At 39.1% G+C, this 65,357-nt stretch overlaps 3 protein-coding genes across 3 annotated transcripts; all 3 read left to right on the forward strand.

Annotated features, from left to right (window-relative positions):
• Positions 1–7,344: 7,344 nt before the first annotated feature.
• On the forward strand, positions 7,345–46,827 carry LOC133862459 (pyrophosphate-energized membrane proton pump 3). The gene is made up of 15 exons (XM_062298291.1): positions 7,345–7,557; positions 8,092–8,278; positions 11,666–11,869; positions 23,152–23,303; positions 23,421–23,568; positions 23,643–23,775; positions 25,236–25,408; positions 42,726–42,846; positions 42,938–43,125; positions 43,344–43,781; positions 43,889–44,053; positions 44,148–44,303; positions 44,391–44,502; positions 45,956–46,175; positions 46,576–46,827. Exons 2-15 carry the CDS (start codon positions 8,186–8,188, stop codon positions 46,673–46,675), a joined length of 2,403 nt encoding a protein of 800 aa, XP_062154275.1. The 5' UTR covers positions 7,345–7,557; positions 8,092–8,185; the 3' UTR covers positions 46,676–46,827.
• Positions 46,828–49,371: 2,544 nt separating this feature from the next.
• On the forward strand, positions 49,372–50,095 carry LOC133864093 (uncharacterized). The gene has a single exon (XM_062300304.1). It carries the CDS (start codon positions 49,552–49,554, stop codon positions 49,966–49,968), a length of 417 nt encoding a protein of 138 aa, XP_062156288.1. The 5' UTR covers positions 49,372–49,551; the 3' UTR covers positions 49,969–50,095.
• Positions 50,096–51,497: 1,402 nt separating this feature from the next.
• Positions 51,498–52,447, forward strand: LOC133864094 (non-specific lipid-transfer protein 8). The gene is made up of 2 exons (XM_062300305.1): positions 51,498–51,899; positions 52,339–52,447. Exons 1-2 carry the CDS (start codon positions 51,556–51,558, stop codon positions 52,346–52,348), a joined length of 354 nt encoding a protein of 117 aa, XP_062156289.1. The 5' UTR covers positions 51,498–51,555; the 3' UTR covers positions 52,349–52,447.
• Positions 52,448–65,357: the final 12,910 nt, after the last annotated feature.

The following is a 65,357-nucleotide window of genomic DNA, read 5'->3' on the forward strand; positions in this document are numbered from 1 at the left end:
CACGGTTACTGTTCACTGAACAGTGATTGATACAGTACTTTTCCCGACTGATGGCTACCTGCGCAGAGTGAACAGTGATAAATCATTGTTCACTCTGCGCAGGACAATGAATGATCACTGTTTATATATATATATAAATATTCGAAACATAAATTTTATAATAACATTTTTAAAAATACTGTTCAGTGAACAGTGATAGGTTACTGTTCACTGAACAGTAAGTGGCACAGATTTTTTTATTATGATTCCGGTTAATTTGTTTATTAAATCACTGTTCAGTGAACAGTTCACACGGTTACTGTTCACTGGACAGTGATTGATACAGTACTTTTCTCGACTGATGGCTTCCTGCGCAGAGTGAACAGTGATAATCACTGTTCACTTTGCACAGAACAATGAATGATCACTTTATATATATATATATTCGAAACATAAATTTTATAATAACATATTTTTAACAATTCACTGTGATTACTGTACAGGTTTTAATTTTTTTAATAAATCACTATTCACTAAACAATGATAGGCACATTTTTTTTTTTTTTGTTATTGATGGTTTTCTGCGCATATCACAAATCACTGTTCACTCTGCACAGCATTCAACATGCCAATTACGTTTATATTTTTTTTATTTAATATCAGTTTGATTTTTTTGAACAGTGATTAATCACTTGTTTAATTTTTTTTAATGGATTACTGATTGTTGTTTTATAGATAGAATACTATTCAATGTTGATTTTGATTGCGTGAACTGTTTAGTGAACATAAATTGTTGTTGATTAAATTGTCTGATGTTGACAGATTACAGTGATTAGTCAATGTTGATTTTTTGATGGTTACTTGTTGATTTTATTAAGATAGAATACTGTTCGGTGAACACAGTTTAAATTTTGATTTAATCCATCATGTATTAATTTTTTTCTAAACAGTGAACACGGATTAAATTTTGTTTTCATCGATCAAGATTATTATTTTTTAGTAGATTAGTGTTCTGATCTGACATTAAAATTATAATTTTGTAGATGGATAATAAAAATATGAACTCCAATTCCAACTCTGAATCAAAACAAAGTAATTCAGATGCTAGAGCTCTTTGGCAGTCCAATTTACTACAATCTTTTGTGAAGTCTGTGTGTATGAGGTGTTTAAGGGTAATCGACCGAATACCCACTTTACAAAAATAGGATGGAAGAACATTGAAGCGGCATTTAAAAATAAGACCGGTAAGTCACGGGAATATCGTAAGTTCAAGAATAAGTGGGATACATTGAAGAAAGATTGGATTCTTTGGAACAAATTGAATGGAAGTGAAACTGGATTGGGATGGGACGCAGCCAAAGGAACAATAGCTGCAACAAATGAGTGGTGGGATAGGAAGTTAAAGGTGTGTTTTTCATAACCAATTTATATATTTTTTTTAAAGGGAATATAACATATTTTTAGCTATTAATATAGCCATTTTAATTATGTAGAAGGTTCCCGATGCTTCAAAATTTCGGGAAAAAGGTTTAGAGAATCTTCATTTATTAGACATTATGTTCAAAGATACTGCGGCTACTGGAGAAAATTCATGGACCCCTTCTTCGGGTGTTTTTCCTCCTAATTTTGATACTCTCGTAGATGTGTCATGTGACTCATCTGGTGAGCTGAATCCTCAAAATGGTCATGATGATTTTGAGATACTTAGTCCTACACAATCACCTAATTCTACACAGCTGCCTAATCCTACACAGCCACCCCAAGAAAAGAGAAAGAAGCGAGTAGCTACCTTCATGCAAAGTAAAGGGAAGAAAGTAGGAACAGTGTCAAAGCTAATACACGAGCTCAGTCGTATCAGTGATGTTGTAGAGCTAAGGAGGCAACCTAGTTCTGTAACGCCCCAAATTTGAGCCTGCAAATTCGTAAGCAGAAATCTCTGGTTTCTACGTGACATTACTACATCAGAGATAAACTCTAGCAGCGGAATATTTTTTTTTTCTTCTAAAGCCTTAGGAATTGATAGCATAACACATTAGAGCTGACTGAAATACCTCGATACATTTATTAAAAGTTACTTAAGTTTATCTTTACATGCCATATACACACTAGGTGCATCAAAATTAGTGCCACAAACGGCACATAAGCATATAACATAAAACATGCCAAACATGACATCGTTATAAATATTTACATGCCATAAAACAAATCACACATAAGCACAACTAGTAATTTCTAAACTAGCACATAATAGTTCTTTGATGGTTTCAAAAACCATCAAAACTGGCATATGGGTCTATGCCTTCGTTCTCCAGATCTGCATCAGTAACTATGCAAATATGACGTTATCATATTTACATAGACAAACAAGTGAGTCATCCATTTTCATATCTAAGTTACCATCATATTAATAACAGTTCATAAATAATACAAATGCAAAGGTTGTATGAATGTGCATCATAGTAACTATTTAGTTTGGTGTTTTATGATCATCTTTCTTCAGACCTCTCGTTCTTAGGTATCCAAACCCGTTCATGTCCTTTGCCTCACACTTAAAGTCTTACATGTTTGCACTGGAATCCTACCGGTCCCAGCATTAGTTATATATTAGGACTTTGGACTCACCCTGGGTCACTATGAACCCCCTGGATCCACTGACTAGCCTTCCTTCCACTTGCTACTACATCAGCTTGTTGATGGCTATCTCATCAGCCGTTATATTAATTGGACACAACATGCAATGCATGAACAACCGCATGCAAAAAACACACACCACACAGTCCTAATGAAACATAGAATCATTCATCAGTAAGTACATCCACACTTACTCTCATTGGTGTAGTTTCTTAGCTCATTTTCTGTAACAATTATACAAAGAAGATGATATATACATTAGTCCTTTTTCCAATATTAAAAATGTGTATATTTTTACATCACTTTACTCATCGTTTTTAGTTATCAATTAAAAGGTAATTACTTCAACATGAATCCCACAACGATTCATGAGAAAATATTACAACGTTTCATGTTTAAGCACCGAAACATAGCATAATGCTCTTTGTAACATAACACTTAAACATGAATCCTAACAGGATAATATTTTTATGTAAAGGGATAGGGAAATTAGTGGCATAGCCACTTTGTAGGAATACAATAAATGATAAAATAAATATGCAAAGGGATAGAGAAATTAGCAGCATAGCCACTTTGTAGGAATACAATAAATGATAAAATAAATATGCAAAGGGATAGAGAAATTAGCGGCATAGCCACTTTGTAGGAATACAATAAATGATAAAATAAATATACGAAGGAATAGGGAAATTAGCGGCATAGCCACTTTGTAGGAATACAATAAATGATAAAATAAATATACGAAGGAATAGGGAAATTAGCGGCATAGCCACTTTGTAGGAATACAATAAATTATAAAATAAATATGCAAAGGGATAGGGAAATTAGCGGCATAGCCACTTTGTAGGAATACGATAAATTATAAAATAAATACGGGGGATTAAACCAACTCCGTAGTAATGCAATAAATGATAAAATAAATACGGGGGATCAAACCAACTCCGTAGTAATGCAATAAATGATAAAATAAATATGGGGGATCAAACCAACTCCGTAGTAATGATAAAATAAATACGGGGGATTAAACCAACTCCATAGTAATAAATACACAAGTAATGAAATCAAATAGTAAGGAAGGGGTGTCAAGATTTACTTACCAATCTGATTTGGAGAGAAAAATAACTTCAAGAACACCAAAGTAGTCGTGTGGTAGAAGGAGAGAAAAAGGGAGAGAAAACCAAAGCAAAAGCTTTCTTGAAAGTTGTCTATGATTTGTGTGTAAAGACTAAGACCCTTGCATGCTTATTTATAGGAGGAAAGTAGGGGTATTTAAGGTGCAAAATGTAATAAAAGAATTAGCTTATTGGATAATGTCTTGCAAATTTGGATTTTAGAATTTTCGTCCAACTAGAGGGCACCCTACTCCGATAATTATTTTGATGGTCAAACCTACTCCGATTGACGTGATATTTTGAGGGTAGATATAGGACTTTAAGACAAACACTTTCTCTTTTTGGTTCGACTCATTTCGAGTTTGTTTTGACTTAGTTCCGGTCAAGTCAAAGTTTCTGTCTATAAAGCCAAAATATCTTTAAACCACTTTCTGTTAACACTTGCTTTATTATTATTTTTTTCTTGTCATGATTACTCTTGAGATATTCTATCCTTTCATTATTACTCTTGTTTTTTATACATAAATATTTCTAGAAGCATGGAGATATTTTTCTTTGACAGTTTTTCGTTTAATATCGATAGTTGAGTTATTTAGGCACCGGTTTTGGATAAAAAAATCAACTGTTACTAAATTGAATTCTGACTTCACAGGATTTAAGTATAAACTATATATATACTATATTGAGTAATTATAAGCCATACAAGCATTTTTATCAAGCCTAAATTTAAAGGTCAAAGTTTAACCAAATCCAAAAAGTCAACATGTGGACTTTTCACAAAATTTTATCATGTAATAGATATTTCTATTGTGAGCACCACTGTCTTTGAATCAACTAAATCTAAGTCTGTTTGACCTGTTTTCGGTTCAATCAAAATTTAAAGCTTAAATGTTACTTTTAGGTTTTGATCTTTTAAGTTTTCAAAACAACTTTTGGTTTGCTTATAAAAACATGTGGATATTGTCTCCTCAACAATATCAATGATTTCTTAAGAGCTTGAAATTACTGGGCGTTACAAGTTCGGGGAATTTAGGTAGCAGTATTCGTGATGTCATGGAGCGTGTGTGCACCTTGGAAGGTATTGAGGAGGGTTCAGATCTCTATCGTATTGCAGCTCGAATTTTACAGAATAGAGAGAAGAGAGATATGTTTGTTGTGATGGAAAGACCACATTTGCAGATTATGTTTCTAAAAGATGAAGCAGAATTGTTAGGGGGACGCCACTTCTCTATTTGATTAGCAAGTGGGATAAACTATGTGCTTTTTTATGCTTAAAAAAAATATTTGGACTATTTGATTTTATTTTCTCCACTTGCTGCAACTTATGATATTTTATATTTGAACAATGTGATTTTTTAGGTTGTGATTGTTGAACATTTCTCCAAAACATTGAGTTTGTAATGTTCTATCTTATTAATTGTTATTGTTTTGTAGGTTTCATATACATGGACTGTGATGACTATATGGATTATGGTAATGATGATCATTGCCATGATAATGATGAGAATGCTGATGGTCATGATGATGAATTTTATCATCTTGTTTCTGCTGGATGTCGTGCAGTAGTGACGTATGCCATTAAACATATTGCTAAACAACCTTGTAGAGACTCTAAAGAAACTGGGTATAAGTGGTTAATATATACATTAACTAGTAACAAGACAAAATGTCATGATATGTTTAGAATGAAACCACGTGTTTTCTTTCAATTATGTAATGTTCTACAACATACATATAGACATCAGCACACGAGGCAAATCAGACTAGAAGAGTCAGTAGGTATATGTTTGATGACACTTGCACAAGGATCGTGTAATAGATTGGTTCAAGAAAGATTTCAACATTCAGGTGAGACTATACACAGACATTTGCATAAAGTTATAAAAGCACTTAACCTAATGGCAATGGATCTCATCAAGCCTTCTGACCCTACATTCAGTGAAGTTCCAAAAAAAATACGGCATCGTCAATTGTATTGGCCACATTTTAAGGTACTTATTTTATTTGTTCATTAGTATTACTCAATTTATGCTTACCATTTATTAAAGTAATTTAGTAAGTATATAAATTTAACGAAATTTGTATTTTAGGATTACATTGGTGCCATTGATGGAACACATGTCCCAGCTGTTGTTAGAGAGGATAAGAAAATTCCATACATCAGAAGAAAGGGAACAGTAACTCAAAATGTTATGGCGGCATGTGATTTTGATTTACTTTTCACATTTACTATGGCAGGATGGGAAGGTGCAGCACATGATACACGTATTTTTTTAGATGCTATTCGTAGTCCATCTGCCAACTTTCCAAAACCACCACCAGGTATAGTATTTTTTTTTTTCTTATTTATTATGAATGCATATCTTATAGATGATTATTATTATTATCATGTGTAGGAAAAATATTATTTGGTTGATGCTGGATACCCCTTAATGAAAGGATACTTGACATCGTACAAGGGAGAGAAATATCACCTTCCGGATTTTCGACAAGCTGGTCGAGGAAATGGGATAGAAGAGAGGTTTAACTATGTTCACTCATCACTTAGAAGTGCGATTGAATGAAGTTTTGGTGTGTGGAAGAATAGGTGGCAAATTTTAAGGCAAATGCCATCTTATGATATTAAAGATCAAATGCTCATTGTAGTTGCCTCTGCAGTACTTCATAATTTTATTAGAATACATGATAGGAATGATAAGGGATTTAAGTGGGATAAAAGTATCTCCGATGACCTAGAGAGCAATGATGATGAAACAGGGAATACCAGTCAGGAAAACATTGGGAATATACATGATGAGGAGATGAAAGTGATTCATGACAACATAACTCGATCTATTTGTGGGCTGTAAACAATACTTTATTATTTATGATTTAGGTTAATTTTTAATGTACTTTAGGTTTTTCTTGTTCTTATCAACTACTAGTTTAAATTGTTGGTGAATTATGTAAAAGTTAATTTTGTTAGACATTATTTGTTTAATTTGATGGTTTGTTATTCTATTTTCTATTTTATGTCTGTTTGGAATCTTTATGTCAAAAAAATGCATATATATATATATATATATATATATTCATTTTTCGTTTAGATTGGTGAAAGGATCTCCTGAATATATTTTGTAACGTATTTCTATGCATTTTTTTGTTATATATATAGTAAAATGATATTTTGTGATAGTTTGTATAATTAATAAGTTATACTTTGGTTTGCAAGATGCGTTGAAATAGAGGCTTAAACAATGTTAGTTATTTTACTGTTATAAATAAATGTCATTGTTGGTAATTTGCTTATGAAATCGCACTTTTATATTAATGTTATCCAAACATTCAAATGACAAAAAAATCACTTTTTAATCAATATTACCAAACGCTAAGTGCGATTTTAAAAATTTTTTTTTTTATAAACTACGTTTTAAAATCGCACTTTTTTTAAATCGTACTTATAATCTGAAACGGACCCTTAGTCGGAGAGGATAATTGGTGTCGAACAATTTGTCCAATTGAACATTACATGGCTTAATGCAATTGGACAATTGACGTGCCACCCCATGACACGGAGGACAGTTCACCGTATACACAGCAAAAAGGAAAGAATTATGCAAAAGGAAAATTCGTTCACCATTGACTTGCGCGCATTCACCCAAATAATACATCGCATATTACTACTGGTATGGCCACTTTCAGATCTAACATATAATTTACTTATCTTCCGTTGTAAGAAAAAAAAAAATACAATCTTTCTCTGCGAAATCACTCTGAGATAGAGAGAGGCTCAGAAGAGCAGAGAGATCGCGTTGGTTGCGGTTACAGAGGCATTGCTCTGAGCGCTTATTGACTGGTAAGTACCCGGGTACGGTGCCGTTTTGGTTCTTAGATCTCTGTCTCTGCAATTCTCTTTTCTTTCCTCGAATTAGAATTCTGGAATTAGCGGATCTCTGAATTTGATTCTCGTTTGTAATCTGACCTCTCTGGGCTGGCTTCAGTTCCTGCTACCTCATGTATAATCGAGCTTTATTATTATTATTATTAATCATTGTTATAGTTATTTCGGATCTCAGGGTTTGGTGCCTTTCAGGAAATGCTCATTTGAATAGAAAGAGGATGATGTCTGAAAATGGTTGTGGATTAGTTTCTCTGGTTTTTTTCATTTTCTGTCTGTTTGGATGCTGAAATAAGAAAAGTTGTGTTTTTTTTCCCATCTCTTTTCTGTTGTCTACATTTTCTCGTAGCATTCAAGTTCTGTTACTGTTTGCCTATCTTTTGTTTGTATATATGTTGGTTCTGAGTTTACTAATTCCGTAATTAGTGAATGCGAGTGTGAGTTTTATAATGAAACTGAGATTTGATCTACTTTGAATTCTGGAACTTGTAGTAGCCGCAGCAGCACATTCAAAATTCAGCGACCAAGTTCAGGGGGCGACCTGCCCCAGGTTCGGAGGGTGAATTCAACCACTCTTACGGTGGTCATGGATGAAGAGTTGGAGAATGGTAATCTCGGGCCTTATGCCGACAGGCCGAGGACTTTTCCCAACATGCGTAGTAAGGCTTATAACCCATTGGTGAGGACCTTATTTGTATAAACCAGTTTCAATGCGAATTAGTATATGCTCAGTTGTAACCACGGTTATGCATATTTATTTATTTTGTGGGTAAATATGTATGGGATTGAAATCATTTCCTTATATGCTCATTTTTGTATAATAATGGTTTAATATATGCTAAGGAGAAATGCTATATGTCACACTTTTATCCCATTTTGTTGATGTGGCATTGCTAATCAGCCTTTAGATCAACCATTGTTTCAAAAAGAAAAGAAAAAGATTCAACGGGTGATTGACAACGCCACATCAACAAAGTGGGATAAAAGTGTAGTGAATAACATTACTACTCTATGCTCAGATGTACAATGATTATTATTATTATTAGTATTTTTATTATTTTTTCCGGAGTAAAATTGTCAAATTGATGTATGCTTTCTTCTTCCTATAACTAGTTTAGGATTTTGTCTTTGCATTTTTTTGACTGTTGCAGCAAGCAAGTTTACTACAATCTAGAAGTGACGTGTCCCTTGAACATATTTTTTGATGAATAATAATAATTTTATCAAAAAACGCAAATACCTCGTACACGAAGAGTATGCAAGAGAACCAAAGCTCTAACTGCTACTACAATCTAGAAAACAAATGAGATCTACCACATTTCCTAACGCAAAGTTAGGAACATGAACAATAGCCCAATCCAAGAGAGATCTCAGAAAGGAGGATTTAAGAAGAAGCACATTGGTCTCGCTATCCTCAAAGAGCCGACAATTCATTTCTCTCCAAATGCTCTACATTAAAAGTGCTGGAATAACTTTCCAGATAGCTTCTCTAAGATGTCCTTGCCCAAGTAATTTTCAATAATGGAGAAGCTGAAGAATGTTCTAGGCATGACCCAAGAGACCCCAAAACTGTTAAGAACCAAGTGCCGGATGTCAGTGGCATGCTCACAATGAAGGAGAAGATGATTAATAGTTTCCTTGTCCTTCTTACAGAGGCAACACCGGTTAATCAGTTAGAACCCCCGCCTTGCCTTATGAGATTGTACATCGTGAGGATTATACCCAAAGCCGTTGCCTATAAGAAGAAAGCAATGCGAGGATGGCCTTTCCCATCTTCCAAATGCTTTTTCAAGGGAATGAACTATGCTCACCTGAATGTAACATAATATAGTAGCTCTTCACTTCAAAACCATGACGACTCGAAGGAGTCCACACCATGCTATCCATTACTCCCGGAAGGGGATTCATGGACTATAAAAGAGTAAGAAAAAAACACAAAGATTCAATTTTCCAATCATGAGCATCTTGAATGAAGCTAAGATTCCAAAGGGTGTGGGGACTGGAGTGATCCATATAATCTAACACGAAAGCCTCCTTGTTACATGATAAGGAAAAGAATTCAAGGAAAGAACACTTTAGAGCATTATCACTGCACCAAATATCATGCCAGAAGCAAATGCGTAGACCATCCCCAACCTTATAGGAAACAAAATTGGAAAAAGCTCCCCAATTTTTCCTAATATACCTTCAGAGACTCACCCCATAGGTACCTCGTGCTTCCTCTGAGCACCACCCCCTCTCTGGATCCCGTACTTCGACACAATCATCGAACCAAATATCGTGTCCCTTAAACATATGAAAAGCATATGTTTTTTTTTTTTTACTAATCCTATTATAAAAGCATGTGAGAGGCACACATTATTTAAAAAACATGTGCTTTGTACATGCTAAGGGACACATGTCACTTTTAGAGACTGAAAATTCCCCCAACCCAGTTTTTCGAAATTTTTTGTCCACTTATGATTTGTGACTTGTATGATAGAAATGTATGTCATTGCTTGACTGACTGTGAATGTTATCTTAGTCATCGTGATTGATGAGAACTATGTTGGATTGCAATGGTCTATGTTAAATATCCTTATGCCCTCCACTTAGAAATGCAGTGATGGGGATGATCATGGGTTCAAATACCATGGGTTATGTGCGTAATTTAGGATTGAAGAAAAACGATATTGTGTTACCTGGTCTAATAGATTGTGTGAAAATAGTGGTAGAGTTAAAAGATGTTATATCTAAAACCCTTTATGGGTGGATGGTTGCTACAAGTGGTTATCACTTTTCTAATTTTCTGAAATTTTTGGATTTGTGTTCTTTTCCCTCCCCCTACGTGAGTGTCTCTTGTATACTCCCTGTGTACTTAGTTGTGCCCCTTTGTGCTTTCTAATAAGATTGATTATTTATAAAAAAAAATAGAAAACTAGCAGATTGTTGAAGAAAAAGTAGCACATATAATTGTAGATTAGGAACAAGACAGAATCAAATTTGATGAGGATTCACATTAGAGGAAGGAAAGAAGATGAAATTGACAAGATTTTATTTTTCCTTTTTGAATGAGGATAGTTTATCAGAAACTAAGAAAGGGAGAGAGAATTCCATTTATGTTTTCGAGCACTTCACCCCCTGTCATTGGCAGCCACCTGCAGCAAGTCACTAACATAGAGAATATGGCACAAGTCAGTAAAAGACATGGGTCTGTGATCTATGGGTTGGGAAGATGTATTAGGAGTCTAGGAGAATTTGCATGAAAGATATGTGACCCTAATTGAAGTTTCCATTTACTTTTAAACTAGGAAGAGTTTTCCTCTTTATATAATGCCAATTTTAGGAGAACACCCCATGATTCTTTTTTTGGTTACAAATTTAGATTAGTAGTTTTCCAAGTGAAAAGATTTTCAGAGTACGAATCATTTCATTGCGAATGTGACCAGACACCATTGCTATTGTTTCTTCTTTCTTCAATTGGAGTTGGTGAGGGAAAAATCAACCTTCACGGATAAGCTTCTTGGCTTTGCTGATTTAGATTTCCAATTCAGGAAGCCTTGCATGCTTTCTCGTGCAACCAATCTTCTGTGTCACTGCATTGCTTCAAGTAAATGCCATCCATTGTCTTGAAGGTGTGGATTTGGGCTTCTTGAACTCATATTTTTTGAGCTTTTCACAGACAGAAGAACAACCTGGTGTGACCATTAATAGCTTTGGAACTGGCATTGCAACTTTGCATTGTCAGAGTTAGATAAAATAAGTGAACTAGTTCTAAATCACTGTGGCCTAAATGAAATGATCATCATGACTGGTGAGAATTCAGGTTACTTTCATCCTAGCACTTTGCGCTTTTAATGAAATTTCTCTTACTCATCAAAAAAAGAAAAAAAAAGAAAAAGAATTCAGGTTACTTTCATGTCAACTTAATAATTTTTATTTACTGCAGAAGTGCAGGTGTTAACTTCTTGTTTTTGTTTTCTTTTTAATGTGATGTCATGGCGTGTCGATATAATCTTGTTTCATCACTTGTAGTTTTTTGTTTGTTTTTCCTTCGTGTATGGTATTAAGTTGTTCCTTTTTGCAGATATTCCGGATTCTATTGGGAATAAATGTCCGAGTTCTTTTAGTACTCCTACTCTTGGGATTTGGAGTAGTCTTTTACATTGGAGCAAGAACATCTCCAATCATCGTGCTTGTCTTATCAGTTTGTATCATCAGCTTTCTCTTTTCAATATATCTGACTAAGTGGGTCCTCTCAAAGGATGAGGGGCCTCCTGAGATGGTTCAGGTACGTCTATTTCCATCTCTTTTGCTTGTGATGTTATCTCCTTTTTAGTTCTTTATTGTTTTTTGACAGTAATTATTTTTTTATTTTTGATGATCAATTGGTTGTTTAATATTATGTTTACTATAATTTCACTTAGTTCACACCTTCGTATACTTGAGCGTGGGGGACAAATTCAGTAGAGTTTTCTAGGGACATTGGGTTTCTATAGGTTCTATTTGCTATCTATGTGCCTGGAGACTGCCATGTATATTAAAGCATCTAACACATCTAACTTATCCCCTAAAGACTCACATTCTACACGTGAGTCTGGGGAGTCTATCTATTACTAAGCATCATACCTGGAACGCTAGTGGTAAAGATTAGATCCTGGAGTTGTGATAGAATTCCAACACCTTGTAAACGCATGCTGTGATAGAATGATAAGGTCCAACAAGTGGTTTTAGTTAGATAAGTTTGTATTCAAATCTAAAGATAGAGTTGTGGCTATCCTAAACTTTTGTACATCTATATATATCAATATACGCTCACCTTGATGAGCACAGTGGAAAATATTCAACAAAGGTTTGGTTTCTGTGGGTATTCTAATATGGTATCAGAGCAGCATATAAACCAACGTCTGGATCCATATGTCTAACTCTCAATCTTCCATACCCGCTGCTGCCATAGCCACTGACCCGATCTCTCCTACCACTTCCATTGCATCCGTTTCTATCATGGCTTCACCCCCCCACCCCCCACCCAACCATAACTCAATTGTTTTCATCTTCCCACATATCAAGCTGTGCAAAGGGAATCTCATGGCCTGGAGGACTCAAATTCTTGCCTACAGCAAAGGGCAGAATGCTTACAGGTTTCTGGATGGTTCTTCTCTGCCTCTTGCCCAGACTATTCCGAACACCAGTTCTGCTACTGAAGCTCTGGCCACCATGGTTAATCATGCCTTTCTTGCGTGGTGTCAGAGGGATCAAATGATCCTCAGTATTCTCATTTCCACCCTCACAAAACCGTATGTGGTTCATGCAGTCGATTGTGCTACAGCTAACACCTTGTGGAACACCTTTATCTCTATGTTCGCATCTTAAGCCTGGGCTCGTGTCATGCAGATTTACTTCCAACTTGCCACGGTCAGAAAGGGAAATAACTCCATCACTGAGTATTTCCAGACGATCAAAATGTTGAGCGACACCTTGGCTGCTGCTGGACAGCCTCTCAATGATTTTGAGAGTGTTTCCTTTCTTCTCAAAGGCCTTGGCACCGAGTTTGATCCTTTGTTACGTCTGTAACAACCTGGGTGGGCCCTCTATCCTTTGATGTGCTGTATGGACATCTCCTGGCTCATGAGATGCGCATTGAGCAGCAACTTCCAGCTCTAGATCTCACCCAGCCCTCTGCCAACTACACTACTCGAGCTGCCATGCAGAGAGGACGAGGATTCCGTGGCCAAGGCTCTTCATCTGGTGGTCGCTCCTATTTTCGTGGCCGAGGTGCATCTTCTAGCAACCGTGGACGTAGATCCTACTTTCACAAGATGCTCCATTTTCTACCCAGTCTTTATGTCAATTTTGCGGTAGAATTGGCCACACCACTGCTCGGTGCTACCAAAGGTTGGAATCTGTACACTCCTCCGACTCCTAGCAGCAACACCCGCAAGCCTATCAGCAGAATCCCCAGGCATACTACTCATCTCCTGTCTTGCTAGTTGAGGAAAATTGGTACCCCGATATCGGGGCCACTCACCACGTCACTAGTGAGCACCAACACCTCAACCTATCAACCAAAGACTATCAAGGACAGGACCAGATCCGTGTAGGCGATGGAACATGTTTGCCTATCAACATTGGTTCTGCACTTCTAACTCTTACTCGTCGTCAATATATTCTTTACTCAACTCCTTCATGTTCCTCTCATTTGCAAAAACCTACTCTCGGTTCATAAATTTGCTCATGATAATAATGTCTTCTTTGAATTTCACTCTACTTATTTTTTGATTAAGGACTGTCAATTCGGGATCACTCTTCATCACGACCCTCTTAAGGAAGGACTTTACCAACTCCATCCTTCCTCCACCTCTTCCATCAATAATCAGGCCTTTGTAGGTGAAAGAACATCCACCGATCACTAGCACAAGCGATTCGGTCATCCCACTCTCCGCACAGTCCAAAGAGTATTATCTATGTTTCAATTTCCAGTAATCCCCAATAAGGCTGCATCTCCTTGCATTGCCTGTCCACAGGCCAAAGGACATCAATTGCCATTCTAAGTTTCAACTTTTTTTTTTTTTTTTTTTTTTTTTTTTTTAAGTAAGAAGAACTTTATTAAAGAAAGCGTAAGGTGCTCCTAAGTACACAGGAAGTATACACAGGAACAACCAACACTAACCTCACAAAAACCCACAACACCAAAAACAAGTTACAAAAGAACCCAACTAAGAACAAGACTACCACTACCCGTCAAGGCACAACAAAACTACAACATGTGTGCCTTGCCTTTCCTACGCCTAGAGGGATAGTTCGCGTCACCATAATTGATGGAACTATGCAAATTCAAAAGCTCCCTTTTTCCTTTAGACTTCTGGCGCACAAAAAATTGGAACTCCTCTTCCATGGCATCCCGAATAGCCATAGCCTCCTCCCCAAAATTCCTATCCATCGCCCAATCTAAGGGCAAACCATCCCAATAATCATCTTCTTCCTCTTCCCCCACCACAATTTTCCCGTTATGATCAAAACCAACTGGCCAATTCCGAGATTGGGAGAAACCATTTAAGTAACCACTCGAAGGGGAGGAAGGACCTACCACCCCGTCATTGTTGACCTCCTGAGGCGACACGGGAGGGACTGAAACTATCGGGGGAAGGTTGAGAAACCCCTTCCTGAAAAGGCCTTGATTCACTGGCGTCACTGACTTCTTCATTGCAGGAGGTTTTGCCGCCTTCTCAGCTAGCGGCTCTGCACCCGTAACCCGCTTATCAACGTAGCAAACAGACATCTTCATAGCTTCCAGGGAATCAGAAAGTAGCACATCATTCAACTTCAGAGAATGCCCTTCCCTCAGTTTTTTCGCACTCCTGTAGTAACACTGAAAAGGCTTAGAAACCACCACAGGGAGGGGAGAACGCAGCTTCTCTCCCAAAATAGCTGCTCCAGCGAGAGACGGAGGGGCATAAAAGGGTTCAGGAATCTGAAGTGTCCCTAATGGAGTGAACTTAAAGACAGAAGCCGAATAGGGAGCAGGATCCACCGGAAAACCCAAATCCGGTGCCGGTAAATGGGGGAAACCAAAAAGATTAGAGGCTGGAGTCTGGCTAGAAAACACTGGAAACATTTGGGAACTGCTCGACTCACCCCTGGAAGAAGATTCTGTCCTTGTAACTGTACCAGTAACTGCCGTCGACGAGGACTCCGATCTAGAAGAATTCCCAACAAAAACCGAAGAAGCTGGACTCGCGCCCTCTTTGGCTCCCAACGCTGTAACCTCCAAATCCCCAGGAGGAAGCCGATTTAAAACCAACCCAGAAGACACCTCTATTGTCGTCTCCGACAAGGATGGCAGTGGACAGGAAACTTTGGGTTTCCGCATGAGTTGGGCCACGCGAAAGCTTAAGGGTTTTTGAAACAGCCCCGACCTGGCAAACTAGACCAGAACTCTCCTAACAGCCCGGCCCAATGCCAAATAAAACTTGGGACCCATTTTACGCCATGTCCGCAATCTCGAATTTTCAAAATTCAAACGAGAGTACTTACCCTGCGGACGTACATTTTGGTCTTTGTCCAACAGATCAAGCGGGTGAGACTCCAACGAGAAGCAATCCACCGCCGATCTCGGATCAGCCTCTGCATGCCACATTGTCGAAAGAAGATCAAGCTCGCAAGGTTTCGCCAACGAAGCCCTTAACCCGGAACGACCATCACCCACTATGGGCATCGTCTTCGTGGTAGTGGTCGAATCCGACCTCAAAACCTCCGTAAAAGAAGGCCCCGTCCACTTTGGAGCCAAGCCCAGAGTCGGCCGAACATCCTTCACAGCCTACTTCTCCGATGTAGATAAAGAACCGAGCTCGCAACCCACCGAGACTGAGAGGTAAAAGACTTCGACTCCAGTATGAAATTCTTCTCCATCTCATGACACACCCGGGACTTAGACGAGCAACCCAAAAAACTACATCGCCGAACAAAGAACCACCCAACAAATCAGAGGACTGAAACACAAAACTTGAGGACCAAGCAAGAGGCTATGAGAGATAGATAATGTGAGAGGACGAAAAAGAAATCGCTCTCCCTAGCTGGACGCGCTCTCACTCGCCGTCACTAGGGCAGAGAGAGAGAGAGAGAGAGAGAGAGAGTAACAATATCTTGGAAGCTTTCAACTTCCCGCATATGTAATCCTTTAGATTTAGTTTATTCCGATGTATGGGGTCCTTCTCCAACTCTTTCAATTAATGGTAATCGTTATTATGTTTCTTTCATTGATGCTTTTAGTCGTTTTACATGGGTGTTTCCAATTCAATCAAAATCTGATGTTAAACCAATCTTCTTAAAGTTTCAAGCTATGATTGAACGCTTACTAAACTCAAAAATAAAGTGTGCAAACTGATTGGGGTGGCAAATATCATAGCCTCAACACTTATTTCCAATCTATTGGCATAATCCATCGCCTGTCATGTCTTCACACATATCAACAAGGATGTGCTGAAAGAAAACATTGTCACCTTATTAACACTACTTTAGCCTTTCTAGCTGAAAGCAATCTTCTCAAAACCTTTTGGGATGAGGCATGTCTCACCTCTTGTTATCTTATCAATAGGCTGCTCACTCCATTACTGAAAAATAAATCTCAATTTCAAACACTTTTTAACCGCACACCTGATTACACATTCTGATACAATCAACTAGTAAAAGAGTAAGGAAAATAAGATATGGGCTACTTCGAGAGAGTCTTGATCTCCAAAACAACCAAGAAGGTCTATGTTTGATTATAATTCGGCATGCTTATTTATTGAGTAGGATTACACTTAAATAGATGATGGCTAGGTCATAAGACTTAACCATTAGGTCTAGCCGTCATAACACACTGCAGGAAAAATAAATTAAGAATGGAAATACATTCCTTATTTAGCTAAGACACTTAGGGAAATAAAATATGGAAAAGTATTCTACTCCTTATTCGGCTAGAGGCTTCTTATTATGCTAGAGGCAGCTATGGTTAAATGCGGCTAGGGTTAAGGGTTGTTGCTGCAGTGCCACATTAGCCCTAGCTTGCTGTCCGTGTCATCTCTCTCCCCTAACAACTTCCTTGTCCCCAAGGAAGAGTTCCAGCTTTGCACAATTCCCTCCCCCCTTGGCTCCAACTCTTCTTCTTTCTTTTTCACATTCTGATCCAGCATCTTCTTGCTGTTTTCTGCTGCTTTTGGATAGAGGGACTTGAACTCTTTTGACCTGCCCGACTTACCCTTAATGCCATGTAATATTATGGGCACCTTATCCCACTCAAACTGCATCTCTAAGGTCTCAAAATCCCAGTGAATAGGCCCCAATATTCGCAACCATTGAGTGCCTAGCACAACTTCATAATCTTCTACAGGTAGAATATAAAAATCTATGGCAAAAGTCGTGCCCTGCATCTCGACTGGAATTTGAATACACTTACCGGGACTGGGGATCTTTTCCCCCGAGGTGATGGTCACATCCACCCATCCCTCTTCTGCAGGTTGTAATTTTAACCCTCGAGCAAGGGATAAACTCATGAAATTATGAGTGCTACCTGAATCAATGAGTACTACAAATGTTGACAGCCCAATCCTCCCATAAGTCTTCATGGTTTCTTTGGGGGTCCTTACCGGTAATGGAATGCAAGGAAACCTCCGGAGTGTCCACCTCTTCTGCATCTTGTGCTATCCCATCCCCATCTTCATCTTCTCTCAAGTATGCCTCAATCATGAACAACTTCTTGCAGCAATGCCCGGGTCCATACTTGTCGTTGCACTTGAAACAAAGACCCTTCTCTTACCTCTCCTTGAGTTTTTTTGGTGTTAACCTCTTGATGGGAAGCTGTGGCTGGCCGATGGTGCTCTGGGGGGTTAATGGTGGTCTCCGTGTGTCTGAATAATGAACATTTTTACCAAGAGCCATGTTATGGGCCTCATAGACCCTTGCTAGGCCGATGGCTGAGGTGAGCGTACGGGGTCGTCCAACAGTGACGTCCACCTTGATTTCCTCCTTTAGGCCGCTTACAAAACAACTAACTTGTTGGCTTTGTGATAAATTTCCTATTTTTGAGAGTAGGGACTCGAATTTGGCTTGGTAATTCCTTGTACTTCCTTCTTGCTGTAATTTCGTGAACTCTCCAAAGGGATCGTAGAATTGGGTTGGTCCAAAACGAGCGAATACCCCTTCCTCGAATTCTGGCCAGCCTATCTCCCTTCCTTCACGTAGCAGGATTTGGAACCATAGTTGGGCCTCTCCCTCTAGATGGAAGGAAGCCAAAGCCGCCTTATCCTCCTCATGGGTTCCTTGGAATCTAAAAAACTGCTCCGCTCTACAAACCCAGCTGGTTGGGTCTTCTTCTCCATTGAATCTTGGGAAATCCAGCTTAACATTGGGACGTCCAAATGCCTGAGGCCGTTCTCCAGCCTGGAATTCTTCTCCTTCTCCCTCTCCCGCACGTGGCCTCCTATGCCCATACTCCTCTGTATAACGTCGGTCCCTGGCGGACAGCATCTCAAACGCCTCGGTAATCCGGGCCATAAGTTGCTTGTTTTCTGCTGTTCCGATTGCTCCAAGTTGCCCATGTGTCCTTCCATAGCTTGCTGTTCGTGTCTCTGGGTGAATGAACGCGTGGCTGGTCTTGCTTCCACCGAAAAATCCAAGTAGGCCTTGTTCTTGTTGCAGGAACGGCCTATGGTGAATAACTGGAATTTTTCTCAATTTATTTTTGGTTTCTTGTGAGGGAAACCGGGCCTCAAGGTTTAACAATGTTGTTAACGAGAGGAACCTTGGCTCTGATACCACTTGATACAATCAACTAGTAAAAGAGCAAGGAAAATAAGATATTGGCTACTTCGAGAGAGCTTTGATCTCCAAAACAACCAAGAAGGTCTATGTTTGATTATAATTCAGCATGCTTATTCATTGAGTAGGATTACACTTAAATAGATGACGGCTAGGTCATAAGAGTTAACCATTAGATCTAGCCGTAATAACACACTATAGGAAAAATAAACTAAGAATGGATATACATTCCTTATTTAGTTAAGACACTTAGGGAAAGAAAATATGGAGAAGTATTCTACTCCTTATTCGGCTAGAGGCTTCTTATTATTCTAGAGGTAGCTAGGGTTAAATGCGGCTACGGTTAGGGGTTGCTGCTGCAATGCCACATCAGCCCTAGCTTGCTGTCCGTATCACATTCCTCAACATTTTTGGGTGTGCATGCTTCCCTAATCTACGTCCTTATTATTCTCACAAGTTTTCTCTCCGTTCTAAAGAATGCATTTTTCTCAGTTATAGTCATAATCATAAAGGCTACAAGTGCTATCACATTAAGTCTGGCCGCATGTACATCTCCAGAGATGTGGTCTTCCATGAAAATCGTTTTCCTTTTGCTACTGCAACACCACCACCCGAGCCTCTTGATGCTTCTCCTGCCCTTGTTCTTCCTCCTTTCATTTCAACATCTCCTCACACTCAATCTGCATCATCACATACTATTCCAGCATCTCCTCTCGTGTCACATACTTATTCTGTAGAACCAAATGTGTCTATTTCAGATTCCAACACTGCACCATCGCTTGCCCGCATTCATCCTATGCGCACAAGGTCCCTCAATAATATTGTACAACAGAGGCAGCTCATGGATGGCCCTATACCTCGGGCACTGTTGGCCGAGACTCACTCAGCTCTAGTGGAGCCTATGTGCTTCTCCAATGCAGTCCTAATTCCAGAATGGCGTGTTGCAATGCAACTGGAATTCAATGCCTTACTTCAAAATAAAACTTGGTCTCTTGTTCCTCCACAGATAGCAACAAACATAGTGGGTTGCAAATGGGTTTTCAAGCTCAAAAGGAAGGCTGATGGCTCGGTTGAACGTCACAAGGCAAGGCTGGTTGCCAAAGGCTTATGGTGAGACCTATAGTCCAGTTGTTAAACTTATAACCATCAGAACTGTATTATCTATTGCCTACTCTACAGGTTGGTCTCTCAAACAAATCGATATACTGAATGCCTTCCTTCATGGCTTCCTAACTGAAGATGTCCACATGGTGCAACTACCCGGCTTCATCAATCCAAGCTACCTACAACATGTATGCAAGCTCCACAAGGCTCTCTATGGTTTAAAACAAGCTCTTCGCGCCTGGTTTTCTAGGCTAAGGGAAAAACTAATTAACCTTGGCTTCATGGCATCAAAGGCAGATTCTTCATTATTTCTTTATAGCAACAACTCTATTATCATGTACCTTCTCATCTATGTAGATGACATCATCATAATTGGATCTGCGCCTGCTGCAATTCAAGAACTTCTTCAACTCCTTAGTGTTGACTTTGCTGTTAAGGTCTTGGGGGATCTCTACTACTTCCTTGGGGTTGAAGTTCTAAATGTCAAGTCCGGTCTCCTCTCTCCCAATTAAGGTATATTCTGGATTTACTAAAGAAAACTAACATGTTGGAGGCAAAACCGATCACTTCTCCTATGTCCTCTTCCTCGGTTTTGTCAGCTTTTACGGGTGATCCCATGAAAGATCCTTCACTATATCGAAGCACAGTTGGCTCTCTACAATAACTCTCACTCACACGGCCTGATTTGGGGTTTGCAGTTAATCGTGTCTGTCAGTTCATGTAGAGACCAACTAAACTACACTGGCAAGCGGTCAAACGAATACTAAGATACCTCAAGCATACAGTTTCTGACGGCCTACTTCTACATCGAACAAACTGTAACAGCCTACAAGCATACTCAAATGCTGATTGGGCAAGCTGTCCCGATGATCGACGTTCCACAGGAGCCTATTGTGTAGCTAATGTGCTCGAACTTGATCTCATGGAGCTCTCGAAAACGACCCACTATCTCGCGCTCTTCTACAGAGGCCGAATACAAATCGGTTGCCAACACCACTGCTGAACTTCTTTGGATTAAAGCTCTTCTTCTTGAACTTGGTATCTCTCTCACTTTTACACCAAAACTATGGTGTGACAATATTAGTGCTACGTACTTGTCTGTCAATCTAGTTTTTCATGCTCGAACAAAGCATGTGGAAATCTACTTCCACTTTGTTAGGGATCGAGTTGCACACAAATCTTTGGAATACTCTTCATTCCAAGTTCGGACCAACTAGCTAATGTGCTGACCAAACCTCTTGTTTCTACTCGGTTTCAACAGCTGTGTTTCAAGCTCAACGTCCGTTCTCCCCCGTTGATCTTGCGGGAGGGTATTAACACATCTAACTTATCCTCTAAAGACTCACATTCTACACGTGAGTCTAGGGATTCTATAGCTAAGCTTCACACCCGAAACTCTAGTGATAAAGATTAGATCCTAGAGTTGTGATAGAATTCCAACACCTTGTAAACGCATGCTGTGATAGAATGATAAGGTCCAACATGCAGTTGTAGTTAGATAAGTTTGTATTCAAATCTAGAGATAGAGTTGTAGCTATCCTAAACTTCTGTTCATCTATATATATATCAATATACGCTCACCTTGATGAGCACGGTGGAAAATATTCAGCAAAGGTTTGGTTTCTGTGGGTATTCTAATAATGTATCATGTGGACTTGCAATTTACTTCTATTTCTCTTTTTGAAAAATAAGATACAATGTATTTGTTCTATAGAAATTTCAAGGATTCCTTTCTATATTCTTTGGTTACTAAAAAAGAATATTGTATAAAGAAGTGGGGAAAAAAATCAAACGTGAAAAGGAAATAGAATATATACAAATAATTGAATACATGATTTGTAGCCTGATAGAGTGATTGTAGCAGGGACTTCTCTTATGTATTAGTTGTGGGTGTTGTTAGGGTGTTCTGCTGTTTTTGGGCTTGTTCTTGGGCTTTGGGTTTGTAAGTGCTCCTTGTATACTGCCTGTGTACTGGGTCGCTTTTCGCTTTTTTAATAAAATTGCTTACTTATCAAAAAAAAACTTCTCTTATGTATTAGCAATGCACAAAAATGTTTGGGTTATATACTATATTGGAGCAATGGTGTCTCTATGGATTTGACAAGTTTGGGAGTTGGGTTTTTTGAAAGATTGTTGCAGAATTTGCACTTAGTGAACTTGTGACTATGAGGCAATCAGAGGACGTGTGCTGGATAGTTCTGTTATTTTCTAAGTTGAGATCACATCTCTTTCTTTGGTAGCCCACAATGATTCAATTCAAGTGAAGTCCTTAAAAAAATCTCCAGTCCAATTCAAACTGGAATATATTGAAGGTTTTCTAGATCTTATTCATAGATGTTTAATGGAGGTTGTGCTTTGTGTATAGTTAGTTACGTTTGGATGCTTTGGAATGGTAAATTAAAAAAAAAAAAAAAAAAAATACAGTGGAAGGAAGTTCATGCTGGATGCTTTTCATTTGGAATCACATGCTGCAGCTTGATGGAGTTATGAAGAATAGGAGTTTGGTTTGTGTGGCATTGTTTTAGATTGATCCCCAAAATTAATTTATAATATATTTCTCATAATAGTATTTGCAATATTTTAAACAAGGTAGTTGACTATTCCAATTGAAATCTTGTAGTTGCAGGATTAAGTCTCTTCTAATGATTATTAACCTCAAAGTTTTGGTCTTGGTCTAAACATAATTGTTGAGATGTAACTAAGCTATTGAAAAGTTTGGAACAATATTCTTTATATTAGTATTCAAGGAAGAACAATTTTTGACTATATCATAGATTGAATTAGATGAGAATGTAAGACATAATTGGCCAAAATATGAAATAATCTCTGATTTCCTATGCATGTGGAATTTGAATGTTCTTGCCACAAAATATTGCAGTCTTCCTAGACTCATTATTTTGTTGTTTTGATTGGTATGTTGCACATTGGATTTTCAATCAACCACCTCACCTTCCACCTTTTTTTTTTGCCCCGGGGGGAGGTGCCATTTGACGATCTCGGCCAAGAAAGCTTATCATCTCTTTAGTATGATCTTCCCAACAATTTTTTTTTTATAAGTGATTCTTGTCCAAAAATTATTATGAGCTAATAAGTGCAAGAGGGAACTGAATTGTGGCTCAGAATTTTAAATTCGTCATGTTCTTGTCCTGAGCTTATCATTTCACTTTCTAGATATCAGATGCAATACGAGATGGGGCTGAAGGCTTCTTTAGGACCCAGTATGGGACTATCTCCAAGATGGCATTGTTGCTAGCACTGGTTATCCTTTTCATATATTTGTTTCGGAGAACAACTCCTCAACAAGAATCTTCAGGCCTAGGAAGGTGATAACATAGTTTAATAGTAGTTATAGAGCACGTTGCCTGCTTCATCTATTTTTTTTTTATTTTTTTTATTTCCCCTTAATGACAAAACTCACGGTTTTGAATCTGCTGATGCAGGTCAACAACTGCATATATCACTGTTGCTGCATTTCTTTTAGGGGCTCTTTGTTCAGGTCTTGCAGGGTATGTTGGGATGTGGGTGTCGGTTCGTGCAAATGTTCGAGTCTCCAGTGCTGCAAGACGGTCTGCAAGGGAAGCATTGCAGGTTCTTTTCTTTCCTAGTTCATTAACTAAAAACAGTTCCAGATTGATATTGTAACTGGGAAGTATCATGTGCAGATAGCTGTTCGAGCTGGTGGTTTCTCTGCCTTGGTTGTTGTTGGCATGGCTGTAATTGGCATTGCCATCCTTTACTCCACATTTTATGTTTGGTTGGGTGTGGATTCACCAGGTTCAGTGAAGGTTACTGATTGTACGTATTGACTTTCTTTGTTCCTCCACTTATTATTATGGAATATATTGCATCAAAATCTGATTTTTTTTTTTTTTTTTTAAAAAAAAATATTTTATCATAATATATGAGGAACATGGAATTGAAATTTATTGTGCCATCCTTTTAAGATGGAGATTTTGCAAACTTGCTGCACTATCACCAAGCATGGGGGTCATGTTGACATGTTCTTTTTTTGATGAATAATAATTTATTGAATAAAAAGAGACAAAGCCCTTGTACACGAAGAGTATACAAGAGACACAACCACCCTAAGGGTGTCAAAAATCCAAAAGTTAACTACATTTAAAAAATCCGAAGAGGTGAAATTAGGAACATAAATTAGAGCCCAATCCAAAAGAGATCTCAAAAAGATAGATTATTAACTATAAGCATGTTAGATTCACAATCCTCAAACAGGTGCCGATTCCTTTCTCTCTTGACGCTCCACATTAAGAGTGCATGAATAACTCTCCAAATAGACTCTTTGGAATGTACCCCCGCCCTTGAGTCTTCTAGCAATGGAGCAACTCTTGGATGTTGCTAGGCATAGCCCACAAAACTCTGAATAAATTGAGAACTAGGTGCCAAACTCACAATGGATGAGGAGGTGATTAATTGTCTCCTCATTCTTTTTGCGTGGACCACACCCATTTACAATGCTAAATTCATGATTACCCCATGTTACAACAAAATATTTTTTGGCGGAATATTCAGGTTCTAAATTCATAATTTTGCTTGGTGGATTGCAAAAGTCTTGAGTTTAGTGCAAGTCTGCAAAATTTCTTGACAGCAGCCAGTTCGTGCAAAAATATTGAAGCTTTAGACTTCATCAAGACCTCTCCTTCTAGGATCCCGCTTTCGTGGGACCAATGCTGGGTGATGGCCTTTTAATTAGGGAAACAACTTCGAAAAGCGAAAGTTGTTTAGGTTTCCAGTCTCGAAAGGAACTTTCTGAATTCACTTGATGTAGTGTTATATAAAAATATAAGTTGCAATTTGTTTCAAATTTAATTAGATTTACGAAAGGCCTCTAAGAAGTGCTGCATCTGTATATTTTCACATGATTCTACTGTAGGTCTTGGCGGTATGATATATATTAATGTACCGTGCTATATCTTAATATAATAATAACACTATCTTTCAAGTTGCATGGTGATGTTCTCTCATATATTTGTTCTAAAGATACTTTCATTTTGCTAAGGTTAGTCAAAACTATGTGTATGATTGAACTTTGATCTGTTATAGACCATATTTAACTACAAGCATGTGCGTTATTTTTTTTTTTGTTGGCTGTTGTGACTGTATTCACGTTTCTGTTTGCTTGTCATCTTAGATTTTCAGTGTCCATTATCATGTAATGCAGTCATATTTACTTGTTAGTCACACTGTCTGTAGTTTTCTATGATCTGGTGCTTGACGTAAATGTACTCTTCTTCCAGTGCCTCTTCTCCTTGTGGGTTATGGTTTTGGAGCTTCTTTTGTAGCCCTGTTTGCTCAGTTGGGAGGTGGAATTTATACAAAAGCAGCCGATGTTGGGGCAGACCTTGTTGGTAAAGTAGAGCAAGGAATACCTGAAGATGATCCAAGGAATCCTGCAGTGATTGCAGATCTGGTAGCTATCCCTTCTCCTTTTGTAAACTTTTTCTGCTTAGTTTGTAACACCCCCTTCCCGTAGGAAGACAGTTTTACGCATTGCTCAAATTAGAAACATAAGGATACAAGAATTCCATAAACTGAAAATCAAAGCAAACCAAACATCTCATAACAACTAAAACTTAAACCACTATATTGCTTGTTGTGGCAACTCATTCCATTAAAACTAAACCTCTAAACCTTAGTCTTAATGTACACTCATGTTCCACATTGAGGAGATGAATAGCCCACATAAAGTTGATGGTTTATAAAGATAAGTCATGAGTGCTAAATTCCAGATTGGTTGGTTACTAGGTGAAACTGGGTTTCATAAAAGAATTATATGAAAGTTCCAAATTGACTAGTCCTTTTGGGGTGATAGCGCAGATGTGGCTAGCGCTTTTTTTTTTAGGTCATTACAAATGGTATTAGAGCACCTAGTAACACCATGTGGTACTGGAGCACTGTACGTGGCCTTGACGAGGACGTTAGAAATTTAAGGGGGGAGTTTGTAATACTCCTATCACACATTGGGAAGATGAGGAATAGAGTGAGTGGTTTATAAAGATAGTCATGAATGCTAAGTTTCACATTGCTTAGTTACTAGGTGAAATTTGGCTTTATAAGGAATTTGAGGGAAACTTCAAATTGATTAGTCCTTTTTGGTTGATAGCACAGATGTGGCTACCGTTTTTTTTTTTTTAATTTTTTTAATTTTTTTATTATTTTTTATTAATTTTTTTATTATTTATTATTAATTTTTTTATTTTTTCGTGTTGTTGTACTTAATATAAGAAAGCGTGCTGAAACAAAAAAAAAAAACTAATGTACTACATGCACTTATTGAATCCGCTTTTAGGTGAAGGTTTCTGACCCTAGTTTCCCTGGCCTGTTGAACTATCCATGACATTAACTGGGCTGTTTTAAAACATAAAATCAAAGGATGAGTCAAATGCTCAATAAATAGATACATCATACAATAAGTAAAGTTTGAAACAATTTTCATACATCAAAAAGTACAAGTAAAGCATTCACCCATATCAAATATTATTTTTTCCTTTAATCTCTTGAATGGTCGACACAAAATTATTCCTTGTGTAAGGGTTGGCAGCCACAAGGATATTGGCTTCACTCCTGTGGCAGCTGGTGGAGCCGCGTCTAGGATACATGCATCACTTGATAAACAATGATGCATTTGAGTGAGCCATTCCAAGCGGACCATACAAGATAAAATGAAATTAACTTCAGTATGTTTAGCCGTTTAATGAAAAACTGGGTTAGATGCAATATGTAAAGCAACTTAGTTATCACAAAATAATGGGATACAGGTAGGAGTTGAAAATCCAATCTCCTGAAGAAAATGTTGTAACCATGTCAACTCACTAGTAGTATGAGTCATTGCCTTGTACTCTGCTTCAGAACTAGATTGCACCACCATTGTCTATTTTTTTATTTTTTATTTTTTGAAGTAAGAAAAGTTTTATTAAAAAGCATAAGGCGCTCCTAAGTATACAGGAAGTATACATAGGAACAACCCAGCTAGTCCACAAAAAGGAACCCAATAAAACCCACAAGGACTTGAGCATCCACAACTCCCAAAACACAAATGAAACTCAAATCCCAAATAACAGTTGAAGCTCCCATCAAACACCTAAATCTGCCTTGAAGGCACCCCAACCCAACAAACCCTCCAAACCCACAAGAAATCCCGAACAACCCTCCCAAAAAAACCCACAAACCCAAAACCCACGTGAGGCACCCAAAATACAAGGGAGAAGTTAGAGCTACAAAAGGAAAAAAAAAAATGCAGTGGCAGTGGCGTGTTGCACCGGAGTGGCGCCGAATCCGCTGGAGACGACAACGGAGAGACGCAGAATCTGCCGGAGAAGCTATCGGAGAGGCACGTGCGCAGAGAAAAGGTCCCAAATACCGTAGATCTAATTCCCAAGCTTCAACTCCCTTGGCCACGCGTGCTGATGGTAGGGAAGAGCAGGAACACGATGGAGAGTCCCCCGGTGAGGTGCGTGCATGGAGAGGAGGTCCCAAACACCGTAAATCTACATCCCAAGATGTGAAAGAAACAATCAGCCACGCACACTGGAGCGGCGGCCATCCACAGAATCGACGTTGACAGTTAGGACCGAAACAAGCCGGCAAGGCCTCGAGTGGGGGGCGTGTGCGCAAAAGCTGACCCAACCACCGTAGATCTACTCCCAAAAAGCAGAGAAACCCAAAACTAAAAGACCAAAAAGAAGAAGAGAAACAACTAGACCTAGACTGGAAGAGAACAGGATGAGGAGGAGGGAGGAGAGGAGAGTATGTCAGATGTGCTTGGCCTTCTTGGAGTATTAGGTGGTCGCTAGCTAGCCTGTTTCTTACTCTTACAAGTTACAAGATTAATGCCCAAGAATGTACAATATCATGTTGTAGACCACCTATTTGAAGGAGAACTTGCTCAATCTGCATCAGTAAAAATTTCTACCCTAAGATGTCCATTTGGTCTATTCAGATCCTGAGACTAGGGGCTCTCTTCAAATACCGAATAATGCGAGTAACAACTTCCCAATGTGAAACCGGAGGGGCATCCAAGAATTGACTAACAACACTAACTGCATATTAAGAGCCCGTTTGGGATTGCGTTGGGAAATAGAGCTTTCAAAACAAAAAAGAGCTTTTTAGGAAAAGCTTCATTTTTAAGCTTTTTCCAAAAATGTTTTTTGGCAATTTTTAGAGTAAAAAAAATCAAAGAAGTACGTTTATAGTTTTACACCAAACATACCATCCTTTTGTTTGGCACAGCTGTTTTAGGTACTAAAAGTACTTTTTAAGCTTCATAAAGCATTCCCAAACAAGCTCTAAATATCTGGGCTCGTGATAGTATTCAGCTTTCCAACTAGACGATGATACTTGCTAGTATCTTCAAATAATTCCTCTTCATTCGTCAGTAATTTCTGATTTGGATACATTGGAACCTCAACAAGACGAGCACCCAAAAGACCAGTCTCTTCCAATAAATCAAGTACATACTTTCTTTGAGATAAGTTGATACTTGTTCGAGATCTAGCAAGTTCAATACCTAGAAAATATCAAAGTTTGCCCAAATCCTTTGTATGAAACTATTGCTGCAAAAATTGTTTCAATTGGGCAATGCCTCCTAAATCATCTCTAGTACTAACGATATCATCTACATATACCACAAGGAAAATATAGCATGCACTAGTAAGTGAGTGAAATATTGAATGATCCATCTGACATCTCTGGAGACCAAACTACAATACCGCCTTAGAGAATTTCCAAACCATGTCCTTGGTGATTGCTTGAGACCATACAATGCTTTTTTGAACTTACAGGCACAATCTTGATATTCCCTATGAGCAACAAACCTCGGTAGTTGCTTCATGTAAACTTCCTCATGTAAATCCCCATTTAAAAAGGCATTTTTGACATCCAATTATAACCAGGTCCAATCGGGATTAGCAGCCAAAGAAATAAGAACATGAATAGAAGAAATTTTGGCAACTTGAGAAAAAGTTTCATCGTAATCAATACCATACGTCTGTGTTAACCCTTAGCAGCCAAACAAGCTTTCAACTGTTCAACCGAACCATTAAGATTAGACTTAACAGTGTAAACTCATTTGCAACCAACAATCAGTTTACTAGGCAATAACCGAACCAACTCCCACGTCCCATTTTGATGCAAGGTCTCCATTTCCAATTCCATAGCTTGTCTCCAAACAGAGTTAGATAACGCGTCTTACATTGTTTTTGGGGATAGAAACACTAGAGAGATGGGAAATAAAGCAAGAAAGTGACGAGGACAAAGAACTAGTAGATACAAATTGACCAATAGGATGTTGGGTAGTACAAGAACGTATACCTTTCTGCAGAGCAACATGCAAGGAATCTGATGCTGGTGGGGACACTTGATCTGTAGACGGTAAGGATGATGGTGGAGGTGTAGGAGTTGATGGTTGAGGGCAGCATGTATAGACATGGAGAGGAGCGAGCGGGTGTGGAGGAACGAGATTGGAGGAGAAGGAGAGGCAGACCCAGACAAGGGCAGATTTGGTAGGGCTATGGGCAGGACATCAGGCTCAAGAGTAGAATCAGCCAAAGAAGTAGCATCAAGAAAATAAAGGGTACACTCAACAAACTTGACATCAGCACTAGTAAAGTAGCGTCGAAGATAGGACTTTAGCAATAATATCCCTTTTGGGTTGTGAAATAACCAAGAAAGACACATTTAGTAGCATGGAGATCAAGTTTATCATGACAAGTACCCAAATTATGAATATAACTGACACACCCAAAGACCTTCAGTGGCAAGGAGAATGGGGATGAAGAAGAAAATAAGAGAGAATGAGGAGAGGCACCATCTAAGATGGAGGAGGGCATTCGATTAATAGGATAACAAGCGGTGAGAATAACATGACTCCAAATGTGGGTGTGGAGTTGGTTAGAATGTGGGTGTGGCTGTTAAGGTGGACTCGGATTCTGAGTGGTTTTCTTCGGCGCTCGACTTCTTTGAAGTTGCGTCAGATTCCTTTAGTGTCTCTTCTTTGGGGGCGGCTGTGTTGGGAGAAAGGCTCCGCTTTTCTCTTCCAATAATGTCAAGAGTGTGGGGCTCCCATCTACCCGTCCGAGTCCAAATCAGTGTTGAGATATCACCGGAGATCAAAGGTAGGCAGAGGTGCGCAGATGGATGCTTCTTTGTTTAACGAGGCTGTGACGGCTATCAATGCTCTGATGACGCCGTCTTTGGGTGTTTCTTCTAAGGCCTTGGGCGGGATTGTGGTCCAGTCCTTGCCGAAGCCAAATGGTGGAGTGGTCGGTAAGTCTCCTTCGTCTAGCCTTCTTCGGCGAGGCTTCCTTCTCCCGAGTGTTCCCTTCCCTTTGGGTGGTTGTGTTACTCCAATCATTGAAAAGGGTGTGAATTTCAGGTTGGACAGTTTGATCCAATCTCAGAAGTGGCCGGAAGGTTTTGGCCCGTCTGGGGAGATTGTTGTGTGGGATTAGGGCGATGAGGTTTGGGTTGGGGAGGATGGAGACTCCATATACCCCTTGGATGTTTGTCCTCCTGACATGCCCTTGGATTGGGTGTCAGATGGTGTTGAGGATGAAGATCTATCTTTCGCGATTTTGGATGCTATTGAAGAGGATTTCCATTGGGTTAAAAAGGTTGCGCATCTTAAGACCAAAGGTAGGAGAGAGGTGTTGAATCTGAAAAGCTACATTAACTACGATGATGTATGTGTGCCCTCTCGGCAAAGGAAAGGAAAGGCTCACGTGCTGTAGTGTTGAGTGTTCCTTTTGGGTTTCGGGTTTGAGGGCTTAGTTCCTTGTGGGTTTGTTTGGGTTTCTTTTTGTGAGTTGGTTTGGTTCCTGTGTATTTAAGGCTGCCTTACTCTTTTCTTTTTGATAAGTAATTGTAATTCAATTCATTAAAAGCGTAGAGGGATGCAACCCTTATACACGGGAAGTATACAAGAGAGCCCTTAAATAGGACGAGAAGAGAATAAATTTAAAAAGTCTACATAAGTAAAATCATTCAAGTAATGATGAAGATGCTATCCAAATATATAACATATTAAGCAAACGCTTTCGTAGCTCCACCATTGATGTCTTTACATCTTCAAAGAGTCGTGCATTCCGTTCCCGCCAAGTGCACCACAATAAACATAATGGAGCTAACCGCCAAGCTTTTTTAGCACGACCATACCCAACCAACGCGCCCCAACTAGTCAACAACTCCATCACCATTTGTGGCATCACCCACTCAACAACTCCAACGCCTTACTCTTTCTTAATAAAACCTTTCTTACATATAATAAAAAAAATAAAAATAAAAAATGACTATAAAATTGTTTGGGGACATGCATATGAAATAAGAGAGCATGTACAACATTCAATAAATGAAGATTCTTTCGTTCAACCATATCATTTTATTGTGGAGCGAGCACAAGACATCTGATGGATAATGCCTTTATTAGACAGATACGAAGCAAAAGAACTAGATGTATATTCTTTGGCATTATCATAACGCAAGATACGGATTTTTTGAATCATATTACGAAAGACTTAGAAAATAGAAAATAAATTAGAACAATTTTTCATTAAAAATAACCATGTCAGACGAGAAAAATCATCCACAAAAGCCACAAAATAGTGGAATTTATTGGACGCTACATTAATTGGACCACAAACATTAGAATGAACTAACTCAAAAGGACTCGAAACCCTACGAACAACTCTTGACAAAAAAGAGACATGGTGATGCTTACTAAGCTGACAAGCTTAGCAATGCACAAACAACTCATGACGAAGACTAGGGTTTTGATGATTCAATGTAGAAAAGTGCAAGATGATGAAGACAACAATGCCACTGAAGAGCAAAGACTTACGATTGCAGAGCGTGAGAGGGAGACATAGGTGCGAGGTCCAAATAATATAATCAGCCAACTTCATGCACCATACCAATCATCTTTCTCGTCTTGAGATCCTAAAAAATGCACAAAGAAGGGTAAAAACTAACAAGAATGATTAAGAGCTTTGGTAATTTTACTAATGCATAACTTTTGACGGCTCTTCCTCCGTCAGAAGTGGGTGTGGTTCCACTCTCTTTGGTCCAGTCTGTGCTTGGGTGCCCACCTTTTATGTCTTTCTTTGAGGTGAGTGAATCTTCGCGGGGAGGTGGTTTTGAAGAGATTGGTGATCCTCCCGAGGCAACGATTGATCTTTACTTCTGTTTTAATACTTTGGGGGTCTCCCACGAGGGGAATGTGAAAGGCTTTTTAGACTTCATGACTGTAATTGATGGGGAGCATTGTCTAGAGGCTATAGTTTCCTCTCATAAGTTTAAAGGGAGTCGTGAAGTGAAGAACTTAGAGTGCTCGATTAATTATGATGCTAGAGGTTTTGGTTCTAGCCGGGGCAAGGCAAAGCGGCCTAATGTGATGTATTAGTCTCTGGGTTTTGTGGGCTGGTTTTGTAGGGGTTTTGTGGGTTTCCTTTTGTTTGGGTTTTTCGGTTGTTTTTCCCCTTCCCCTCTCTTTCATGTTTTGGTGTCGTTTTGTATACTTCCTGTATGTTTAGGGGCACCTATATGCTTTTTATAAAATTCACTACTTGTTTATCAAATTTTTTTTTTTACTAATGCATAACAATTTAGATGTTTATTGCCAGAGCCTACAACTTTAGATGGGGAACTATTAGCTAGGGTAACACTTTGAGATGTATTAACATGATGATAATTAGAGAGGGAAGGAGACGAACCGGTCATATGTTCATTTGCTCTAGAATCGATAACCCACGAGTCACTAGTGGAGGATGACTTACAGTGAGATGCAATGCCTGAGTGAGCAAGAGTTGCAATATAAGAGGAAGAGGCCCACTTATAGGCTAAGAATTGAGCATACTCATCTTTCGGAATGTAGGTCTGATCAGAATCTAGAGTTGGGCTCGAACTAGGAGGTGGTTTAGATGCGGCTGGAGAATCCTCCTGAGAAGAAACTTGATTGGCAAACTGTTACGGACCTCCATAACGGGGATGGATGATGGTGATTTGGATGGGGAAGTGCATGGGATAGTAGGGTATTTGAGGTACCCTGGGCCTCCTAAAGTTAGGGTTATTCGAGAAACCCTAGAAACTCCTAAACAACCACAAGAGTTGAATAATATTTTTACGGACCTCCTTAATGGGGATGGACGATGGTGAGTTGGATGGGGAAGTGCGTGGGATAGTAGGGTATTCGAGGTATCCTGGGCCTCCTAAAGTTAGGGTTATTCGAAAAACCTTAGAAACTCCTAAACAACCACAAGAGTTGAATAATAATTTTCTTCTTGATTATTCATTCTTCAATATCCCTATTAATAGGGTTACAAAGCTGGAATTACGGGACGATAATTAAATAAATATTACAAACCCTAAATAATAAATATTAATTCTAAAGAGACACAAATCCCTTAATTTCCTATTGGAGATATTGTTTTACGAGCAATACTCCTTATTTACCTAATAATAATAATAATCTACGACTCTTACCTTAATTAAAATCTAACCTAATTATTCTATTAAAGAGGGCATAAATATATTTCCTATAATACCCTTATCACATACCCTAGGTACGTAACACTCCTACCCTCTTAAAATGGACCTTGTCCTTAAGGTCCTAAAAATATGCTCCAATTATTGCTGATGTGGAGGGTAGCGTTGGGAAAAAAAAATTGTGGCATAATATTCCATTTTTTCAAGCCACCCGAGTCCCTACTTGCCTTGAGTTCCTGATTTCACGCTGCCCTGGTGCCCTTCCTTCCTCCTTCAACAAAAACTCCTCTCGAATTCCCATCCGCAGCCAATCCTGATGTCGTATCTCCTCCAGCACAAAATCCGAAAATCTCGGATGACCCCATCTTCATCTGATTCCCCGAATCGTGTGGAAACTCGTCCCGGGTTTGGAGGGAAATTGTTGGGTCGCTGCGGGTCACGCCCAGATCGCCGTTCCTTGCGTAACCATCGTCTGGGGAACGCTTGGGTGGCCGCCAGTGACCGAGAAAATCGTCCGGAGGAGAACCTTGCGTCGTTGGAGCCGTTGGAGCTCCACCCATCCTTCCGGCTCTTGTTTCTAGTAGCCGGCCAGGGGACGACGCTCTGGGCCACGACCTAGTTTGGGTCGGCTCCCCAAGCCTCCTCCTTGCCACCCAACGCCGATTCGCCGGCTTCAAGGAGCGCCGGGTGTTGCGCCGAAGCCCCTTTCTCAGCCTCTTCGGCCCTCCCTTGCCTGAGCCCTGGTCTTCCTTTCCACGGCCCGACACCTTCACGCCCAAAGCAAGGAACTCGACAAGCTCTCCCTTGATTTTTGTTGCGTTTCTTCTGTCGACTACACAGCTTGGCTTGTACCGTGCCCTTTTCCTTCTTCGGAACCAGTCACAAGCCCGTCTTTTCTTCCCTCTTGCACCCGAAAGCAAAGCAACATCCAGAGATGGAGTGTTGCGGCAGAGCCCGAAGAAACGGCTATGTGGGTTTGCTTCATGATTGGTGGGTTTTGTTTGATTTTTGGTTGGGATTTTGGGTGGTGATGGTTTGATCAGTGGTGGTGAGGCTTTATGTGGATTGAGGGGGCTGTGGGTATTGGGCGAAGGTGAGGCTAACATTTGTGGTTTGTGGCGGGTTTGAGGGCTTGCAATGGTGGGGGTGGCTGGACTTGGAAGCTTTTGGGGTGGTGTTTGTGTCGATGATGGGGGTTGGTCCTTTTGAGAGGAGATGGGTTTTGGGTCCTTGCATGGTGGTGGGGATGTGGTTTTGGGCAGTGATTGTACTGCCGGGTCGATTTGTGGTGGGGCTGTGGGTGTGCTGAGGGGTTGGTTTTTGGTGGGGCTGTGGTTTTGGTGAGTTGTTGTTCGGGTGGGTTTGCTAAGGGTGAGGGGGATGGTGCGGTTTCTTTTGGGCAGGCTGCACGGAATTGTTGGAATTGAGTGAGGACAGATGCCAGCACCTCATCCATATGTTTTATGAGCCGTTCTTCCGTTGATTCCAACGTTCTCAACATGCGATCTAGCTGTTGCTCCTTCATGTCGAAACTTGGCTTTGATACCAGTTGTTATGGACCTCCATAATGGGGATGGATGATGGTGATTTGGATGGGGAAGTGCGTGGGATAGTAGGGTATTCGAGGTACCCTGGGCCTCCTAAAGTTAGGGTTATTCGAGAAACCCTAGAAACTCCTAAACAACCACAAGAGTTGAATAATATTTTTCTTCTTGATTATTCATTCTTCAATACCCCTATTAATAGGGTTACAAAGCTGGAATTACGGGACGATAATTAAATAAATATTACAAATCCTAAATAATAAATATTAATTCTAAAGAGAGACAAATCCCTTAATTTCCTATTGGAGATATTGTTTTACGAGCAATACTCCTTATTTACCTAATAATAATAATAATCTACGACTCTTACCTTAATTAAAATCTAGCCTAATTATTCTATTAAAGAGGGCATAAATATATTTCCTATAATACCCTTATCACATACCCTAGGTATGTAACACAAACCCAGATGGTTTGTTATGTCAATCCCAACAATAATCCACATAATGATTACTATGGCCACAATGAGTGCATTTGCGAGGCTCACGACTTCCGGTCTTACCACCTTCTTAAAATCACGTTCACCACAAAACTACGTCCACCTTTGTTAAGAAGAGAAACATCTAGGGAGTCCAACAAGAGTAAGTTAATATACATATTAGGACACTACTTCTAGCCCAAAAGCCTAATCTAATAGGCTTGGGTCCACTTAAGTATATTGGCTACTCTTTTCTTTTTCTTTTCTTCTTCTTTTTTTTTTTTTATTTATTTTTTTATTTTTTTATATATATACTTTACCAATGTGGGATATAAGCCTCATAAGTTCACTCTCAACAAATCTCCCCTACTTGTGAGTCTCTTCTACATTGACCCAACTCCCCTTTGTGTGTGAGTCCTTTACAAATCTAAGAGTATCACGTGTACACCAAGAGTCACCACACTCTTTTCACCAGAGTCAAACCAAGACACTCATATTAGCAATGGAAGTTAACCATAGCTCTGATACCAATTTGTTGTGATAAAATAAATAAATTTAGGATCCCCAAAGAAGCAGAGACACAATACACCCACGAAAAATCCAAAGCCTCATTACACCCAAAACTCACTTCACACCTTTTGCTCTTAGTGCCCATGTGGCACAAAAATACCGTTTTTTTTTTTTTTATAAGTAAGAATTCATTAAAAAGCGCTGAGGGGCGCAACCCTAGTACACAGGAAGTATACAAAGGAGCCCCTAAAAAGAGGACTGAAACGAACAAGAAAGTAAAAAATCAGCGTACGGCATACTACCCAAGCAATGCGCCGACACCCAAAGATATAACATATTAAGCACCTTTCTACAAAGGCCCCAACCTGTACCTCCACATCCTCAAAAAGCCTAGAATTTCTCTCACGCCACAAGCCCCACAAGACACATAGAGGAACCTGCTTCCACATACTGTGAACAGGACCACTACCCAACAAAGTGCCCCAAGCACTCAATAAATCCACAACACTACTAGGCATAACCCACTCCACCCCAAACAATCTATAAAAAAAAATCCAAACAATTCGAGCCACGTCACAATGAAGAAGAAGATGATCAACGGATTCTCCATGCTTTTTGCACATAACACACCACTCTACCACCACAATACCACGCTTACGTAAATTGTCATGAGTTAAAATTTTCCCTAAAGCCGCTGTCCAGACAAAGAACGCAACCCACTTCGGAGCTTTAACATGCCATATACCCTTCCAAGGAAAGGAAGTCGTCTCGTGACAAACTAAAGCTTTATAAAAAGACTTAACTTCAAAATTCCTCCTCTTGGAAAGAGTCCACACCGCCCTATCAACCTCCCTATGCCGAACCCTAGTAGAGTATAACTGTTCGAAGAAGGACATCACCATCTCCACCTCCCAATCTTGAACATTGCGCGTAAAGAGAACATTCCAATGAGCCACGCCTCCTACCACTGACAAATTATCCACCACCCATGCATCAGGAGAATGCGCAATAGAAAATAAAGCTGGATAACCGAGCTTGAGAGGCCTATCCCCACACCATAAATCATGCCAGAAGCGAATATGGGACCCATCACCCACCTCAAAACGCAAAAACTTGGCAACATTATCCCACCCCTTTCGAATAAACTTCCAAACACTGACTCCAAAAGGCTCCGTCACGGGCAAAGAACACTAACCTCCCCTCTCACTCCCATACTTTACCTCAATCACCGATCTCCATAAAGCATCGCGCTCTTGAGAAAACCTCTAGATCCACTTCCCCAATAAGGCATGATTAAGATTGATAACATTACAAACTCCCAGTCCACCAGCCTTGATTGGAGTACAAATACGATGCCAATTGACTAGATGAAATTTAGTCTCATCACCCATAACACTCCACAGAAATTCCCTTTGAAGCCGCTCCAGTTTCTTAGCTACACTCATAGGAATAGGGAATAAAGATAAATAATAAGAAGGAATGCTAGAAAGAGTAGTGTGAATCAAAGTCACCCTACCACCCTTGGATAAATAAAGTTTCTTCCAACTAGCCAGCCTTCGTTCTACTTTCTCAATAACCCCATTCCAAATAGAAATAGACTTGAAAGACGCCCCCAACGGCATACCCAAATAAGTCATCGGCAGAGACCCAATTCTACAATCCAGAATATGTGCCAAAGACTCCACATCTTCCACCTCGCCAATAGGGACCAATTCGGACTTGCCTAAATTGATCCTTAACCCTGACACCGCTTCGAAACATAAGAAGGTACACCTCAAATTTCGAACATGCTCGGCCTGTGCTCCACAAAAAATTAATGTATCATCCGCAAACAGTAAGTGATTCATCACTAAAGCTTCATTACCCCTAAGACCCACTGAGAAACCTGACAGCAAGCCTTGGTGCATAGACGCAACCAACATCCTGCTGAGCGCTTCCATAACCACCACAAACAGCAAAGGAGAAAGAGGATCACCTTGCCTAATCCCCCGCGAGCTCTGAAAGAAACCAGAAGGGGTACCATTAACCAAAATGGAAAATTTTACTGATGATATGCAAAATTTAATCCATTTCCTCCACCTCTCCCCAAACCCACACCTCTGAAGCATGTAAAGAAGGAAATCCCAATTCATGTGATCATAAGCTTTCTCCAAATCCAATTTGCACAATAACCCGGCCTCCCCTGACCGCAATTGGCTATTCAAACATTCATTGGCTATAAGAACTGAATCCAAGATTTGCCTTCCACCAATAAAAGCATTCTGAGAGCTCGAAATAATTTTCTCCAACACTGATTTGAGACTATTAGCAAAGACCTTAGAAATAATTTTATAGACCCCTCCCACCAAACTAATAGGCCTAAAATTCTTAACCTCCAACGCATCTGCCTTCTTAGGAATTAGGGAAACAAAAGTTGCATTCAAGCTCCTCTCAAACTGGCAACTATTATGAAATTCTGAAAATACCGCCATAATATCTTTTTTGAGAACCCCCCAACATTGCTGAAAGAACGCCATAGAAAAACCATCTGGACCCGGAGCCTTATCCCCGTTCATCTCTCGCACCACCTCCCACACCTCATGTTCCTCAAAACCTCGTTCTAACCAGAGACACTCATCCGCATCAATGGAGGAGAAAGAAATCCCATCCACCCTAGGTCGTCACGAACTCTGCTCGGTGTACAGAGAGTCATAATAATTCACAATATAATCCTTAATTTCCACCGGATCCGAAGAATTTAGTATTATTATCCCCTTCCTTAAGCCACAGAGCCCGAGAATTTTGCCTCCAATTAACCTCCTCACACAGGAGAGTTTTTTCCAGCTCCCTGATCATGTCTGACTTCTGAACCCGCTCCTCCTCCACTAGCCCCTGAGCTTCTTCAAAACACTCCAGCTCATTAATACCTTCCAATAATTCCTTCTTCTTCTTCCCCACATCCCCGAAAACCTCCGCATTCCATTTCTTCAAATCCACCTTTAAAGCTTTCAACTTGTTAGCCAGCACAAAACTTGGCAGACCTTGAAAAACATAAGACTCCCACCAACGTTGCACAAGATCTACAAAGCCATTGGATTTGAGCCACATGTTTTCAAATTTGAAGTATCATTTCCCTTCTCTTTGCGCTCCACAATCCAACATCAAAGGAAAATGATCTAATAAAAGTCTAGGCAAACGACTTTGTGACACATCAGGGTAATGTTCTTCCCATTCCGGAGATAAAAGGAATCTATCAATTTTAGACCATACCTGATTATTGGACCAAGTGAACTGCCCTCCCTGGAGAGGAATATCCACCAAACTCTGCCCATTAATGAACTCTGAGAACTCTTCCATAGCAGCAGAAAAACCACCAGCACCGGAACGCTCACTTGGAAACCGCACCACATTGAAATCTTCCCCAAAACACCACGGCCTATCCCACCAACTCATCAATCCAGCCATCTCATTCCACAACACCCTCCTCTCCCCATCATCATTAGGCCCATACACACCCCCAAACGCCCACAAAAAATTATCATCAATGTTACGCAACGAAACAGCTAACGTATATCGTCCCACGCAATCATCCACCTTCTCCACAACCCTCCTATCCCACATAATTAGAATCCCATCTGACGCCCCACTAGCCCCCATAAAACACCAATCCACATGACGGCAACCCCATAAACTTCGAACCACCTCTCTAGAAATGACTTCCTTTTTAGTCTCCATCAAACACACCAAATCAACCTTCCAATCTCTAATGAGCCTTTTAATACGCAATCTCTTGTCTAGCTCATTCATCCCCCTAACATTCCACGATAGAATTTTAAGCTTCATTAACACCAAGCAAGCCCCTACCCTTACCTCTCCTTCTATAAGATTGCTCCCCCTTCTTGTCGTAGTTAATGGAACAATCCAACCGCTTAATCTTCCTCTGACCTTTCACTTTTAATGCAGTGGGAACCATAGCCAAAGAATCGGCCCGCCTGGCTTCAATTAGTTCAAACAAAGCCAACAATTTATCTTCAAATTGGTCACAAGACACTCTTACTAGTTTATAGTAACCCTTCACCCTCTCCATCACCCATCTAGGAGACACATTCAAGCTTGAATCCTTGTCCAACTCCACTGCCAGAGGCGGAATTGATAACGGGCCCAAACCCTCCACCTCATCACCTACACCACCCTCCACAATCGCAGACCTGAGAACAGAATGAGCACCAAAAGAGGACATCTCCTTTGAACCCTCCTGCTTACAAGGAAAGCCCCCAGAAAAAACTCCGTCCTCCGGGATCGAAACAATATCCAACCCATTCCTAAACCTCAAACCAGAACAAGACTTATGGGAAGGGCCAGAAACCAACGGAGAAACAGAGGGAGAAAACTCTGAAACAACCAAAGAAACCGGAGGGATCGAACCAGCCCTGACACCCAACGCATCTTCTACATGCACCGAAGAAACACCCGAAACAAGATTGTTCTCCAGACCAAGAACGGACAGCAAAATCCTAGAATTAGGTTCCGGTTGGGGGGCCAAGCTAGCCAAATCAGGGATAACAGTGGAAAAAGCCGACCCATCGGAAATCTCTGGACTCACCGGAGAGAAGCCCAGCAACTCAGACGAACCCACTCCATCCTCCAAAACCGCTGCGCCGTAATCAATCCGAGGACCTCGCACGGGTTTGGGAGACCGAAGCTCCGGACCAGAGAGACCAGAAGAAAGCGACATACAAAAAGACCCATTGGAACACTCAGAGACTGCCGGAAATTTCTCTAACCCACCGTAACCTGACATCGGCGACGGACCCACCTCAGGACACAGACGAATCAGCTACCGGGTCAAAGACAATGGGTTTTGGGACTATCAGGACCCAACGCAGTCTCCTCTTCTTTTTCTTGGTCTTGTTCTTCCGCCCAACTCGTTTGGACTTTAAGCCAGGCCCAAACGAAGAAAGCCCCTCGCAAACCCTGCTAAGAACTTGGTCCACGTCAGCCTTCAACTTCTCCAGCTGGCTTTTCCACAACAAAAGAGAGGGGAACGTGTGAACCACACCTGTCAGCTGAAAATCTGTAGAGTGATCACCAAGGAAGATATCATTCTTGCCTCGAGCAGCAGAATTTTCAGGCAGCCGACTGACACCCATCCCTTCCTCCACGTTCTCTGCATCACAACGGTCACAAGGGACCATTACTGAAGGCTTCTCTGAATGGTACAGCTTCTTCTCCTTCACTGAGAGAACACGGTGCTTCACCTCTACCAGAACCACTAGGAGAGATAGCTTCTTCTCCACCTCCATGCAATTGGCGCCCCTGCACAGAACCTCCACGAAGGAAGACTCTCCGATTTTGCTGGGAGAAACAACAGGGACAGAGGGGGCAGAACCTTCAATGTCAACATCACCTGCTCTCCGCAGCTTCTCTGGATTTGAAGATGAACGAAGCAAGCCATGCCCATTCGGGATTTTAAGAAAATCTCTGACCTTCCCCAACTCAATAGCGACTTTCCTCCAGCCCCGCCCCTCATACTCTTCAGGAAAGTAGATAATCCCTCTCCGGCCGCCCACAGCATAAGCTGCCACTTCGAGGAATCTACCATCTGCATTACCACCTCATCTAACAATAAGCACCTTAGACCCCTCTCTGCAGGACCTAACAAAGTCCTTATCCCCCGGGTACCACAGCAAACTCTCCATTGTTGACACTAGTCTACCAACACTTTGAGCACCAAGCAGTACCAGCCCTGAGAAATTCCTCCTCCTTTCTTCCAGTCTCACCACCGAGGCTCCTTCTACTACCGTAAACACAAACGATTTTGCCTCCACGCAACACCGCCTCTCCATAACTACTAGTTATGCGTTATCATTGCCTTGGGTACTGAAAGTGATGATTCATGAGGCAATAACTGAACTCCAACTTCCTGTTTTTTTTCCACCCCTTCTAGTTTTTTTATTCCTAATACCGTGAGAACATTCTTTTTCAAAGCTTTTTTTCATTGGACAACTACTTAGATTTTAATGTGCTTAGTTTTCAGGATTTTCTTGACTTGTTCCCCCACTTTCTAGCTAAGTGTTTCTCTTGTATACTCCTTGCGTACATGAGTTGTTCCTTTGCGCTTTTAATGATATCTATTTTACTTATATATATATATATAAACAGCAAATAACATTACCAAAATTGCCCTAGGGTGGGTCTAGGGTGTTACAAAGTTCCTGTTATTTTTTGGAGTTATTTTCCTTATATGATGACTATTTATAGTAGAACTTGAGCTGGAAGTAAATTAGTTGGGTATACTAGATGTGCGTAGGACAATTGATTTTGAATCTAAGGTTAAGGTTTCACTTTTTCTGCTTGCTACTGTAACTATGTAAAATTTTTCATTTTCATTCTAGACTCACTAAAATGTTTCAGGGGTTCATTGAACTTTTTCTTCGCATACCTGGTGGTATTTTAATGGCATAAGTGAACGTTAAGGTATTTTATGGCCTTTGAGGCTAAGGTGTAGGCTTGGAGGCATTGAGTTGTGCGGTTTAGGTTTTGGGTTTTCATACATAAATAATTAAAATAGAAAATATTAATTTCTTGAGTGAAGTTTATTCCCTTTTTGCTGTTGTTGAGTGAAGTTTGATATTGAAAATTTCTACAGATTATAAATTTCTGTAACCTTCTTTTCTTTGGGATTTTCTGCATTCTTGTTGGTTGTATATATACTTGTACTTATTTATTTTTCAATTAAGGTTGGAGACAATGTGGGTGATTGTGCTGCTCGAGGTGCTGATCTTTTTGAAAGTATTGCAGCTGAAATAATTAGCGCTATGATACTTGGGGGAACAATGGCCCAGCGTTGTAAAATTGAAGGCAAGTAGTGTGTGTGTGTGTGTAGTCATGGGTGTTTCTGTATGTATGTATGTGTTAAATTGGCTCACCTATAATCCATGTGTGTATGCAGATCCATCCGGCTTCATCTTGTTTCCTCTTGTTGTTCACTCTTTTGACCTGGTAATTTCTTCAGTTGGAATACTTTCAATCAGGGGTACACGGGACTCTGGCTCGAAGTCTCCTGTTGAAGATCCAATGTCAATTCTACAGAAAGGATATTCTATTACAATAGTGCTAGCTGTTCTGACCTTTGGTTTGGTAATATTTCATCTATTTGGAAATTATTTTTGAACTATTTTTTTTTTAAAATGTTTGCAATTGATAATTAACATTTCCTCCGTTATTCTTCATCATTTAGAAACATTTTAGCTTTAGATCTGTATTGTTCTAGCATTAAAAACTACATTATTTTTTGCAATTGATTTGCTGGCATTCTGATACATATGATTATTCTGCTGGTTTGAAATACTCTACAGTCCACCCGTTGGTTGCTTTATACTGAACGAGCTCCTTCTGCCTGGTTCAACTTTGCCTTGTGTGGTTTGGTTGGCATCATTACGGCATACCTTTTTGTTTGGATCACCAAGTACTATACTGACTACAAGCATGAGCCTGTACGCACATTAGCACTTTCAAGCTCCACAGGCCATGGGACTAATATAATTGCTGGAGTCAGTTTGGGCCTGGAATCAACTGCGCTTCCTGTTCTTGTCATTAGTGTATCTATTGTTTCAGCTTTCTGGCTGGGTCGTACATCTGGGCTAGTGGACGAAGCTGGAAATCCAACTGGTGGGTTGTTTGGCACAGCTGTAGCTACAATGGGAATGCTCAGCACTGCTGCCTACGTTCTTACCATGGATATGTTTGGTCCAATAGCGGATAATGCTGGTGGAATAGTAGAAATGAGTCAGCAGGTAACCCTTAAGTGATGAGTTCTGTAAGACTTTGACTCGAATGATGAAGAAAATTGTGTTTTTACCCCTCTCAATATACAAGCTAAGCATATATCATTTTCTCACAGCCAGAAAGTGTCCGAGAGATCACTGATCTTCTCGATGCAGTAGGGAACACCACAAAAGCTACCACCAAAGGATTTGCCATTGGTTCTGCAGCACTTGCATCTTTCCTGCTGTTTAGTGCTTATATGGATGAGGTAGCTGCATTTTCTCAGGAACCTTTTAAACAGGTAGGGAAAATGTACTTCCACTTTTAGCTATTGGCTTCTGTTTCAAGTACTGTTGCATCCTGTCTTAGTTTTGCAATTCCAAATTGGCTTTCAGGTTGACATTGCCATTCCAGAAGTTTTTGTTGGTGGATTGTTGGGCTCCATGCTTATTTTTCTATTTAGCGCCTGGGCCTGTTCTGCAGTTGGCCGAACTGCTCAAGAGGTTGTTAAGGAAGTAAGGAGACAGTTTATTGAAAGGCCTGGCATAATGGTGAGCATAAATTTCTTTAGTAATTTGTGTGTTCTACTTTAACTATGTGTTTTAAGTGATGTTATTGTTTCAACTTTCTTGCTGCAGGACTACAAGGAGAAACCAGATTATGGTCGTTGTGTTGCCATTGTAGCATCTGCATCTTTGAGGGAGATGATAAAACCTGGTGCTTTGGCTATTGTTTCACCTATAGTTGTTGGTGGGTTGACTGCTCGTCTCGTTGTTGCCTTTTTTCTGTATTTTCATGTGCATAACTTTTTACCATTGTTTCTGAAACAAAAGATTTTAGAGAAAGAAATAATGAATGTGCAGTGCATTTCCATTGTAATGTGGAAGTAATGTGTTGCATAGTTCTGAATATGTGATGCAATATGATCCAGTTTTCATGATTTTGGATACGGTGGATGATATATTGCTTTCAAGGAAAAGACATGCTTTTGCAATTTATATTGAAGATTATCATTAGGGCATACACTTAGAGCAGTAGTAGCAATGGCATATAATTAGAGCACTAGTAGCAATGGCTAACAAATTGAACACTAGCTGTGGATGTAATGGCATATACTTAGAGCACTAGTAGCAACTTCCTTAAAACTCATTCTTGTCTCTAAATGTAGGAAAAATTCTTTAAAAACTCATTGAAACCGATTTTCATGTTGTTCCCCAAACTAAGGCAACACCACGGGAACCAAAAGTTGTACCCTAAATCTAGGGAAGCAAAAATTGTTCCCTTAACATTATTTTAATATAAAAAAAACTTTTATCTTTCCTCTAGCATTTATTTGAGACAATATTTAAATGGTTTCTCTTTCCCCTGACATTTAATTTAAAAAAAAAAATTAAATTGTATAGGGAAATGATAAGGGAAACTATTGTTGAGTTTATTGAACATACTTATCAAAAAAAAATTGTTAGAGTTTATTGAACATGAAAGCAAAAAGTAGTTTGGTTCCCATCTTTAAAGAAAATCTAAGGGAACTTGCCGCCAATGCTCTTACACATTCTTTGACATGATGGTTTTCTGATTTAATATTCATAATAATTGGCATTTTTTGTTATTATTACTACTACTGCCACTTGTATGGTTGTAGTGGTATAAAAATATAACACATTATATACTTCAAAAATAGGTGGGATGCTTGTATTTTTTTTTTACTGTACTAGAATATATGGGAGTTTCTAGAAATAAAAGCATTTATCAATTTATTTTTTTCTCTTACCTTAAATTTGAACTACTTTTTTCCTTCCCTTCCCTAGAGAATAGTGATAACAAGAATGTTTCTTATTGGTCCTCCTAAGGATATTTTAGAAAGACTGTTATTTTTTTTTCTTTAATTAAAATGTTTTAATGCATAGCATTTGGAATCAACCCATCTATTTTGGTAGGTTGATTTGATAGTAGGACTATGTGATGGAATTAGTAGTAGCAATAGCGGTTGTGGCTGCAGTATCATTTAAAATTTAAACATGCTGTATATCCGCTAGAGTAGTCCATATGTTGAACAGTAATTTGTTGATTTATATTACTATTTAGAATTTTTTTTTTAATGGTGTATGCCTATTTATAACATGTCTTTTGCATGATCTGTTATATCTGTTAAAGTATATATCCTATATAATGGACTCATGAAGTTTGTTCATATCCCCTGCAGGTATTGTGTTTCGGATTTTGGGTTACTATACAGGGCAGCCTCTACTAGGGGCTAAAGTTGTGGCTTCCATGTTGATGTTTGCAACAGTTTCTGGAATTCTTATGGCTCTATTCCTGAACACAGCAGGTGGTGCCTGGGATAACGCAAAGAAGTACATAGAGACGGGGGCTCTCGGAGGCAAAGGGAGTGATTGTCATAAAGCAGCAATCACCGGAGATACGTAAGTCTTGTTGATGCTCCCTTTTTCGTTCTATATCTTGCCATTGCTTTTGTTGCCACTATATAGGATTAGTACCGATGGTAATGGTAGTAGTAATTGGAGATTGTCCTTTCGTGGTTTAACTGTTGAAGGAAAACTCTATATAACTCCCATTTTAGTAACTCTTAGGCGTGTTTGGATCTCGGGCTATGAACAGTATTATATGATAAAGAAATTGATGGATATTGCTATGTTGCTTAAGAAATTAGGTTCCTCAACATTTATACTAAATATTTAGCCTCTGCAATTTGAGTCCTTTTTCCTCGTTAAATATAAGTAAGATGGATCACTTTATGGTTCCTTCGGTTATAATGTCAAAATTCTGATAAACTATTTTGGCCTTGTTTTACATGTCCCGCAGTGTGGGAGACCCATTCAAAGACACAGCTGGACCTTCCCTTCATGTCCTCATAAAGATGCTTGCGACAATTACGCTTGTAATGGCTCCAATCTTTCTGTGACAATTGTTTATACCTCTTAACTATTGCAGGCTCACCCCCTTAATATGGTCTCACCGGCATACAGCACCCATTTCCCTTGAATACATAGATACTATGCAACTATACAGATAGGTACTCATTCGTTAATCAAGGGCGCGTGAGTTTTTTTCTTAGTCTGAGTAAGACATGCTGCTCATTTTAGTATTAAATAGTTAGTTTTTTTTTTTTTTTTTTTTTAAAAAAAATAAAATAAAATAAAATTATATTGGTGTATTTATTGAGTTATCCACATTCATGGGACCGGTTTGCCCCTTTTTTTCAGACTTCATTTTTCTCATTTATGGCTGCTTGACCAAAAGGAAGTAACGGTCAAACTTCATTCTTTTTTTGAATGGACCGAAGCTTTGTTTGTTGTGTTCCGTCGAAAAATATTTTACGGCGTTTGGTTCGTACTGAAAATAAGCGATTATGGAAAACGGTCAAAGACTTCTGGTGAACATCGTGGCGGATTCCGACAACCTTCAACAACCGGTGGCAGATTCAAGCAGTGGTCTCCAACTCCAACGGCTTTCAGTGGTGGTCCAGTGAATTACGTCGATTTGAGGAGAAACTCAAAGTCGAAAAATAGTTTACGGTTTTGAAAAGGGGAAACTATTTTATTGAAATTAAAGGTTTTTCTAATCAACTGAAACATTTTCAGTTTGACCACAATTTTTAGTTGTACCAAACACAAAAAAAAAAAAAAAAAAAAAAAAAAAAAAAAAAAAAGGGGGTAAAATGTCAAAACAATCGGAGTCAAAATGTGGTTTTAGTCAAAATGTGATCTAAACTATAATCAAGGCTATGTTGAAATAACTTTTTTCCTCGATAACTTATCGAGTTGCTGCCTTCTCAGTTACTAAGGCTCTGCTGCCTCCTCGTTTTTCTCTTGCCGGCTACTTCGAACTTTTTTCACAACAAGAAGAGAAGAGGCCTATCTGTTTCAGCTTCCTTTCTTTGTGTCTTCTCTGCTTTCAAATAGATTTATCCGTTGACCTTTGAATATTTCCTTTTTGTACGTATGCTCATATAGTCATATTATTGATAGAGAACTCGGAATAGGAGAATACAATTCTGGCCCAATGCATTTCGTGCCCGCTCCTTGGGACACTTCTTAGCAAATAACCATAGACAACAAGAACAAATAAAAAAATGAATTATTTCATTAGAAAGGTAACAATATTAAAATGGATGCTTCCAATGCCATGGCATACAGTGATTTGATGCGCCTCTTTTTCTTTTTTATTTATTTATTATTATTATTACATATATAGCATTGTTTTCTTAGCCTAGCATAAATACTTATATACCCAACACCAACCTTGCTAAGCCCCTCGGCCCAGGTAGAACCGGGACGAAGCCTAGTAATCCAAATGCCCGTCGATTTTAAGAAAGAACACCACAGGAAATAACCGCCTACCATGTCACCTCAACTATTTGCAAGATTCTCGACATGATGTTAGGAAACAAATCGTAATCAAAATATGTGTCACACATCTTATCACCTTACAACAGTAGTAGGTAGCATTTAATTTGACACCACTACTTTGTCAGTACTAAGCTACGTTGAAAGGAGACTCCTGACATAAGATGTGCCTTGTCAAAGTGAGTAGCCAAACAATACTCTTGATCAAAAAGTAGTATTCAATCACGAGATGACACTTAGCAGGACTTATGCAAAGAGAAGGGAACCCATGAAGGTAAGAAAATATGAATTTTTGTCCGGTATAGGTTACTCACTTCTCACCCTAATTCACACATTCAACATCTATCATTTCTCATCTCTAGAAGATTTTTGACTTAAGCATTGGATGCCACTTCCATCGTCACACCCGAAAAGCTTCTATGCTCATTCAACCCTTTCTTGCAAATACTCGTAGATTGGAGTTCGAGGTGATCATCTGCATTGGTTCATTAGAAAGGTAAGAATATTAAAATGGATGTTTACAATCAAGAGCCATGACATACAAGTATTGGGGCATTCTTTAATACAAATGATTTGATGCATCTCATTATTATTTTTTATATTAGCGTAAATACCAATAGGAAGAGCCAATTATTCTCCATAAACTAGCGTTTTATTTACATCTGCCACATGAACACGCATAAAAAATCTTATAATTAGAATAATTTCCTAATGGGTCACATTAGACCACTGATCCAATAGTTGTCTGCAAAAAAGATTTAGCTTAGGTGCTATAAACAAAAACTACAATATAAATGGTCTAGGTTCAATTTCACTGTCTTTGGAAAAACTACAACAAATATGCTGTATTTTTTTATTTTTAATTTTTACACCACCTAAGTCAAATACAAAAAGAAAAATCAATGCTAGGTTGGGGGTTAATTTATAGGGACTTCAATTTCCTTAATGCCAGACATCAATGTACCTTCAGTTATGATTAGAACATATTAAATGTCGCCTATAAAATTGACGCGGGTTTTGAAATTTCTTTTGAACCAAAATTTAATAATAATTTTAAAAGCTATTGTAGTTTTAAGGGGACAAAAAAAAGAAAAAAAGAAGAAGCATGGAGCGAGATAACATCAGTGATCAGGCCATTAACCTAACGACTTTTCTCTTTTAACACCAAGGGAAATAATGCAAGACGGACAAAACGGGTCCAATTAATAGTTGGTTTGCCCGTGAATCCACCTCAAAAACCCAAGCCCAATTTTTCGGTATACAGTCCAGTAGTGCCCATTCCTGAAACCTGCTTCCCCAGACTCGCAGCAGCACCTTATCTCCAAAACCCCAATTCTAGGGTTTTACCCATTCCCCTAGGAACTCTCCTCCAAACCCCAAAAAACCCACACTAGGATTCGCACCAATCGTTCGTTGCTCAATTTGATCGCTAATGGAACAACCACCAGATGCACTCCCAAAAGATAAAACCAGTGGCAACCAGAGGAGAAAGCTGCCAACCCCACGAGAGCTCGTATCCCACTATGAATCCCAAGGGCTTGACTCCCAAGAAGCCTCCGTCAAGGTCATAGAGGACCTCCAGAATGCCCTCTTCAGGGTCATTTCCTCTGGGAGAGGCAGAAAGGACAAGTTCATGGCTGAGACCTCAAGAAAGATTGATGCCACAAACAGCAGGCTTGCAGTTCTTGACATGAAGGTGGATTCCAAGCCTGGGTACGGAGAGACTTTTGCCATTGGGGTTGCTTCTGGTGTCACCTTCAAAGGAATTGGGACTATCATGCCTCATGTTCTTGGGGCTCTTTGTCAGATTTGGAATTCTGTTAGGAGTTCTACCAAGTCTTCTCCTTGAATGAATCTTTTTTCTTTTTCTTTTTGCTGCTGTGGTTATTCATTGCGCTTTTTCCTTTTTTTTTTTTTTTTCCTCCTGTTTGGACTCTTAATGGGTGAAGTGAAGGAATTTTTTTGTTTCAGTTCTATGTCGGAATTTCGAGCCTTCTCCTCGATTACAGACAAGTTCCTGATTACATCTTTTTTCTTTTTTCTTTTTCTTCCCTTTTTTGCAGGATTTTGTTGATTTTTAAGTAAGTGCAAACATTTCTTTCTACTGTTGTTGTATATGTTAGCTGGGTTAACGAGGTTTCTTGTGATAAGTGGCATCCTGGGTGTTTTTGAAAGAAACGAAACCATATAGGAATCGACGTGTAATCTAGGGGTAATTCGCATGTCTGATTGGTCGTATTAAAACATGGGTATAAAAGTATAAATGTCAATCTTAGTCCGATTCATTTAATTAAATGGGTCAAATTCATTAATTATAATTTTTTAATTTTGTATTGGATTCATGTCGAGTTCGCGGGTAATGTAAAAAATTATTGCCTGTCATTATGTCGCATATCGGGTTCGGATTGTATCGAAGCATAGGTAGAAATTTATATATTAATCATAATCTGATTCATTTAATTAAACAAGTCAAACTCATCAACCTTAACTCTTTAATTTCGTGTTGAGTTCGTGTATATATATATAACTATCCCGCCCTAAACATTTAGTAATTTTTTTAACTGCCTACAAGTTAAAAATCGCTCGCCTTTCTACCCGTACTCTATCTTTAATAATTATTTTAGATCGACGCTTAAATCTTAGTGTTATTGTGAGATTGTTTTGTCCTATTTATCGTAATTGTAATATTTTGCACAACATCAACCACCGAATAGATGAATGACTTCATATGTCATGAAATATTTGAGTAGTTGTTTGGTGTAATTTCTTCAAGGGTGTAAGGTGGTTGTATCTCTCTCTCTCTCTCTCTCTCTCTCTCTCTCTCTCTCTCTCTCTCTCTCTCTCTCTCTCTCTCTCTAATGTGTATTGAGTTTTCTGAAATATTCCCCCTGTACTCTTGTTAGTTCTCTCTTATTTTAATTAATTCTTATCTAATCCAAAAGAAACAACGTGATTCAGTAAACAATAGCCCAGTTATACAGATTGCTTTACCCTCTACCAATTAATATATTCAGTAATAACATGCCATGGTTGAGATATCCAATCATGACACCTACAGAACAGATCAGGCGGTTTATTGCCTGAAATTGAAAGAATCAAAGTGATCCAATCAACTTGGATGACTTGTTTCTCATGGTTTTGAATTTTGATGTTGTATTGAGTGCGCAAATTAATAACATGCCACAGCTGTATTTACTTGTTTGAGACTTCATTTTTGTCTGGAATTTTTAATTCCACCTAACACAGACTTGTCTGAAACAAAAATGATAGCTCGATCATTGCCTCTCTTTCTTGCACTCATCAATGACCCCAATAAACAAGTGAAGGTTTTCTCTTGCAATTGTGGGCTTCCTCTGAATTTCCTATAAAGGTAGAAACAGATGGATGGAAGTGAAGAGCAAGCAGCTGAAGGTAGTTTCTCTCCTTTTCTCTAACAATGAAGAAGATGAAATTAACCGTAGTCGGTGTTATATGCTACTTACTTCTCTTAGTAGCCCCAGCTTCGGAGGCTGTGATTCAATGTAGTGACGTAGTTAAGTACCTGAGACCCTGTGTGAGCTACCTGGTGAAAGGCACTGGGAAGCCACCGGCAGGTTGCTGTTCTGGAGCCTCAGCTCTTGCATCTGCCGCAACGACCACTGCTGATAAGAGGGCTGCTTGTGACTGCATTAAGACGGTGGCCAAGAACATTAACCTAAATGCCCAGGCAGCCCAGGCTCTACCTGGGAACTGTGGGATCACTTTGCCATTCACTGTTTCGCCTACCGTCGACTGCTCCAAGTCAGTAATCCAGCTCTTTCATGTTTTATTTCTTTTTATTTTTTATTTTTTATTTTTTTTTGTTGGGTATTGATTGCTCTCCTTAAAGTACCACTTATTTCAAAGCCTTAGCCTTTAAAGTTGATAAGAAATTATTTAATTAATATTTTTACACTCCCTTTATGTGTATTGGCTCAAACAGTCAAACTCACTCAAGAAATTAATAGTAAATAGTTTTTTAATCGTTTAATTATTATTTTAACAATTCTGTTATGTGTGGTGGCCCAACAAGTGAAATATTAAATTGAAATTAGAGATACAGTAAAAAAAAAAAGTTGTAACTCATGATTTTTGCTTTGATATCATGTAAAATTACAACTTCTTTCAAAGTTGAGCGAGTAAAAAACTTGTTGATCTAATTATTCTAACACTATTATATATATATTTTTATGATTTGCAGGATTGGTTGAAACTGAAAAGGGCCTACGGATGTGTAATAAACTACTTCCACTTAGTACGTGGGGATGTATGAGCTGATCTTTTGTAATAAGCCATGATCCACTTATGTCTTTTTCGATTCAACAAATAAGTTTATTAAAATAAATCAGTAAATGAAGTTCCATGGATCATATAAGAATTCCTACTGCATGGAACATGCGTTTACAAAAATGTGAATTGGTTGTCCTTTCAGGTGTTAAGAGTGCATTTGGTAGCGTGATTTTGCAGATTAAAGTTCGACTTTAAACCCAATCATAAAAAGTCTATTGTTTGGGAGTAGGGTTTTCTTTTTTCTTTTTCTTTTTTTTTTTTTTTTTTTATCAAAAAATGTAGTTTGAAAACGTAGCAAAAAGAAACCATTTGTCAAAACTAAAGAAGATTTTTTAGTCAAACCGAAAATATGACTGTTATTTTTTATTAGACCAAACACCAAAAAATACGAAAAACATTTTTCATAAAATATTTTACATTAAAACAAACGGAACTTTAAATTCGTTTTGAAATTGCATGTTTTAAGATCATTGGTTTTTAATCACACTTTCTAAAACTCCAAACCCATACAAAACAACAAAAAAAAAAAAAAATGAAAGAATAATATGACTTTGCAACTTGCAAGTCCTCTGCTTGCTCCAATACATTTCTAGTCGTACTTGCCAGAGAAAAAAAAAAAAAAAAAAACTTTATTGTTGTCGACTGAAAGTGAACAAAACAAAGATACAAATTATTTTTCAGATTTGGAACAATGTCGTTTCACATTAGGGTTTTAAAATTATATGCTTCAGTTTCAGCCCAATTCCTTTCACCTTCCTGTTTTACAACCATGTCTTTTACACCAATAATTGACTGCCACGTAGCCAATTATCTCGATTCTTCTACTTGCAAAGCCTTAATCAACACACTAGTTAGCTCCCACTAATCACGTGTCTGCTTGTTGCCCAATGAAAAATAAAGACTCTTAATTTAACGTGTGTGTGTGATCAATTGTGCAACAAAATATTTAAATGCAGAATTTAAAAGAGATAAATATTTTGTTGACGAAGTGAAAACTCTTATCAAGAAAAAAAGCACTCCGGTGCAGCTAAACCCAGGAAATCCACTATTCAAAAGACAAAGCTAGTTACAAAGCACTCGTACTCACATACCTCTTATACAATAGTCATACCTTTAACTTTGACATGAAAGAGTTGGTAGGATCTTTTCAAACATATGAATATTCCTTACCTCCGATCAAAAAGGCAAAGACCATGCCCTCAAGGCATCCAAGGCATCTAAGAAGAAAACCAGAGTCTTATCTGACGAAGACTCTGATATTGATGAAGATGTAGTGGCAATGTTAGCTAAGAACTTCAAGCATTTCATGAAGAATAATAAGTTCAAGAAGAAGTTCTCTGACAGACTAAAGAAGGCTCGCCACACAGTTGAGCCAGAAGAAGCTAAGAAGAAGGATCCAAGGGGTCCCCAATACTTTGAATGCTCAGGCATCGGGCACATGAAGACTGAATGTGCAAATATGAAGAAACTAAAGGGGAAGGCCTTTAATGCTACTCTCAGCGATGAGTTTGAGAAAGAGGAAGAAACTCTTGGGGAAGAAAAGTCCCTTGCCTTTGTGGCCCCACATGAAGAAAATGAGGATTCTCAGTCCTACTACTTTGAGAACAGTGATGAAGAAGATATGCAGACAACCTATCAGCTACAATACGTAGAGTTCTTAAAGCTGAGGGAGAAGTACAAACAACAAGTGCTAGAGCTAAACAACCTAAGGATTGAGAAGACCACTATGCTGATAAAGATCAATGATCTAGAAGAGAGGCTTTTGGAGACACAGTTGCAACTAGAGAGAGTCTCTGATGAGAAGCTGACTCACATGCTCTCCATTCAGAAGTGCTCAACCGATAAGACTGGTCTTGGGTATGTTCCTCCTTCTACTTGTGAAACTCCTTCTACCTCGAAAACTATTTTTGTGAAGCCAGTTATTCCCGAGTCTCCACCCTCATGTGTGGATAAGGGAAAAACTATTATGGAAGGAGAAGTTCCAGCTATCCCTTAGCCTCTAGCCAAGTTTCCTATCAGAAGAAAGCCTCCCACATGCCATCATTGTGGTGAGCTCGGATACATCAGACCTAAGTGCCCACATCAGCAAGCTCAGAGGAAGACATACTGGCAGGCTCCTAAAACTCCCATATGTCACCAATGTGGAGTTAGCAGTCATGTCCGGCCCAGGGGTCCAAAAGAAGCCACCTAGGCATCGTGGACCTCCTCCCAGAAATCCCATTCCAAGGCATTAGTAGCAGCAGAAGCCTACTCCAGCAAAGAAAACTTGGGTCCCCAAGAAGCCTTATGTGGAGAAACATAAGATTGCAGAATGGGAAATCTCCTGTGAAGGAACACCATTAGTCAGTTCCTTCATGAGAAATCTAGTCAGATATCTAGAACTGCAGCTAAAGAAGGGAGTACAGGACAAGAAAGAGGACACCCACTCCCTGAGGGGGAATGGACCTACCTAGTAGGTGAGGTCACACATGCCTAGGATTTCAGATCCTAAATCCTAGAGAATGACAGGTACACTTGCATTGTATCTTTATATCATCATATCTTATGAATGCTTTGCATGTTGTTGTGGAACCATCTTTTCTATCCCTATAGCATGCATGTTTGTCTTGAGATATTTCTACAGGTATTAAATAGGGATGATAGAAAAAGCACGTCGAGCGACTGCTTTTCTACCGTGGTATCGTCAAACCTTTCTCTCTGAGGTCAGGTTTGCTCTTACCTTGCATGCTTGGACTAGATTCTTCATTTCCTACGTAGCATGTTTTTGTTGTTTTTTCTGCTTTTATTTTCAACAAAAAAGAAAAAGAAAAAAAGTGGGGATAAAGATGCAGAATTTTATTCCCTTATTTTGCTTTTCAGATATCCTATGTATTTTTACCTGATCTCTCAGTTCTTGGTGCATTAATTATATTGACTTTTATATAACTGAGAGTTCATACTTGATATCTGCAAAGTTTCCCTGGTGCATATGTTTGATAGATAGTTGTTTTCCTCATGCGATGAAAATGTGCACTATCCAAGGCTCCCCTAAGGTACATTTCTTTTTGATCTCTGATTTTCTACTTCTGAAAATTCTTTTGAGAGATTATTTACGTGCTATGATTGTCAAATTGACCAACTTGCTAGTTAAGCCTAACCTTAAAAATTCTGGCTTCCTCTCTAGGATACAACACCAAAAAGAAAAAAGCAGTTATACTTTTGAGCTTATTGTGGCATGGATAAATTCACCGCTTTTGTGCTGATTCAGCTTTATATCTTGTCCTTCATGGTGCAAGTTGTTAGTTTGTAATTGGCTGCATTCTGTTGGACAAAATCACTTCCATGTAATGATGCTCTTAAAAGAGGGATTCAGTTATTTTCATAGTCTTCTTATTTAGAGTCACTTCTAGAAGATTTTGCACAGTTTCGAAGTCATAGAAATTGGATACCCTGCATCCGTCCGGATGACGTGATATTCTGTCTAGATGCTCAACTGTCCAAGCATCATCCGTCTGGACTTGGAGAACTTTTCGTCCAGACCTTCCTCTTTGTCAAGAAGCTACGAACTGTTCCAAGTTGCATCTGTCCTGAAGTCTCTGCAACACGTCTGGACGCCGTTCAGTGTTCAACCAGCTATGGGATTTCTTTCCAAAACACATAAATGGGAAGATAGCTGCAACTGTCCGGACGATGTGCGTTACCGTCCGAACGATCTCCTTCATAAGGCAAGTCGTGCATACAAAGTTTAACCGTCTGGACGTCATTCTTCATAGTCCAGATGCTCAAGCTTCATATATAGAAATTACGTGCATCAATTCAATCGCCTAAACAACAGCCTTCATGGTCTGGACGCTCAAAGCCTTGATATGGAAATTGCATGCAGCTAAAGGTGCAACTGTCCGGAAGCTAGGGCAACACCGTCCGGACGCAGCTCTATTCAGGATAGAATACCGTGTGAATTTGGAAAGCCGGTTGCACAGTTGTACGTTCGGACGCCTTATGTCTACTGTCGGGACAGTGCCTAGGAAAACCTAATCAGACACGATTTAGGTCTTCTGTAGCCTATAAATAGAAGCCCCTAGACATGTTGATTGTAAGAATTCGGTAGTAAATTCCATAGAAGCTTAGAGAGTTTATTGTAGGAGTTATTTTGTTGAAGCGTCCTCTTTCAAGCTGTTGCCAAGTGTTGTTGCTTTGCTAAACTGAAGTCTATCTTAGGAGTTGGCCCTAAGGTAAAAGATTCCATTGAAGACCCCTTCAAGTAGGTGACTTGGTTGGGAAGCGTTCATGTTGGTTTACACGTCAGAGTGCTAGATACGATCGCAGCATCGGGTATGTGAGTGTTACTATCTATGTACTAGCTTTGTCTTTTGAATAGTTGATATCCTGGGTTTGGCTACCCCGGAGTGGTTTTTCTCTTGATTGATTTTACACTTCGTCAACAAAATATCTATTTCTTTATTTTCTGCATTGTGATATTTTGTTGCACACTATTGCACACACTTGATAAATTAGAAGTCCTATAATTTTCAATTTGTATTAGTGTAATACCCCAGATTTTAAGACAAAACGTCTTAAATAGAATTTAAGACATGTAGTGAGCAATCCACACTTTTAATCGCTCGATCGACCACTTCTGCCGATCGATCGACTTATTGCTAGACCAATCGCTCGATCGACAATACCTGTTGCTCGATCGACCTGTCGATCGATAACCACTCTTAATCGTTCGATCGATTTTATGTACTCATCATTATTAAGTCGCTTGGTCGATTATATAATCGATTGATCTATTTTATTCGCTCGATCAACATTATTCTGATAATTGCATATTTATGCTTCACCTGTTCTTATTTGATAAGAGGCAAACTTAAATGTCTGGTGAATTAGTTGGAATAATAATATCTCCAATATTATTATATGAGAATATTTTGTGGAATAATATTATTGATATATAATATTGTTGTGAAATATTTATTGTACATAATATTATTTTGGCCTAATATTATTTGGTATAATAATATTATTAGTGTAATAATGTTATTCAAAAATTAACATTAATTATGAAACGAACTGGGCTCAGAATGGGTTAAAATTATACCTTAGTGAGATATTAAATGAGAAAGACCTGATACAAAAATACCTATAATTAATAATAATTAGATTTTACTAAAAAGTAACTCTAGTTAACCTAACTAGATAAAAGTTAACCATGGGTTAACTAGATATTTTTAAAGATTAACTCAGGTTAATCTAACTTAGGTAAAATTTAACCGTGGGTTAATCCGATATTTTGCTTTTAACTCATGTTAATTTTAACTGAGGTAAAAATTAACCACAGTTTATAAAGCTTATAAAATCTACCCTCAATTCCTTCGTTAATCTTGCACCTCTCAATGAAATTCACTGAGTTTCTTCTTCCTTTTCTTTTCTCTTCTTTTCTTTTCCTTCTCGAGGCTTTTTCCTTCTTTTATTTTTCTCCTCATTCCTCTTTATGTTCTTTCTTTTCTGTTCTTCATCCGAAATAGAGAGAGAGAGACAGAGACAGAGACAGAGACAGTGAGAGTGAAAGATGATATGAACTCCACCAACAAATGTGATGAAACCCGATAGCAATGATGGTTTGAAACCCCAAGATCGTGTAGACAAGAATTGTTGAGGCTTGACCCGTCACCTAACTAGATGAGAAACCAAGACTACGAAGGATTGAAACGCCACACCAAGAATCTGAATCTCTTCAAGAATCAAGGTGATAAGTTTGGTTGTTTGAACGCCACAAGATTAACTTGATAAGCTCAAGAAGTTCTTTCAAGAACTAAGAGGAACACAAGACCTCACAATAATAATTTTCTGAAAACAAAAATCTATATCACAAAATTCGTAATGCCCATCTATATACTTGGAACAACCCTCCAAGAATAGGAAATGTCTTAACTATAGCTTTAAAAGCAACACAAGTGCCAACATAAACAAGTCCCCACATTTTTAGGTCTCTTTGGACTTCTAGAGGCAGCCAAAATAACTAAATGACTAAATTCATAACCAGCCAAGACCAAGTTCATTCCCCTATTTAATATCCTTGAAACTCAACAAGTTCACAACCTTTAATGGTCAAACCATGCTGGTCACGTTTTTGCATGCTAATTATCCTCTTCAATTGCTTTGATGACATGGACTAAGCCTTGATTATTATTTGAGCCCATCTTGGTCTTTTTAGAATCAGCCCAATTATCTTGGATTAGCCCATTTAGTGCTTCTTTGAAATGTTTGGCTCTAAGTCTTGTAATTGGGCCACTAGGAAGTGACAAAGGGCCTTGCGCAACTTCAGCTCCATTCCCATGTGTATGATCAGCATGTCCAGCTCCTTGGTTTCCATCATTCTCTCCCTCTTGAAAAGGATTTGTCCTCAAATCATCACCTACATCAAATGGAGACAAATCAGCAACATTAAAGCTTGCACTAACACCATACTCACTCGGTAAGTCAAGCTTGTAGGCATTATCATTGATGCGCTCCACTACTTGGAATGGTCCGTCACCCCGAGGTAGGAGTTTTGAACGCCGTTTCTCTGGAAAACGTTCCTTCCTTAAGTGTAACCAAACCCAATCTCCTGGTTCAAATACTACCTTCTTGCGTCCCTTGTTGGCTTGATGGACATATTGTTGAGTCCTCCTTTTAATTTTCAGCCGTGCCTTTTCATGAATCATCTTTACAAATTCTGCCTTATTTTTGCCATCTAAGTTCACACGTTCACTCAAAGGTAAAGGTAGTTAAATCCAAAGGTGACAATGGGTTAAAGCCATAAACAATTTCAAATGGTGAAAACTTAGTTGCAGAATGTATACTTCTATTGTAAGCAAATTCAACATGTGGCAAACAATCTTCCCATGTTTTCAAATTCTTTTTAATGATAGCACGCAACAAAGAAGACAAAGTTCTATTTACTACTTCAGTTTGACCATCCGTTTGTGGATGACAAGCAGTAGAAAACAACAATTTGGTCCCCAACTTTCCCCACAAAGTCTTCCAAAAGTAACTCAAAAACTTTGCATCCCTATCAGAAACAATGGTCCTAGGCATGCCATGTAACTTAACAATTTCTTTGAAGAACAAATCAGCTATATGTGATGCATCATCAGTTTTATGACAAGCAATGAAGTGTGCCATCTTGGAAAATCTATCTACCACCACAAAAACTGAATCTCTCCCGCTCTTAGTCCTAGGTAAACCTAAAACAAAATCCATAGAAATATCAGTCCAAAGTTCACTAGGTATTGGCAAAGGGGTGTACAAACCATGGGGTTTCAACTTAGACTTAGCATGTTTACACGTGATACACTTCTCACAGATTCTTTCCACATCACGTTTCATATGAGGCAAAAAAAAATGATCATGCAAAATTCCTAAAGTCTTAGCTACACCAAAATGACCCATCAAACCACCACCATGAGCTTCTCTCACAAGCAATTCACGCAAAGAACACATAGGCACACACAGTTTATTTTCCCGAAACAAAAATCCATCTTGCCTATAAAACTTATCAAACACCACTTTTTCACAAGCATTGAACACATCACCAAAATCAGAATCTTGGGCATACAAATCCTTAATATATTCAAAGCCAAGCAATTTTGTATTTAAAATGGAAAGTAAAGCATACCTTCGGGACAATGCATCAGCCACCACATTTTCCTTACCTTGCTTGTATCTGATCACATAAGGAAATGTTTCAATGAATTCCACCCACTTGGCATGGCGTTTGTTCAACCTTTGCTGTCCTTTCAAATGCTTCAAAGATTCATGATCTGTGTGAATCACAAATTCCTTTGGCCATAGATAGTGCTGCCAATTTTCCAAAGCCCTTACCAAGGCATACATTTCCTTATCATAAGTGGGGTAATTTAGGGCTGCCCCACTCAACTTTTCACTGAAATAAGCAACTGGATGACCACCTTGCATCAAAACAGCTCCAATACCTATTCCTGAAGCATCACACTCAATTTCAAAAGTTTTAGCAAAGTTAGGTAAAACAAGCAAAGGTGCATTAGTTAACTTTTCTTTGATCAGATTAAATGCATTTTCTTGTTCTTTTCCCCACTTAAACGGCACATTTTTCTTGATGACTTCAGTAAGAGGGGAGGCTAAGCTACTAAAATCACGCACAAAACGTCTATAGAAGCTAGCTAAGCCGTGGAAACTCCTCACTTGGCTGATTGTTGTAGGCGTTGGCCACTCTTGGATTGCCTTCACCTTTTCCTCATCCACCCCAATTCCTCTCTTACTAACAACAAAACCAAGAAACACAAGCTTATCCATGCAAAAGGTGCACTTCTTGAGGTTAGCAAACAACTTTTCTTTCCTCAGAATTTCCAAAACAGATTTTAAATGCATCACATGTTCTTCCAAGTTTTTGCTATAAATTAGGATATCATCAAAATACACAACTACAAATCTGCCAATAAATGTACGCAAAACATGGTTCATCAAACGCATAAATGTGCTCGGCGCATTAGTTAAGCCGAAAGGCATCACTAACCATTCATACAAACCATATTTAGTTTTAAAAGCAGTTTTCCATTCATCACCTTCCTTCATCCTAATTTGATGATATCCACTCTTAAGATCAATTTTTGTAAAGACACAAGAACCATGCAATTCATCCAGCATATCATCTAACCTAGGAATAGGATGACGATACTTTACCGTTATGTTGTTGATGGCCCGGCAGTCAACACACATTCTCCATGTTTCATCCTTCTTAGGACAAGGACTCATGCTTTCACGCACATACCCCTTCTCCAATAATTCACCTACTTGCCTCTGAAGTTCCTTGGTCTCCTCGGGATTGCTCCTATAAGCAGGTCGGTTAGGAATTGATGCACCGGGTATGAAATCAATTTGATGTTCAATCCCTCGGATTGGAGGTAAGCCACTAGGTACCTCTTCGGGAAAGACATCTTCAAACTTCTGCAAAAGAGAAACAATATTGCTCGGCAAAGCACCAACGAGATCATTAGTACATAAAAGAGCCTCCTTGTACATGAGTACAATAAGGGGCTGGTGTGAAAATAATGCTCTCTTGATCTCACTTTTTTTTGCAATGTAATTGAATTTTTCCTCTCTTGCTCTTACTATGGCCGAAATCCTCTCCCTTTCTTTTTCACTCTGATCAATGTTTTTCTCTCTTTCTTTTTTTTTCAACTCTTTTTTTCCACTTTCGGCCTTCCTTTCTTTTTCTTTTTTCTTTTGATTTGATCTTTGTAACTTTAGTTGGTCCTCCATGACCTGTTTTGGAGTTAATGGCACAAGAGTAATGGGTTGCCTTTTAAGAGTGAAAGAATACCTATTTGTGAATCCATCATGCGTAACCCTCCGATCATACTGCCATGGTCTTCCCAACAATAAATGGCATGCATGCATAGGAACCACATCACAAAGCACCTCATTCTCATATTTGCCAATGGATAATGCCACCAACACTTGCCTTGTCACCTTGATTTCGCCACATTCATTCAGCCACTGAAGCCGGTAAGGGTGAGGATGTTTCAAGGTGGTTAAGGCCAATTTTTCCACCAAATAAGTGCTGGCTACGTTTGTGCAATTCCCACTATCAATAATGACGCTGCAAACTTTGTTATTTACAAAGCACCGAGTATGAAACAAGTTTTCCCTTTGGTTACTTTCTTCCTCCTTAACTTGCACATTGAGAACTCGCCTTGCTACCAATAAATCTCCAACCACAGCATTTTGCTCATCATCGGCATCCTCCAAAGGTGGCATGTCATCATCATCTACTTCTTCCTCATTCTCCGACTCAAGCTCTCCTTGGGCGTTTATCACCATCACCCTTTTGTTTACACATTGGCTGGCTATGTGTCCCCACCCCTGACATTTAAAACACTTAATATCACGTGTTTTAGAAATAGAAGACTCGGTGTTACCTGAAGTAGTGGTGGTTGTTGGTTTGGCATTCTTAGAGGGTTCAAATTTTTGCTTATTTTGAAGCTGCTCGTCCCTTTTTGGAGCTGTCTTCCATGGGCTGGTGGTAGCCATAGGTTGTCCCCTCCTAGCCAATCCCTTCCGTTTGAATTGTTCCTCCACTTTTATGGCTTGATGCACCATATCCGTTAACTCAACATAGTGCTGCAACTCGACTATATCTGCAATCTCACGATTTAAACCGTGCAAAAACCTAGCCATGGTGGCTTCTCGGTCCTCTTCTACATTAGCCCGGATCATAGCTACCTCTATCTCCTTGTAATACTCATCCACACTCTTGGAACCTTGAGTTAACCTCTGCAACTTTTGATACAATCCCCTATAATAATTGTTGGGTACAAAACGCCTCCTCATAAGCATTTTCATCTCCTCCCAAGTGTCCACGGGTGGCTTTCTATTTCTCCTCCTATTAATCAGTAATTGATCCCACCAAACAATGGCATAATTTGTGAATTCAATTGCAGCCAACTTAACCTTCTTTATCTCCGAGTAGTTGTGACAATCAAACACCATCTCCATTTTAGTTTCCCACTCCAAATAAGCTTCAGGATCATTTTTACCTTGAAAAGACGGGATTTTAATCTTTATGTTTCCTAAATCATTATCCCTCCTAGGCCTACCCATCCTAGCTTCTCTATTCCCAAACCCACGCTCAAACCTGACTCGGTTCAAATATGGCTCATCAAATTCCTCCAACTCCGCCTCTTCCTCAACATTCCGCCACGGAACACGCCCACCTTGTTGCCTATTGGGATTGTTTTGTTGCTGTCCCCTAGGAGTTTCTGCTTCTACCCTGTCCAACCTCTCGTGAATAGGTTCTAATTCAGCCCTCAACATACGCCTCATCTCCCCTAACAACGCTTGCCTTTTTCCACTCTTTTGTGTCTTCTTAGTTCTTAATCGAACTTCAAGAAACTAATTCAAAATAATCCAGCGGCAATTGAGAAATAACCAAAACTCATCAAAAAGGTCAAGAACTTGAATAATGTGAGAAACAAGATAGAAAGGAAGAAATTTTCTTACTCAGAAAGGTCAAGAACTTGAATAAGGTGAGAAACAAGATTGAAAGGAAGAAATTTTCTTACTGGAATCGAGTACTTTTTCTTTTCTTTTTTTTTCGTTTTTTTTTTTCTAACAGCAGGGAAAATCAAATAAAAAAAAAAAAAAAAAAAAAAAAAAAAAAAAAAAAAAAACAATAATAAAAGATAGTCAAACTTGCCTTAGAACCAAGTCTCTGATACCAAAATGATATGAACTCCACCAACAAATGTGATGAAACCCGATAGCAATGATGGTTTGAAACCCAAAGATCGTGTAGACAAGAATTGTTGAGGCTTGACCCGTCACCTAACTAGATGAGAAACCAAGACTACGAAGGATTGAAACGCCACACCAAGAATCTGAATCTCTTCAAGAATCAAGGTGATAAGTTTGGTTGTTTGAACGCCACAAGATTAACTTGATAAGCTCAAGAAGTTCTTTCAAGAACTAAGAGGAACACAAGACCTCACAATAATATTTTTCTGAAAACAAAAATCTATATCACAAAATTCGTAATGCCCATCTATATACTTGGAACAACCCTCCAAGAATAGGAAATGTCTTAACTATAGCTTTAAAAGCAACACAAGTGCCAACATAAACAAGTCCCCACATTTTTAGGTCTCTTTGGACTTCTAGAGGCAGCCAAAATAACTAAATGACTAAATTCATAACCAGCCAAGACCAAGTTCATTCCCCTATTTAATATCCTTGAAACTCAACAAGTTCACACCCTTTAATGGTCAAACCATGCTGGTCACGTTTTTGCATGCTAATTATCCTCTTCAATTGCTTTGATGACATGGACTAAGCCTTGATTATTATTTGAGCCCATCTTGGTCTTTTTAGAATCAGCCCAATTCTCTTGGATTAGCCCATTTAGTGCTTCTTTGAAACGTTTGGCTCTAAGTCTTGTAATTGGGCCACTAGGAAGTGACAAAGGGCCTTGCGCAACTTCAGCTCCATTCCCATGTGTATGATCAGCATGTCCAGCTCCTTGGTTTCCATCAAAAGAGAGAATCATCCCATTCCTCTTACTCTTTCTCTTCTTCTCTTTTCCTTTTCTTATTTCTTCCTCTTACCCTTTCTCTTCCCTTTTCCATCCTAGTCTTTGAGAAAGAGACGATCGTGGGGAGAAGGGAGAGCTAGAAAGTGAGGGAGACAGAGAGGGGAAGAAGATGAGGGAAATTCAGAGATAAAAGGGAGAGATTGAGTGAGTCTGAAAGAGAAATTGAGAGAGTGAGACCCGGTTCCCCTTTCTTCTCCCTATCTGCTTTCTTCCTTTCTTCTTTCTTCTCTTCTTTTCTGAGACAAAGAGGACGAGAGAGAGAGAGAGAGAGAGAGAATCAAAGAGACACAGATAGAGAAAAGGGGATACAGCCGGAGAAGAGGGACCCAGACTTGATTTCCAATGGTCGTTGCTCTTGCAACCAATGGAGACCCGAGAAACCGACGAAGGAGAGGACCCAGAACTGGAACCCGTCAAACCCAAGAGACGCAGACCCAATCCTCCATGGGTCATTGCCAGTGACAGCTCCAATAGCGATTTTCGGCGGAGACAGAGGTGTTTCCGGTGATTTTCCAGTGGTTTTTCCTTAGCTTTAAACAGAAATTCGCTAGGTAATTTCTGATGAAAAAAAATAAATAAAGGAAGAAAAAAAATAAAAACTAGAAAGAACAAAGCTTGTGTGTTTTTCTTCAAAGGTTAAAGGCCTATTTGTTAGTATTTTATATTGGCTACCTTCCGGATAAAATAAAAACACTTTATGTAATGGTTACGTTTTAACAGGATGGTATGTTTTCATTTTAGAATCTTTATGTATTTAGACAAAGATCAAATCAAAGACAATAACTGATCACAAGCTGCTTAAAGATGTCCATGAAGAGTCCTTGCAAAATCCAAAACAAAAA

Source organism: Alnus glutinosa, chromosome 3 (genome assembly GCF_958979055.1).
Source record: "Alnus glutinosa chromosome 3, dhAlnGlut1.1, whole genome shotgun sequence".
NCBI lineage: Eukaryota > Viridiplantae > Streptophyta > Magnoliopsida > Fagales > Betulaceae > Alnus > Alnus glutinosa.

Excerpts from the sequence above, each read along its gene's own strand:
- LOC133862459 (XM_062298291.1), top strand. The coding sequence starts at position 8,186 with ATGGATGAAGAGTTGGAGAATGGTAATCTCGGGCCTTATGCCGACAGG. Across the intron at positions 8,279-11,665 it reads GTAAGGCTTATAACCCATTG|ATATTCCGGATTCTATTGGG; the intron begins GTGAGGACCTTA and ends TCCTTTTTGCAG. Across the intron at positions 23,776-25,235 it reads TTCAGTGAAGGTTACTGATT|TGCCTCTTCTCCTTGTGGGT; the intron begins GTACGTATTGAC and ends CTCTTCTTCCAG.
- LOC133864093 (XM_062300304.1), top strand. The coding sequence starts at position 49,552 with ATGGAACAACCACCAGATGCACTCCCAAAAGATAAAACCAGTGGCAAC.
- LOC133864094 (XM_062300305.1), top strand. The coding sequence starts at position 51,556 with ATGAAGAAGATGAAATTAACCGTAGTCGGTGTTATATGCTACTTACTT.